The 72,089-nt window shown below is 38.0% G+C and overlaps 1 protein-coding gene across 1 annotated transcript; it reads left to right on the top strand.

Annotated features, from left to right (window-relative positions):
• Window positions 1–25,948: 25,948 nt before the first annotated feature.
• PPP1R3A (protein phosphatase 1 regulatory subunit 3A) lies at window positions 25,949–53,345 on the top strand. Its single transcript, XM_053978162.1, has 4 exons — window positions 25,949–26,742; window positions 47,508–47,566; window positions 47,673–47,809; window positions 50,020–53,345. Exons 1-4 carry the CDS (start codon window positions 25,949–25,951, stop codon window positions 52,501–52,503), a joined length of 3,474 nt encoding a protein of 1,157 aa, XP_053834137.1. The 3' UTR covers window positions 52,504–53,345.
• Window positions 53,346–72,089: the final 18,744 nt, after the last annotated feature.

Here is a 72,089-nt window from a genome sequence, read left to right as displayed (position 1 = left end):
GGCAGCCCTTGCACTGGTTTCCTCACCACTGAAATGAAAAACTAACAATAAACACAAATTTGAGAATCAGGAGTTTTTTTCTAGTAGCATGCCACTTTTACTCTGATCAGTGTCTTCATGTTAGATTTAACCTCTGTTAATATCCAATGTGGCCATACTTTGCTGAACTCAGCTTTTTGCTCTGTTTATCACTATGCCTTAATGGTGCAGCATGATTATTTCTCTGCTTTTTAAATTCTGGACTTAAAATAATAAAGACGACCATTCAGATTTCTGAGTACTTAGCCAGAATTTTATAGACAGATATTGTATTAGATACTTCCATGATGAGCACAATCAGCTCTATAGTCTTGTGTCCAGCTGGATGCTACAAACTAGACCTGGAGCTCAAGGCAGCATGTAAGCTGTGCAGAGTGAGCTCCCACACAGACCAGAGCCTTGACCTAACAGGGCAACATAGATGTACCCAGAAACTGAGGTGCTGTGCAGTCAGAGCTACACTTAACCCTTCTGTTTTCTGCAAATTATGAATTTGCCACCACCTTGGCATTTGAAAGAGATTCTTAGGATCTGAGGAAAGTATCTATTGCCCTTTTGTTCTGCATACATGCACAAAGTATAGGGACAGACCCATCTAGTTCCCAAAAATCCAGGCTACAAGGCACTAACTGTGAATCATACATCTAATAATTTGTCTAGTACATGGGCAATAAAGTCCTACACAAGTGAGCAAGCATTTTCAAAACTGAGACAGAAAAGAGTTAGGAGATTTTCTGAAATATTGAAAGCTTAGTTCAATAAGCTTTGGATGTAGATTTGGACAGATAATTCTGGCACTGGGGTCATCATCACTACTTCACGATTCAGTGTTCCTTCTTCAAACGAAGGAAAGGGAAAGACAATGTACAGTATGGCAGAGGATCAGGTATCAATCTCATGCAGAGCTACGAAATTATGAATGAAATTACATAATTGGATATAAATATTTCATTATGTAATGAAATTATATAGTCAAGGTATGCAAAGTATGGTATATTATAAAAATTATTATAACCAGAAGGAATTAAAATAAAAAGACAAGATTTCTGAAAAAATCTACCATCATTATTACCTAGACAAGACAGCTCTCTTTTATACAAAGTCCACCTTTGGCACACTAGGATAAATTAGGGTGAAAGCCCCTGAAAATATTAGACATACTATTAAAATCTGCTGCAAAACACAGTAAAATATGATTTAGAGTCATGGGAGAATGTAGCAATAGAAGTTCTTTCATATGTATTACATATTCTGAGCAGGCTAGCATTAACTGGTGCAACTTCTTGAGAGGGGTGTTTGAAAGTTCAAATCTTCAGAGGGGTCTTTGAAAGTTCTTTATTTTACTATGCAAGCTACGATAGAAAAGAAAAAGAATAGTAAGAAATGTGTACACACTCTGTATTTGAGTCTGTGTAATGGTAGATCCCAATGTGGAGTGTGTGTGATGCATGAGAAGCACATGACTTTATGCCAGATTTATCTTCTCTTGGAATTGGGGTTGACCCGAACATCAAGTTAAAATAACTTGTCCATTATGTAAGTTGCATTTGGTCTAGCTACAACTAAAAATGAAACTAAGGGAACCATTGCGTTCTGAACAAAATATGTTGGACTCATCTTTATCTACCTCCTAAATAAATATTTTTTTTCATAATCTAAGTTGCAAATATCCGAGAATGTCAGATGACCTCAGGCTTCTTTAAAGAGGTAAATCCTGGGGTAGGCAGAATCTCATGATTAGAATAAGTAATGACCTGAAAGACCAATGTAAAGTTCATAGAAATCAAAAGACATCTATTGACTTCAGGGAATTTTAGATCAGACTCTGGAATAACTTGGGGGTATAACTCCTCTTGTACATCACTTCATCCATCTGCTCAGCAACTACAACTACCTACACATTTTGTGACAAGTGAGAGTCAGTCAAGTAACTCCCACGGCATTTTCCCCTTTCATCCTATAAACTCCTTCATTAGTGATAAGCCTCTGTGCCCTGGCATCCATGTACCAGCTGAAGGGAGGAACCTGTTTGTAAACCAGATGCTTTGACATAGTTGGAACTTGGAAGGGAGGCAGCAGAACTTGGCAAACAAACTTGTAATAAGTGCACTTTGCTTGAAATGTTTATAATTTGTTCTTGAAAAATATGCTGAGAAGATGGGCACTAGACATCCTGCTCAGCTTTGAAGTTCAAGTTTGAAGGTGGGTATCCTGAATACCTCCCAAAGAACATTTGAAAAAAAACCCAGTCTGGTACTCTATAAAGTAAAGAATGTGCTTGAGGAGAGGGGGCAGAGAATGCTACTATGTCCCACTGTCATGCAGTCTGCAGAGAAATTACCAGGTCCAGAGAAAGCCAGCTTCATTTATGAAGCAAGAGGTTCATATGAAACCCCTCTAATTTGCTGGTAGATCTTTAACAGGAAGCACACAGCATACCAAACGTCCCTTCCAATCCATGCGAATAATTTCAAGCTAGCAACGCACTCCAAATTTAGGTAAATTTTAAGAAGAAAAGGAGTCTCATTTTCTGCCTCTTGCTCTCTTAATTATATAGTCTTAAATTGGACATATAAAGAAGGAGTTACTTTGCTCAGCTGAGATGTATGTAAGCATATGTTTGAGATGCCTACTTATGATCCACAAAGAGCAATTTCCAAGGAAAGATCAGCATCTGGAGGTCCTCCAGGACATGGTCTGATCAAGGAGGAAAAAAATCTCAGGTGCTCAAAATGTGAAGGTGCTCAAAATGTGAAGGTTTCTTCCCTTTGACGGTACCATTGTTCTGTGAACAAAGAAGAACTGCAGGTATGGAGGGTAACCTGAACAATTTTCTGAAATCAGGCTCAGCAAACTTACTGACATTTAGAATTTGGCTAAATAAAAAGGGAGAAAGGCATGGTACTTTTATAGCTTTTATCTATATGAACAAAAGAATTCAGCTCAATGCAGATCTCAAGCTGGGAGGGGATGCTACCATATGAAGGGGAGTTGAGGGAAGTTAAAACCCTCAGGAACATCCAGTTCATCCTCCATCTAGTTCCGTCCATCCACCTTCTATCAATTCCATTTCTTTTCTCTCAGTACCTACCTTTACTGCTTTGCACTCTTTCAATGACAGAAGTCCTGCCTTCCATGTAAGTCCGTAACAATCAGTGTGAACCAGAAAGGACAGAGAGACACATGGAGCTTGCATGGCAAGTGGCTATCCAGACAGGAGATACTTCCTCAACAGGAAAGGTTGAGCAGGGATCTGTCTTTGAAAATGCTGTGAAGCTCTGGAGGCAAGTGGAAGGCAGGAACCTGGCAGGAACAAGGTGAGTTGGCTGAGGCTCACTTGGTGGGCAAAGCAATAAAAGGGTCCAGAGGGCTTCTCTTAGAAGGCAACTGGCAGGATCTGGGGTAGGACAAGGTTGGAAGGCTGGACTGAGGCATGTCAGCTGGACCTTGAAATGAAGTTTCATCAAGGAGAAACAGTCTCTTGTACTCCAGGAATGGTCAGCGTGGCTGAAGGTTGCGGACAAATTCCACAGAAAAAATAAAGAGCTAAACTGCAGTGACCCGGGAATCACTGCCTTAGAGTCTAAGTCAAAAGATAGATAAGATGCAAAGAGCCAAAGAAAAAAGATACCTAGGGATTAACAGTTGCATAAAAAGCAAAATAATAATATCACAAAAAAAAAAAAAAAACCCTGTGTTAAATTAAGCATGGGACTAGTTTCAGTGATACCTAGAGGGACTACCTGAATAAAAATAAATACACAAGATAGAAACTTAAAATAGGAAATGGAGCATAAAACTGGGAAGAATGAATACAGAATAGAAAGGGCTAAGGAAAACAAAAGTGGAGAGAGAAAAGAGAAGAGCAAACACAATTTTTAAAGGAGACAGATGCAGGAAAAAAAGACATTTAATTGATTATTTTCTGTTGATGGTTTAAATAAACAAAAACATATTTGATACTGATAATGCTTTTAAAGGCTCAACTTAGAATATATTAAAGAAAGTATATTCAGCTTCCTTGGATTAGTAAACCAGCAAGATTTGCACTTAAAATAAGTGTCCAGATCCTGCACCCTCTCAGGCAGGGTTAAACCAAACCAGAAAAAAATGGCAGGGTCAGGGCCAAAGCAGCTGCCTGGACGCCTGTTATATCTGTCATTGTTTGTTTTGTGTTTCTGGACTTGTAAGCCCTTCAGTCCTGGAGCACTCGCCATGGGGCCTGGCCAACCTCCACTGCCTTTGGTGGGCATCGAAGGAGGCTTTGTTTGTCCAGCATTTAGCTCAGGAGAGTCAGGGCCTGGCTGAGACTTGTAAGTTGTAGATGTAATAGCAGTAAAATATCATACACATTCACTGAGATATGGCTGTGCTTGAATGCTTTTTCTGATATTGGGACTCCGTGCAGGCATGAAGTTGCATCTGTGTACATCAAGACAGTATTGGACTCTTTGACAGCATTATGATTGGTGTGATCGTGTCCACCCAGGACAGGTGAAAAGGCAGTTTAAAAATCTGCTTTTAAAAGCACGTTTCTCTCAGTTGTGGTGACAGGAGCTCTGCTGGCACTGGCACTATAGAGCAGCACTCAGAGGAGCGTGTCCAGTGGCTCTTTTGGTGAACGAAGATGAATTGCTGTCCTGTTCCCACGTGCCAAGAACAAGTACTACAAAGGCAGAGAAGAGCTATAAAAGGTGCTAGAGAAACTCTGCCAACACCCACACCCGCACCCTGGCCCTGGTAAACGCTCCATTCACACGGGAAGGCGCAGTAAACCCGCCCCGCCCGCGGCACCCTTCAGATAGCTTTTCCCTAAGTTCAATGACCTGCTGACGGGTTCGGGTTAGGGTGGAGCGGGGATGCGACCCCCGCGACCGCCGGGATCTCAGCGCCGCGCCGGGCCCCGTTCCGCCGGGCCCTCACCGTTCCGCCGGGCAGCGCGGGCAGCGCGGCGCTCTGGTGCCCCCGCGTGGCCGGCGGCGGAGCAGGGCGGGCGAGAGGGCGAGAGCCGCCCCGGGCGCTTCCCCGCGTTCATTGCTCCGCGCCCTGCTAGCGCAGCGCGGGGAGGTGTGCGGCTTGGGCCTGTGCGGGGCATGAGGGGAACGTTCCGGGATTCAGCAGCACTGAACAGAAGGAGTCTTATTTGGTTTTGTTTTGTTTCGGTTTGGGTTTGAGTTGTTGCTGTTGTCTGTTTTGTGTAGATTAACGCAGAGCCCTGAGGGCGGGGCGCGGAGGGGTGCTGCTGGCGGGGGTGGCGGCGGTGCCGCAGTGTGGTCCCCGCGCAGCCCCGGGATGCGCCGCTCCTTGCGCAGGGAACCCCCGGAGAGAGGCACAGTTTCAGGTGGAGGAGGTTCGGGGCAGCCCGTGGTGCCTGGAGTGCAGCAGGACGAACTCAGCTTCTTTGTCTGCTCTTGGTTTGTTTGGGGTTTTTTTGGGTTTTTTTGTTTGTTTTTTTTTCAAACTCTGTATTCTCAGGACATATCTTTTAGAGCAGTTGGGTGCAACATTTCTTTTAACATTGTGCCGGAGATCAAGAATTTCTTCTAAAATGTTACAAACCTAGAGAATGAATCTCAAGGTAAATTTTTACTTCTGGAAGAGTCTTGTTGTGAATCACATCTGTGCCGCCTTATTGGGTGTTTCATCTGGAAGCCTTGGACATAACGTGGTATAATTTGGACAGTTTCTTTCCATTCTGTTTACTGGAGTAAACAGTGTCTGAATAAAGTCTGTCAGAGAAGCTAGGAGTAAGCACAATGCTTGCTGGAAGGGTGACCTGTTATTTTATGATGCATCTGCAAAAAGAGTACCAAAATCTTATAGTGCAGTCGTTTACCTTTTTGGTCCAGCTTTCCCCCTTCCTTTGTGGCAATTACCATCTGAGGAGTAGTATCAACCTCCTCTTCACAGTTAGGGTATGCAAAAAATCCTGAGGACAGCTGGTTAAAGGACCAGAGGGCCCAAAATAGTCTTCATTGCAGTCTCTATTCTTGGACCTTTAGAGTTGAAACTTAAAGTCTGAGTTCCTACTGCTGGAAGTATATTTCAGGCATTACTCCCTGTGTGCAAATATGTATAATGTTAAGTGTAATTCAAGGTTGCCTTTACTGGGGGTTTTTAGGCTTTTTTTCTTCTTTTTTTTCCTTTTTGTAATTTTTCTACTTCTAAGGTGTACTTTGTGGCTATGCTCTAAATTTATGCACTGAATTTAAGAAAGCACACTGCAATCCTAGAACCAACAGTACAAAGTACTGCTTGAGCATTTGAGCAATGCTCTCAGGCACTTGATGTGATTCTTGGGGTGCCCTACACAGGGGCAGGAGTTGGACTCAATCCTGATGTATCCCTTCCAACTCAGCATGTTCTATGATTCTATGAAAATAAAACTTCTTTGAGTTCAGTGATAAATTTCCTCTGCACCCAGGAAATTCAGATCCCATTGAGGCAATGGCAGAAATTCTAGTGTTTTCAAGAGTGCTAGAAATTCCTGCTATCCTTTGCTTATACAAAATTGCTCACTGAGAGTGACAAACATTGCAGAGTTTTAGAGCTGTTCTTGGAAATAAATTGTTCAGAAACCCACAGGTATTTTTTGTGGTCCTGTGTATTATTTCAACTAATGAATGAGCTTTGGGACCGTAGAAAAAGGCTTTACATGCTTGATCCTAAGGTTAAAGTCAATGTATAGTAGTATAAAGGCCATATACTATAAAATCCATATATACATCTAGTTTATGAACAAAGCCACTTTTTCATAGAAATGGAAAAATACATAAGTTTCATGTCGGGAAAAAATTCAAACACTGCAAGCCAAAAGAGAAAGAGCCAATACCGTGTATTGATAGTGGAAGACTAGGACCTGTCACATTCTGGAATTTAGTGATGACCCATCTTGCATATCTGAACACCTGCTCATTACTTAGAGCTGGCATTAACTGAGTCACTTGCTACTTTCAGTTATAACTCCCTCACAGAGAAGGTATATTAGAAAAATCAATAGAGAAATCAATACATTTTACCAAGTTATCAGATCTGCTCCAGATGCTTAAGTTGCTAAATAGTATTTGATTCAAATGAAACGGATCTCACATCCTTTCTATTAAACTGAGAGTTGGCATATCTTTCTCTTTCCTCCCTTCGCCATTCCCAGTTGAGAAGCATTTGCACTCTGGCACCAATTTATGTGGAATTTCAATGTGGTTTTGAAATAAAATTGATTAACATTTTCTCTTCTGAAAAACTGTCTTAACATCATCCCAAAAATTATGGGAAATTAGATTGTATAAAAAATGCTTTTAGTTTATTTCCCAAATTAAGTAATAATGCGGCATAATGAGGGGTTGCACAAGGGATCTCTAGAAGCACTTGGAAAAAGCAACAGTCAGTGAAGTAGAAAAATGAGGGAACAAAGACTGGATTTCACAGTAAACTGTTTCCATTGAATTTCATCTCTAGATATTACATTGATATTTTATGTGCATACAAATGATGTTCCATGGGAACACTATGGGGTAAATTAACAGTGCATTGCATATGGATTTAAGCATGCAAATGACAAAAATAGGAGATAAGTATGAAGAAATTGTGTCCCTAAACCACCATGTACTTAACTCATTGATAAACAGGAACATCAGGAAAGTATTTTAGGACATACTGCATTTTGCAGGAAGACACATAGCTTTTGCTAAAGGTGTTGGTGATGCTCTGATTTTTGATAAAGTCCTTATTCTTCAATTCTCTTACAACAGCATTAACCTTTAGTGTAAGACTGATAAGTGTTTTGGGTTTGTTTTTTTTTTTTTTTTTTGGCAAAATAATTATTATAGCAGATATATGAAAAAAGCTAAATCCAGTGACTGCATGGTTTCAGGGTGGTAATGGGACAAAGTGCTTCTCATGCAGGTTAGAATCACACCCTGGCACCATATCAGTGAACTTCCAGTGAAATGGGAATTGCGGTTATTTCCATAGCTTCATAACCATGTCACCAAAGAAACCCACCACTACAATTTGCAACAAAGACAGCCATTATTGACAGTTCTAAGCAAGGGAACAACATTTGAAGGAATGGAAGCACCAATGCTATGAAAATCTGGGGAAAGCATGAGGCTATTATACTGTATATGCAGTTCCCCCATGCAGTATGAATTGCATCTGTTTACACAGACTTGCAAGAGGGACAGAGAAGAACTATTTACAAAGGCATGTAGTGAAGGCCAAGTTGTTTCAGCTTTAAACTGAAAGAGGGTAGGTTTAGATTTGACATTAGGAAGAAATTTTTTACTATGAGGGTGGTGCGACATTGGACCAGGCTGCCCAGAGAAGTTGTGCATTCCCCATCCCTAGATGCATTCAAGACCAGGTTGGAGAGGGCTTTGAGCAAGCTGGTCTAGTGTAAAGTATACCCTCCCCTGTAAGGTACTCACAAACTAACCTCTGAGTTAGACTGTTGTTGACACAGACTGCCAGCATAGCCCAGTATCTCGTTTCAGACACAGTCAATGCACAAAAGGGTTTCATCTTCCATCTCAGTCTCTTGTGTCAGTCTTGTGTCACTTGCCTCTATGAAGACTGATATAAGGCACAACTTGGGGCAGCAGGATGCTACTAATTCACTAGACCCATCCAGAACCTCAGAAAGTTAACCTAGCTTCCCCCCTTCAAGACCCATTGCCAGCCAACCTTCTGCCTCTGAAAATATCTCATTTTGAGCTGAGTATCGCTGCTGAGAGGACTGAAATGCTTTAATTAAAGGTCACAGGTCTGACAGTCTGTGATGTTATATAATATATAGCTTTTCCTTTAGAGTGGCAGATCACCATTTTGTGAGACTGTACATTTTCTGAGTTCTGAACACTGCTCCCAGTTCACTCATTCACACCATTGACGTGACAGATCCAAAGGAGTGATGAAACTTTCTGAGAATGCAGTAGCTCAGCTCCTGCTTGGGCCAGGTCACTGCCACTCCTCTTTTTTTTTTTTTTTTTTTTTTACATTTTCTCCTGACTGAACCAGGTTTTTGAGAGGCAGGTGGAGTTTGTGATAAGCCAGAGTGAGTGATCTCTCTGATTCAGGAACGAACAGACTTTATGCCAGAGCCTATCCCTCTTTGCCCCATTGTCTGTCTTCTCCCCATTGAACAAGTGGGCCTGTCCCTTCCACATACTCAATGTGGTCACTTCATCTGTATAAAACCTTGCTTTTCAGAAGTCCTTTGGTTCCCACAATTCCCCTTACACTGGCATGCAAACTGCAAAATATTAAAAAACAACAAACAGTAGAAGCTTGTGGAGCCTTCCAAATCCAAGTCCAAAGTAAAGAGAATTCTCAAAGACAGAAATTCAGAGGTCACAGAAAAAAGGGAAAGGGCTCTTCCCCTTCTCAGGGCCTCTTTCTGGGCAGGTAGCTGCCATAGAAAGGATGTAGGACTGGAGTCCTGCCATGACACAGGAAAATGTCACAAAAGGCCAGAAAGATTCTAGTCAGATGATGAGATAAAATAGAGGAAAACTTTAGTGAGGAACATGTACCTACATGCTGCTGTTGCCTTCTCTATCTCTTCACTTCAGCATCCCTGGAAAGTCACAGTAACCTTGACCCTCACTGGCTCCCATTCTACAGATTTGGGAGCATTTCTTTTGTTATCAGCCTTCAATACTCAAGCTGTTCTCACTTCTCTTTCCCTTGTAACATGTGTCCTTTGACTCCTCCAATCAATCAGTGTCATTTGTTGCTATTAAAAGATTCTGACCTGATCTGAAATACCTCTAAGAGGCTGGGATAATAAACAACTGTTAGATGATCCACACTGAACCAGGGCTAACACATTTTGAATTCTTATTCTATTCAAAAATTGACACTTTTAGGAACATGGAGATGTTATCAAATGAAATATATTTGACAAAAAGCCAGGTATATTGGATGTGTTGGATAAATTTCTGCCACTTAGTTAAGAAAATAGGCAGTTTGACATAGCAGGTACAGAAAACCCTGCATTTAGTCTGTCTCTCTTGTAAGTCACAGAGCATAAAAATTCATAAAAGTATATTTGAGGCTGTTGTCTTCACTCACGTAGGCACAGAGGGCCTTATTTTTGTCCCTACTAGCTTGCACTCTTCAGTAAATCCTGGAAACCATTATTTCGCAATAGGTGTACATAGGTAATTTGCCTGGAAGAGTCAATCACTAATGTGGAAAAGTCTTAAGTATTTTGTTAAGGTACTACAGAGAAGTTTACCATTCTGCAGACAAAAGGGTAGTTTTGTTTTCACTGTAGTTGCTGTAATAGTTTTCTGGAAAAAAGTTACTTTTTAAAAAATTCTGCTTTCCAGTAGAATTAAAATTTTGGTTTTTTTTTTTCAATATTTGTTTCTTGTAGGGTACTGTTTAAATCACAGCATAAATTCACAGTAACATGCACTGGCCATGTTAGGCCAAGTTTCTTCTTTGGTCTTTCAAGTGACAGTGTTCTGTTGAAGCGCAGTTAGAAAAATTAGCCATTCTAGCTGTTTTTCATGTGCATACATCATACTGCCATTCTAGGAAACAATTCACTGACATGCTGGATGCTGGAAACTTGCCTCTGCTTTTGTTTGCTAATAGATTACTTTATTTATTCCATAGGTTTAGCAAGCACCTTGGTTTTTTTTCCAGCAGAGTTTAATTCATCTGTTCTCATTCTATATGAATAGATGTCTTCTGGTCGCTGAAACATAGGACTGTGCTTTCACATTCATTCCCCGTACTAATTATTTGAAATGTTTGATACCCCAAATGTACAAACTGTCAATGGTCTCTGTGGAGTTTGTCAGATTGTACACTGATAGTGGGTTTTAAAAAAGCTTTTGTGCCTGTTTTCTACTGCCTTTCACAGTCATTTACATTGGCGCGAAAGGTATGGCTGACTTCCATAAGTTAAGAATCACGCTATTAAGGAAAAATATAAACAAAAATATGAATCTGACAAATGAAATTCCAGATTGTATTCTCAGAGTTATGATGAAAATGGGTTTTTTGGTTGCCTTTTTTTTCTTTTGTTTACATTCTTTTTTTAACAAGCTACAGTGCTACTAATACTCAAACATTCAGAAGTCAGGTGCCTAGAGGACCAAAAGATTGTCTTCATTATACTCTGAAACAAAGAGGAAAGAAAATTGAAGAAAGGAGGAGTAAGAGTCTGTCTTTGCGAGTGTGTTTATGAAACCCATTTGAGCGGCAGAGGAAGATCTCTTATCTGGCCCCTGACATATCATGTATTTGGAGTGAATAGAGAAGGATGTGTTGCAGCAGGGACTGCATTTTCAGACATCCCTCCTTGCAGGAAGCTGCCCTGAGCTACTGGACTGTGGGAACATAAAACATCCAATTTAGCTTTCACTGACTGTGAGTTCCAAAGCTTTGCAGAGGGAGCAGCTTTTGCAGGAAGATCAGCGTGCCTGGGAAAAATCCCATGACCTGTTGGTTGGTGCATATTCCTTAAACTGAGGTTTAAATCTTTTGGATATAATAGAAATACAGTTAAATGCTTTGAAATTGTTGGAAAACAGATTTTGATTTTTAGTTTAAATATATACACACCAAAGAATAGCACTAATTTTTCATCTTAGGTTAAGGTACAACAGGTTTACCAAAGTCTTAATGTCCCTATGCTTGTGATGCACAGTAGTCATCAAGCCAGCTGCTGAATTATTTCCTTATAAGATCATTTAACTCCAAAACTTCATATTATATGGGTCACGTGCTCTGGTGATATTCAGAAGGGAATTGTCACTTTCAGACAACTAATATCAGTCATTCTTCTATCTATATTTGGATTGCAGGCTCAGGAAAGTGTGATGGCAGTTATTAACTGCTCTCAAGAAATCCACTTGCAAGATGGATTTATTTCTTGATTAATGATGGAGATTATTCAAGTATTAATTCCAGTTTTTTATATCGCAAACTTGATATCATCCTTGTTCTCTCCACCCTTAAAATTACTATGATTACTCTAATTGTTAGAAAGCTATTATTTGATTCAGATTTGCAAAGTAATTATCAGCTAGTAGCACATCTGCCATTTCTCACTAAATTTTGGTATGTATTGTTGTATCTCAATTAACAAAAGATCTACTAACTGAAGCATTGCTGTATGAATTCTAGTAAGGCTTTCAAGCATGACATAAATTTTGTCCTGATTGATTCTGACTCTTACTGTGTGCTCTTTAATTTGTTGCTTTGCATTTCAGAATTGTCTGTGAACCTAGTGCTTGATGTTTTAAACAATGATTTCTTCATCTGCAGCAATCAGATGTACATCTAGAGGTTTTAACAGATGGAGTATCCTTTATGACATTATTTCTACTTCTGCTTCATGAGTTGTATTCTCATTACCTTTTTTCTTTGATTGTGTCACAGGCTACACAGATTAAACAGAATTACAGTTTTTAATCTCATCTTTGAGATAGTACTATTAAGATGATGGGATAATCATCTGTACATATGTAGCTTTTCTGTCGTGAATATGAGGAGCAGTGAAGGCAGCCAACACACCCGCTATTAATACTGGAGCATCATTGATGTGATTTTTGCACCCACTGTACTTCCTATATAGATTTTTCAAGTTGCTGCAAAGTTATACCATAACTTAAAGATGAGATTTTGAGCGCTCATAAATATGCACAAGTGCTTGTGTGCACACCCAAACATACTTCAAATGTCTGAAAACATATCTGTATTAGATAAACAATCTCAACAGGCTACTATTGAGCTGCTTAAAATGTTTCTCGTACTGAATTATACTTAGTTCAGTTCATGCGCAACATTGCTTAGTTAACACTGTAAACTCTTCTGGATTACCAAATTCAGTGGACATATGTTTTCTGTAAAAACACTCTCATGACCTTTTTTTAGAAACTATTACTGAGTCAAATTTACTGTAGGTTCAGCTAAGAAATCTATTAGGCACACAGGAAAATTAGTGTGGTATGGTCTTATGATAGAAGTAAAGTCTGCAAGCCTCAGTTTTACTTACTTTATGGTCTGTTGCTTCCAATGAAATTAGTTCTTTTATTCGTGGCTTTGGATAGAATCAGTATCAGTAGCTATAGCTTCTTTCTATATTTTTATTTCAGGAGTTAAAGTCTTATTCCAGTATGCTGACATAAGTATCATTTTGTCTGTGATGAACTGGGAATACTGGGATCCAGGGTTCTTCTCTGACTGTTAGCTGAGCAATACATAAGAAGGTAACACAGTAGAGCCACAGGAAAACTTGAAGTGAGAAATTCAGATTGGAATAAAAGACAACAGAGGAACACAGAAACAGAAAGACAGAGTAAATGCTGAAGGAGCATAAGGAGAATGAAAGGCTGACATAATTAATGCTGATGACCAGATCCTTGGTTCTACTGGGAACGGATAAGACACAGAGAAGTCGTTCAGGGACATCATATCTAATGTCCTATTAAACATTTAGGACATTTTAGTCTGTGTAAATACAGACTAAAAGAGTTTTAAAGGTCTCAGGAGAGTCTGACCTCCAACTTTTTTTAGTCACATCATCTATGCCAACATATCACAGGGGCAAGGTGGTCTGTTGCTTCTCTGGTGGCTTTCAACCATTTCAGTAGCCTCTCCCAGGACATTTCTCACATGATGGGATGCACCTGGTCAGGAGTCGGTATGGGCAAAAAGGTTCAAAACTTGGTCTATGGTACAAAAATTGTGTAGTTTGACTTGTGTCTGCATGACCCATTTGACATGACATTACCCCTTACACAGAAAGAATTAAATTTGTAAGTGATTATTGCTATGTTGTGTGTAATATAAATCAGGAACATTTTTTACTTTTTTTTTCATATTTTTAATATATGCATATCAGATTATACCAGCCTAGGAAGATCCTAATTAAAATTACACTTCCAAGAAATTAAAAGAATTTGCTACAGGAGGGCACACTTAAATCAATCAACCACATATATGTCCTTTATTGATCCCAAATAGTTTCAGTGTGATTGGGACATTTTCATTTTCATAATCTCATTTCCAATTACACCATCTCTCAAAGAAATTTTTTCCCTTTTTTTTCTTTTTTTCCCTCACGGTGTCACTACAGGCCAAACCTGATAAATTCTTTATGTATCCATGTACATGAGCCTCAGCACGCTGGATGAGGCATTTCTGTTCTGCTGCCTCCAAAGGGCATCTTCTATAGCCTGTTCTGTGGGTACAAGACATGGATAACTGATGGATGATCATAAGTCAGTGTGCATAAGTGAGTGCTTAGAGGGCTTGTAGGTCTGCCTTTCTACAAAGCTTTCATTTGTGCCCCTGGACAGTGGCTATTTTCAATATGAAAGAAGAAAAGTCTCAGAGTCAGAAGTCTTGCTGGGCAGCAAATGTATCAGAAATTTAACTGTATACTAATATGCTGTGCTTATCAGGCAGAGCTATCTTAAAACTTAAGTTTTAGAATAAATATTTGTATAATCTGGTGAAGGTCAACTGCAAAGTTAGTGTTATTATCTGGCTTAAAATTGTTACCTCTATATTGTTACCTGAAGTAAAGGTTCTCATGTTCAGGCCCAGTTCTCTTAGTGCTCCTCATTAAGACATAATTTATTGAAAGTGTTAGCCAATGTTCAAAATTTTATTTAGTGCAAAAAGAAGATAAAAGCAATTGACAGTTTTTGTTTGTGAGAGCATATTTGACCTCCATCCCAGCTATTTATGTCATACACTGGCATTGCATCTGTGGACTCCTAAAGTAGATCTGCCGTAAAAAGATGACCTCTGTCTTATTTATGGGTATAGCAGAGGATTATAGTCAAAATGCTAAAATTCTGTCTTCCTGACATTTTTTATCAACCCCACTAATACATTTCAGCTGGAAAATGCTGAAGTTGTCAACATGCAGTTTTTAGATATTGTGTTCTTGTTGGATTTTCTGTAATTCAGCATCTGTAACTGTTGGTTTTGCTTCTTAGGGAGTCTCTTACACCATAAGTACTGCCTCATAAATTCCTGTACAAGCATGTAATTAATCTGTTTAATTTTCAAGAACATTTCTGTCTTCTCATTAAATGGTAATTTCGTGTATCAGAAATCCAATGTCCTCTCTAATTGGAGGATTATATTTCAAGATCAGAAAATTATTTATTTTTCTATGCTAAGTGTATTGGGGGGGGGGCTAGAATTCAGGTACAATACACAACTTGATTTCTTTTTCTTATTTATTTGAAATTTTTACCTCAAGTTGTTTTCAAATTAGTACTTTGACATTTTCATCACAAAATGACATACTAACCCTACTCCTTCATCTGAAAAAAAAAAATTATTAAGATTGTAATGTCAAGCTTTCAGACACTAGGGCATGGGAAAAATGGCATCTTTTCTAAATAATGTATTCATAACTTGGCCCTTACCTCAGTTGAAGGCATTAAAATATTGCCTGTAGTTGTATGAAAAAATCTGGTGTTTTGCCATATTTCATATCCAAAGTGGACCTTTTTTCTATATTAATTAAAATAATGCAATGAGGGAATTATGGATATTCTTTGTCAAATAATTTCAAATTTTATTGGGGTTTACAGGAGTAAATAGTGTTTTCTATTTTATGGCAGTTGCAGCTTGCCTTGGAGATATGGATTTGCCTCTTTCATCTGTTGCAGGACAAATTGTTGAAATCAAACTTATCAAAATGCTCACTTGTTTCCATGTTGCTTTGTGTCTTGGGAGGATTCTGAACGCTGAGAGTGGAAAGCCAGGGCAATGGGAGCTCAGCTGCTGGGCTTTGAGAACAAAAAGTGCTACACAGTGATGTCACAAACCTGACGTCCAAAGTGAATGTGTACAGTTACCTCAGACTTTTAGGTCTGTGCTTCAAGGTGTTCCTCATCTCTCAGGTTATTTTGTAAATAAATTATATTATGGCTTCAAAGGATAATAATATAATAGTGATTGGGTAATTTTGTCTTCAGAGCAGTGTTTGAACTATGCACAGTTAGAAAGCAATGGATACCCACTGAATGATTAGGACAAAATGAATAGTTGCTTATTACTTGAAAAGAATCCTCCTCCAATGTGGCATGCAGTTGCTGTACAAACAAACAAAAAATTAAAACACATTGAATAAAACAAAAAACATGAGAAAGTATATGGACAGCTACATAATCATAGTGGAAATATCTAAGATGGGAGTTCTCAATCTATGGTATATGTATCACTAGTGGTATGAAAACTATTTCAAAGTGGTCTTCAAATAAAATCTGAGCATCTGAGCAAAAGAATGTCTCCTCCATATGACTTACTATTATTGCATTCCCACAGGAAACTGGAACAAAGATCTGGAAGTGCACGTAAGGACTGGTACATGCCACATTTCCACCATCACCACTAATCTGGTAAAATACAATTCTTTTTCTCAAGTAAACTAAAATGGTTATTTCAAGAATAAAGGAAAACCTGGTAAGTGATAGGTCACAATAACTCAAGCAGTGTGTCATGTTGTACAGTATAATACCCTTTTCCAACTCTTACTTAGCAGGGAAAATGAAGTTAAATGACATTATGTCATTCTGGGAATATCCTCAGGTGTACTTCACAAGCTTTTGCCAAGTAAGCCCCGTAAGAACAAACAGGAGTAACTAGTTCTTTAGTGTAATTTTAAAGTAATTTGCTGACAGCTAAAGAACTACTTATCCAATACATAAACTGTAGCAGGCAGAGACTTTTCCCACTCGTCAAACCTATCCTGATTCTAATCCCTAGCTTTCATTCTCATCTGGTTATAATTGCCAGGCATTCACAATATGTGTTCCTTGGGCTTCTCACTGCTCCTTGATCAACATGTCTGAGCTCTTTTTCCCCAACTCCAGTTATCTCTGTTTCCTCTAGCCAGTCTCCCCAACCCACCTTCATCCCACCTTCCCCACTTTTGTCCAGTTCTCAGGTTTTGTCCTCATGCAAGAGCATTTAATGATTGAGGCACTGCAGTGCCTTCATCTGCATTTTCTGAAAGCAAGTGTGTCAAAGGAAGTTCTTCTAGTTTTATAATTTAGCATAGCTGGGTTTTTTCACAATAAGGCTTGTTACACTTCCCTGTGTGAAACTTCGTAAGTTTCTGCTACCATGAGGTTTCTGGATAGATACATACATTTTAAAAATGTATTTAAGTGAGCACTTTATAACATCATATACTCTGTAACTATGTACATAAGTGTGACTATGAAAACTAAAAATATATGTATAATCCTAAGCAATAGGTGAAAATATCTGAAAAATGAAAATGTCTTGAATGGACTATACCCAGCTAATGGGTAAACTCGTGATGAAACATGTTGCCTTTAAGTAATCATTTAAGTAGGTTAATTAATATGTGGCCATGCATTTAAAAAGCAGATTTGAACTTAAAAACATATTTTAGAAAATATTGCAATCCTATTTCACTTGGAATATTTATTAATCTGCACAATTATTCAAACAGGAACAAGCATACAACTTAACAAAGATATATAAATGTACAGAGATTTTTTTTATCAATACAATGCATCAGAATTAATAGTGTTGACTGAGTACTAACCAATGTATAATATTAAATGAGTAGAAGAATAATTCAGTGTTGCCAGCAGCATGGGAGGTGACAAGTATCATTTCAAAGACATTCTCAAATGACAAAGGAAAAATTTATCAATCCTTCCTATTCAATACAATGTAAAAGTTAATATATGCTTTTACATATTTGAATATATCATTATAAATACACATACATGTGTATTAAATTGAATCCAATAAAGCAGTAGTATACAGTAATATGAGTAATACAGAACAATTTGAAAATCATTTCATTGGACAGTCAGTTTGAATGGATTTGCTTTTATACTGAAGTAATCTATGCATGGCCATTGACTAGTAGAATTATTAAAAATTCATTGTTATGGTTTCAAAGCAAATACACTTAGGTAGTAATCATGGATAATCAGTGGCCTATATAAGTAAGCAAGCTTTTCTGCTGTCTTTAAACATACACAAAAGTTAAAAATTGTGCAACATATATCTTGACAGAGTCCTAAGCTGCCTGTGAAGTTATTCAAGCACTTCAAATACTTTCTAGTACTTACAGATGTGTCTGAATGCTTCACTTTGGTGCTGTTTTTGAGAAAAGAATAAAAGGGAGTTAGGGAAATCTGGCTGAATATTTAAGAAGATATTCTGCTGCATGACTGAAGTGGCAGGAGAGCCATAAAACCAGTCCCCAGAAATGCCATGGGGTTTATCAGTCTGTAATTGAGGTGAAAACTTCCCCATGATTTCCCCATGACTATTTACATTCCACTTTTGGTATTCATGCACAAACTGCAGTCTGTCAGCATACAGAAGTTTCCACAACGGATCCAGAAAAAAATGTGTTTGGTAAAGCAAATTTGGTGCTGGGCAGGAAGGATAGTGTCCCCATGGTGTGAAATAATTCACAGCAAGACAGTGCTCTACTTCTTTTTGGTGCCCTCGCTTTCGTGACCTTCGATGTTGCCTGAAGTCCCCATTAACAAAGTCATTTAAATTTGATGGGTGAATACTCCAGTAGTTTCCTTTGCCGTCCTCACATCTTCCCACCTTGATGAAACAATCATTTAGTGAAAGGTTGTGCCTTACACTGTTCCTCCAACCTCGACCTTTGTTCCTGTAAAAAGGAAAATTATCTTCAATATATCTGTAGATAGCGGCTAAATTCAGTTTATTTGTGGGGGAAGAAAGTATCGCCTTTGCAATCAAAGCTATGTATGACAGAGGTGGTTTATCCAGAAATCTTCCTTCATCCACAGTCACAGGAAGACCCTTTTTGGCATGTGTGTGAGAGCTGGGAATTCGGGGTGGAGTTCCTTGAGCCAATTTTCCTTTTTCTTCTCCTACTGTACAGATGTTTAGGCTTCCTGCATTGTTTTCAGAAGAGTCTTCACTCATTATAGCGGCCTGAAACCCACCTATTATTTTAGGCGTTCTGATATTTTACTGCAAGTAGCCAGTTGAATAATTGGTCCACTGAATATAACCAGCAGGAGAGAAGAAAGTTGGACTTCAAATGTGCTGCTCTCGCATACCCAGATTTCTATTTTATACTCTGTTAAGTCAACATCCTTAACAACGAAAACTGAACTGACTATGTTTACAAAAGTCAAGGTGCAAGTCCTAGCTGAATGAAAGAAAAAAAAAAAACACCAAAATAATTATACTATGTTAAGTACGAAGATAAACAGACCATGACGTTAGCCTCTCACTTCATTATAATCTGAGAAAACACCCTTCAGTGTTCCCCATTGAAACATAATGATTAATGAGAAATTTATGGTGCCTGGACAGAGTTGCGAAAGGATCAGACTTTCCAGTGATATGCAGAACAAACTGAAACCAACGTGTTGGTTCCTGTGTTCTACACTTAGTCAAACATGTTGTATTTAGTACAATAAACATTTGTTTTACCTGCTAATAGAAAGTACTGTGTGAAAGGAAACTACCTATCAAATTTTATAGCTGCAGTGTAGCTATTCTTGGTGAAATTAAATTAAAGAAAAAAAAAAAAAACCCAAACACAAGTTGCTCTCCTTTTTTTCTTATTAACTCTCTGACAGCAACTAGCTTTCATGCTGAGTATGCAAGTGACCAGTTCTGTCAACCCAAGAAACTGCTTGAGGGAGCAGTTACCACTCAGAGTCAGAGTTCTGTGCTCTGTCACCCCCAAAGCACAAACTGTCACTTGAACTTTGACACAGCCCTCAGCCTCCTGAGGTCTAACACTGTTAAGGAAAAGACAATCATCTCATCTTGGTAAAGGTTGCCCTAAGAAGTTGTGGATACTCCCTCCCCTTAAATTTTCAAGGCCAGGTTGGCCTGGATTCTGAGCACCCTTGTCTAGTGGAAGGTGTCCCTGCCCATGACAGTGGGGTTGGAACCCCAAACCTTTCCATGATTCAATGATTCTATGATTAGTCCAGGAAGGTTATTAAATATGTTGAAATATGTTCTGAAGCAGAATGAAACAATGTGGTGGAAGCTTTGAAAGAGGATATATCTTCTTTTGGGTCACTTTTAATTTCCAAAATATGTATTAACAGAGGTCTGTGTTTTGAGGTATCAACAATGGCATTAAAGATTTAACTTTATAAGGCTGAAATTAATGCTGTTGTTCAGGCTCTTTTGGGTTCTGAAAATAACCCTTGGTTTCTCCTTTCAGATGCTAGTTCTTTCAAAAAGAGAGGAGCATTAGGGTATCTATTAAAATGATCCCTTTCCTCCTGATCTTGAAGTGATCATCTTGACTGATCATCTTGATAGGGCCCTCGTAAGCCTTGTCCCAGGGTTTCAAATTGACCAACCCATGTTTTAGTTGGCAGCCTGATGTTTTTAGATTAGAAAATAAGACTCATAATGCAACACTACAGGTCACATGTAACACAGGGGTTATCTAATATTTCTGTGCCAGAGTAGAATTGCCACCTGCTTGCTTGCAAGATTTAATAGAACAGTTTTCCAGTAATCATTGTGAATGGGATGTACCTGGTATTTTAACAGCCTTGGCTGTTCAAGAATCCTAATGATGACATGATGAGCTATTTTCTTGGTCTTCAGTCTCAGTAATCATTTCTTTTTGAAGGCATTCATTTGACCTGCTCTATGCCTACTAGAAATTGTCTCCCTGGAACATCCTAAAGTTGCCATCATCTTTCTGTTACTGGTAGTTTTTCATAACCTTTTGATGACTAATTTATCCAGTTTTTTTTCTCCTTCTCTCTTATTTGCAGTTGAATGGTTGCCAAGTCACAGCAGAAATTATTGAGATTATCTCTGCAATGTGTGATCTGGCACGTTAGACTATTTATTACAATCATGCCATTTCTGCTGTTTCAACTTTAAGCAGGTTATACCTAAAGGTGTTCCTACAATAATAATATAAAAACTTGATTTTAATTCAGAATACCAGATTCTCTATATTAGGTTATTTCTACTGAAATTTGGGTTCTTATGAAACACTGCAGTTGTAGACTGGAGAATGCATGCTGCTCACTGTGACAAGGACTGTGTGTCCCCTTCCCCATAGCTCCAAGAAAGAAACACAGAATCAACCACATGTTCTGCTGTTTTAGTAGTGACTTTGTAAATTGAAGGACTTTAAAGAAGGACAAGGCACAAAACCCAGATTTTGAGTGCCTACACATATCTAAATTAAATTAATAATAAAGAAAACAATCTTTATTAGAGTTTTCAATTTTATGGAGACGCCTTCAGAGACTGAGGAAATTGAAGTTATTAAAAGGAGCCAGTCCGAAGAATTAGAAATTTAAATGCAGTAAATGCCCAAAAGTCAAATACATGATACTTGAACTCAAGTCCTATAAAAGAAGAAAAATTGTGTTGAAAGGGTTCCATATCTGAAGAGATGAACAGTATGTGAAGGAAGATCCTACAGGGAATGAAAGACAAAGGGGTGAGCAAAAAAACCCTACATTTGGAAGGGCTGCATCTCCAAGATCACAGTTTTTGGTTTTCCAATATGCCACCAAGGAAAATAATAATCCCAAACTCCTGGGTATCTTGCTTGTTTCTTCTTTCTGCACATTATTTCTGAAGTTAGCTTTTATTTTCCTCTGACTCTTATCATTAAAGATGAAAATTCCTCCCTTTGCCCAAAACAAGATCCCATCTAAAAAAATAAGACAAGTTCCCTATTTTATCCTTATTCTTTGTGGGAACCTTCTTGCCACTGTTTGAAATGTTTGCAGAGCTCTTACATTAGAGGAACAACCTTCACTGGCTCAATGTCTAGTTTTATCTGAAAAGAAGAATAAGAGACAGGGAAAGCATAGTGTATTCTTGCTATGCAGTCTTTTTCCAACCCAGGGAAGAAGATTCCTCTTCAAATGTCTGTACACACCTTATTAAAACATCATTTTTGTTGCCACATTCTCTTCAAAGCTGCTAAAACACTGCATGGTTAGAAATCTGAGATTTCCCACAAAGCACTATAGAAAGAAGAGGCTGGCTTTATCAGCCAGACTAGTTAAACAGTTTATCCTGTAAATTTGTCAATAAATGATGTATTCTTGAAAAGATGAATAAGGATATAAGAGAATTTGGAAATTCTGTTCCAGTAATGTAATCTGTTCTGAATTTTCACTGTTTTTTTTCCTCTGCCCTTAATTTAGGTTAAAGAGAGGTTTTTCAATGTCTTAGTATTTATTGTATGACTCCAGACTATCCCCTTACAGTAATTCTGATTTCTTTTTCTATACATATATTTACAAAGCCTGTACTTTTTCTGCTTTGTACTGTGAAAACAAGCACGTGTTTTAGGAAGTGGTCTAGTTTCTGCTTTGGGTCACAGAGTAGACCAGTTGCAATCATAGGACAAAGTTTTGTTAAAAAGTCTGACAGTGCTTACAATCTGTAACGAAGAGCAAAAAACAATTGAGTGCAGCCTTTGTCCTCACTCAGCCTTTATTACTAAAATGTAACTACAGTCATATGGAATTTAGAAAGAAAATATTGCCTATGTGTAATACTGTCTTTTCTTTCTTAGCTCTACATACTTTAATGTAGAATTAAAGAATTAATTGTTGTTTCCAAATACCTCTCAAAATATGCCATCAATGTTTCTTTCTAAAGTATATAACCTTTAAAATATTTCTTCTACCTCTGGTTCAGCTCTTTTGACCATTCAACAGTCAGCTAGAACAGTGTTCTCTGTAAGAAGAAAATGTATTTATGGCTTATCCTAATAGATTTATTTAATAGCAGTGCAGAAGGTAATATATCACATACTATTTGCTAAAGAAGTGCAGTTTTCTAGGGCACTGGGGAATACACTGTTAGGAAGCCAAGTGGAACCAGATTTTATACTGCTCATCTTTAGTCCATGCTTAAGACATAATTGTTTTCTGCTTGTTGCAAAGGTATAGCCTTTTTTCTTCCAGTTAAGGCAAAGAAAGAACAAATGGTCAGTGCTAATAAGAGATATGACAAAAACATTTGACTGTAGCTTTTGTTGCTCTGTTGTGTGTTTAATTAGGTCCAAAGCCTGCTAATTCTGTAATGTTTTTCCCTCTAATGTTTACTATGCTGTTTAATAAAGCAGTTAACCCATATAGAGCTCTTATTTTCTACACATTTTTAATTCTATCTGTTGTTTCCGCTGTTACTTAAACAGTGTTTAAGGACACCTGGAAACTATTTGTCTTGATTCAACATTTGGTTTTGATGTGTTCAGAGGAATGAGGCTTCAGTAAAGAAGTCATTAAAGAGGTTGTCCCATTAAAATGTTCTAAAATGACCTGCTGCTGTTATACTTTGAAAGGAAATAGCTACACTGTTGTCTGATTTAGGTATTTAAGGACATCATTTTAAAAGATGCAGAGAAGAAATTATTATTTTTCATTATATTGTTTTCACAGTGTATATATATGTATATGTGTGCTTGATTAGATGTAATTCTCTCTGTATATTTTTGATGAAAATATGTAAACTTCTATGAAAATTTTAAATCTGTGCAAACTGTTGAGACAAGAACTAAATTAAATAGAGAACAGACATAAACCTCTTCCATTCTGCACTGAAGAAGATGAAACTTGTAGATAGGACATTATTTTCAATTAGAGTGCGGACTCCCTCTGTTCCCAGTTGTGCTTGTTGGTCTTCCTCCTTATGACCATTGGTATTTCTTTATTGTACAAAGGCAGAATCTTTTCCCTCTTTCATATTATTTCTTATACACCATTTTTCTGTTTCCTGTTTTAACTGCCCTTACTAAGTACATGCTCTTTCTCTAACTAGATAATGGCATGAGACTGGAGACTTTGTCGATCAGTGGTAGCACTTAGACTAAACTAATAACTACAGCTTTTCTCACCTTTTCTTCCCATCTCCCATATTTATTTACACCCAGGACAGAAGTAAAAGATTTGAACTGAGTGAATGGCAAGATGGATAGAGAGGTACAGTGTTACAGTACAGAATAATATCCATTAATTAATGTCACTGACATTAAGTAATTGATTTAAACACAAATATGTCTTTTAATATGTCTTTGTTTTCAGAACATTCTGCAACCTATCCTTCCTTCCTAAGCAGTCCTTGTCACAGCATGCAATGCAGTGATGGAATGCAGTGATTTGTTTATTGGCTTGGGCGTAATATCTAGTCTAATAGCTGCTGAAGCCTATGGAAAGGTTCTCCCTAACTGAATTAGTGCTGGACTGGGCCAAGACAAATCACTGTTTGGTTTCAGCAATCATTAAGAATAGAAAAATTGCTACAACATCAATCAATAAATCAAAACTCTCTTTAACCAGTTTTTAATCTATTTTCATGCAGTCTAGAGACAAAACTAGTTTCCACAAGTTTTCTTTTTGTTAAAAAATACAGCATTGTAAAGCACTAGCTCACAGTCGCTAACATTCTTGGAGTGTAGGAGTTATGGTACAAAGCTATTTTTAAAATCTCTTCTGATATTCCTTTGTCTCAAAGTATGATTAGGGAATTAGGAATGTTTTTGCAATACCAGGTGGGATGGCTATTGAAGGGTTTTGATGGAGCATTGGTAAGACATGGAGATGCTCTCGTGGGGTGGCGGGGGGGATACTTCATCAGAAAAGATGATTTGTGGTAAGATGCTATTTACCTTATTGTCTGGAAATAGACATAACTAGATGAGCTTTAAAGTTACCAGTGAAACTATAACAGAGGGAAGGATTCAAAGTGTCCTAAATGAAGAATTAGGTTTCTAAACTGTACTGAAATCTGTGATGATGCTACTAATGCTGTCAGTCTCTGGCATGGTTAATTTGAAGATAAGATCACTATATATCTTAACTTGTACTGTACTATTAGATTATGGTGTTGGCTTACCATTTGATATAGGCAAGGGAAATAGGAAACATTAAATTATGTAATGGAAAAAGACAACATTTTGAGATCAAGATCTTTGTTCTGTGAAGACTGAATCTTTCTATGCATGGAGTGCCATGAAAGTGAAAGTCAAATGCTATCTGAATAAGTTGGTTAAGAAGCCCACTGTTTCATATCATGGGAAGATGTCCTGCACAAAGATTGAATACCCTTTAAGAAGTTTAGTTCTTTCTTTCTCCTGTTTGTAGCTGTATGAAAAAGGTGTGTGTTTCAGAGCTGGCTGCTAAAATTAATTATTTCAGTTGCTTTTCTCTCCATTTGCCTGGATCATGCTAAATGCAGTTTAGCACAAGATAATGTCATAATCTAATTAATGGTGAGCTCAGCCATATTTACAATGGGACATTACAAGTTCATTTCCAGTGTACTCACCTCAATGTTTTATTGCATTCCTGGTTCATTGATGTGGTGATGGCCACTTCTTAGCTAGAAGAAGCTGGCATAGTCCTAGTATCTGGCTCACTGGGTTAGCATGGTATAAAGTTGGGGCAGAATGTGACATTGCATTTTATATCTGAAAATATTGCAAAAATGGCCCTGAAAATATATATAGAAATATTTTATCAGTATAGAAACTTTTTACATTATGAAGTATACATCCTAATCAGAGAAGAATAACTCCTTATATCAATATGATGATTTTTTTTGTGCAACATAAGTTGATCATCTTAAAATAGTTCAGTGCAATTTAACTATGCAAAGAAGACAGTTTTTAAATGCTGTTCTTCTTCTTAGCACATAGAGCCACATAAAAACAGGGAATACAATATTTCAAATGTATCACCAAAATTGTAACATCTAATACTGTCAGATGGAGAAAGGCCAACATAGCTTGCACACCATAACATCTATTAATAGTCCCGACTCCCTTTTGCAATGTCAACTGTAACATTAATCCTTGTTTTAAATCATAGTATCTGAAATAGCAGTTGCTACTTGTTGTACAGCTCTCTTTCAGTTTATATCAGAGAGCCCAATGGAGTCTTTTGAAGGACCTAGTCAGGTTAACAAGGCTAACTTACTACGAGTCCCCACGGGAAATGATTGCATTTCAGACGACGAAGATGTTAATATTGACATTAAACTTCGTTTCTCCCCATGTCCCCGAAGACGGAATTCTTCAGCTTCAGAGGAAGAGGAGGCAGAGACTCCCACCAACATCTCAAGAAAAGTTTCATTTGCTGATGCATTTGGGTTTGATCTTGTGTCTGTTAAAGAGTTTGATATCTGGGAATTTCCTAATACAGGACAAGAAGATTATATAGAAGATGAAGTTTTCCCTCAGGATGAATATTTTTTCTCCCAGCAGTTTACATTACCTGCTTCACAAGAAGAACTTTTACAAAAAGTGAGAAAGCAGAAAGTAGTATTGGAATCAGTCCTGCTCCTGCCTGGGATTACCTGTATGAACGGCATTATACGAGTCCTCAATGTATCCTTTGAAAAACAGGTGTATGTTCGCATGACATTGAATAACTGGCTCAGTTACTATGACATCCTTGCAGAGTTCATGCCTAATTCTTGTGGTAGTGAAACAGATCAGTTTTGCTTTAAGATTTCCTTGGTGCCTCCTTTCCAGAAAGATGGAATTAAGGTGGAATTCTGTATACGCTACGAGACATCAGTTGGTACTTTCTGGGCAAACAATGATGACAAAAATTACACACTGATTTGTCACAAGAAAGAAACTGTGCCCAAGGTGGATAATAAAGCCCAGAAAGAGGTTACAGATAGGAGTCTTAAAGGCTGCTTAAAGACAACACAAAGCAGGTGAGGTTACACCTTAATTTTTGATAATTTAGAATATAGCTGGCTAATTCTGACTTTCTATGTATGCTTACTTGAGTCAAGACTGCCCATGTTATTTTCTTCTATTTTACTTTTTTTTGTAAATGAAAAATTAGACTGAGACTTGTTTTCAGTAAAGTGTTTGTATATATTAGCCAGTGATTTTCTGCAGACAGATTAGTTGGGATCATAATTTCATGCATGGCACTCATTTGAAAGGTAGTGTGAGGCTCTATAAACCCTCTATGCACTGTGTACCAATTCCGATCTCTGTAGGATATAAACTGAGCTGACATCAATAGGATCTCGGTTCCAGAATAAGGTAGCTGTACAGTTAAAATAATTTGCGTCCACTTCCTTTGTAAGTCAACAAAAATTTAAAAGCAAAACAAAAGCAAGGTTTTCACACAATTTATGGCATGGTTCTTTTTCTACATGCAATTATTAGATCAGAAATGGGACCGGTAGTTCATGAAGAAGTGGATAACTTAGGGAAGAATCCAGCAATTAAAATAGCTGGTACAAACTTTTCTGCAAGTGGTTGGGCTATTCTGCAAGTTGTATATTAAGGCTATAATTCCTTTTCCCTGCTACTGGTTCATGCTTCTGTTTCACAAATGGTGAAATGAAGTATGTTTTATAAGGCAGAATCGGTAATATATGAAAGAAAAAATGTATAGAATTTATCCTCTATATACTGTTCTGATTAAATATAGACAATAAATATGTTAATTATAAAGTGGCAGTTGTTAACTTATACTTTAATCGCATATAAAGAGGGACACATAGGAATAGTCACTTCTATTTTCCTACTGTTTTTAACAATGTTCTTTCTGTTAGCAAAACAGTGTTGCATGCAAAAATCTAATTCTCAATTATTTTCCTCCCCATCATCATTTGGACTTCTTAAATTCTTACAAAATTAAATCTGTATTTTACCTGTAATGTCTCTTGCAATACTTGGATGCCAGAACTAAGTTAATATTGTGGGCTTGAATTTATGTTGGGGTTTTAGTTCCTATACTCTTTCCAAATAAGACAGTGCTGTTTGATTTCATTGGTGCCCTTCCACTGGACTGAAGTGGTAGGGAAGGGGGAACAGAGCTGCAGTAGTGGTGGGAGCTTAAGGAAAAGGGAGACAGCCAGGGCATCCTCTGTGCAGAACCTTCATTCCCAAAACCAGACTTTCTATGCTGGGAACTTCTGCCAGCCCTAAACACACATTAGCCCTGTGAGGAGAGGTGCACAATATGGCTTAGTGCTTTTATCAACACCACAGGGTAGAAGCCACCCCAAGGCTAGCCCAAGGTCTGGTTTACAGCCAGTTCACAAAACTCTCCTGAAGAGTGTCCTTTGGGCCAACTCTGGAGCTCTCATGATGATACTTCCACAAAGGAACATCCCAGTATGTTAGAGCAGAGGGAACAATGCTTTTACATGTCCTGACATGTCCTTTCAATTCCTGACATTTGTGTCTGGTTTTATACATAATTTCTGTGTTTTAAGGAGTGTCACATGACCCATTCTGGATAAGTAGGATAGCCTGAGATACCCTGCAGAAGAGCTGTGATATTGAACACCATAGGCATGTGCAGGCAGTATGACTCCAGCCTGAGGTGAGGTAGCCCACAAGGAACAGATGATGAACATGGAGAGCTGAGTCTCAATTTAGTGAGCCCTGGGCTTCCAGATGGTTGCAGAAATAACCTGAAAATTTAGGTACCATTGACATCTAAGGTCAAATGACTCCTATGTGTTTAATTCCCTAACGTTTCTCATGATATGCATAGTGCTAGCAAAATTTGTAGAAGCCTTCCTTCTGGGGGATATTCTTTTACATGGATATACTAAATGATTTATGTGTAAGTCAGACAGAGAGCTGTTTTAAAAAGTGGGAAAGGAGATAACGTGTCCTCTCAATATAAAATTACTTTGTTTTTAATCAGATTATAAAGTTGTCTCCCTCTATGTCAGACTGAAGAGGAATGCATATGTGTGCATGTATTTATACATACATATATATGTATGTGTGCTTGTAAACATTTATGTGTATATTTGTTAATATAGACAGATATACACATGTATGCTTAAAATATTTAAACCAAAGTGGTCAGATTCTTGTTTACATTAGGATCTACTACACGTTTCTGTCAAACAATTAACAACCACGCACTTTTAAGACTCTCTTGAATGGCAGAAAAATGTACGGAGACCTTACAGTAAATGCAAAAATGAGCTGCAAGTATGTTTGGAATATTGTTTCAGTGGTCACCAAGGCTTCTGAAAGACAGTTCTGGCAGTATGTAATACAGGACTAGTTTTATGCTACAGGGACTTCTTTGAATTCACAAGAGTCACAGCTTTTGCCAGTGTAAATGAGGTCAGCATCAGGGTCTTTTGTTTCAAAAGAACTAAGATGCCAACTTCCATTGCTCACTTGTTTTTCAAAGTGTCTTTGTACATGTTGCCCCTTTGAGTGAGGAGGAACACCCTGCAGACATCTGCAAAAGTACCTCATTATTCTCCTTCAGACCCTCATTAAAACTCCTTTGCTTTGATACCTCGAAAAAAAGCACAAGAAAAACAAACCCCCCAAAATTGGCAAAGTGAGGCTGCTGATGTACTGTTGCTCCTTCATCTCGTGTTAAGCAGTACTGCCCTTTTACCAGCTCTCCTCCACCAGCCCATCTCTCTCTCTCCTCTTACTTTTAGTTTGGATGATAAACTCTGCAGCATTTATATGTGCTGTGCTGGGTGGTTACAGAACATTTAGCAAAGTAGGAGAGTCCTCAAACATAACCAGCTTGTCCTTATAGTTGCAGCATTGCAAATAGATAGAAGTAAAAGCAATTTCATCTATGATTCTCACAATAAAGTGACAGGTAGGGAATATTGCTATCCATACCCATGAGTTGGACATAAATTAAAGATTTCTTTATAGCAATCTGAATAGAAGGATAATTTTAAAGGACACTCATTTAGGACTCAGTTTCAAATTTAGAAACTTATAATAACATTTTTATTTTTTTTAACTCTTGGCTCTGAGATATTTATACTTGCTCTTAAAATGTGCAATTTACCTCTGCAGTTAAAAAATAAGACATAAAAGGATCATGATTTTTAATCAGAGAGTCTGATCCACTCTAGGGCATATTTGTGTGGCTCATTAAATGTCATTAGCAAGGATTAGTTGTGTTAGTTAAGTGAAAGGAATAATATGCACTTTCAGAGGAAGTTACTGGGGAAACACAATAATATGACTATTTCAAGTTACCCTTAGGAACATGATCCAGGACTAAGATGAGTGAATGAGGCTAATAGGCTGATTTCTGACACCATTATTAAGAAATAAATTTTAAAAATTAACTTAACCCTCAAAAGTTGCACCTGAAAAAAAATTTATAGTAAAAAGCAAAAGTGAATCAAATAATTAATGCTGAAAACTGTCTATATTTGGATATTTGGAACCACATCGCTTAAAAGTCTGCCTCTTCATTTCATTTCACTGCTTCATTTGCTTTTGCTTCCATATCTAGGTATGAAGGTGTTTGCTTAACTTGTACATAGTAATAGATATACTTCAGGAGAAAAATTGACTCCTAAAATTGTAAGACTCACAGGAAGAGAAAAGGCTTTTACCAATAAACAGGCCTAATTTCCATCCTATTTATAAACATAAATAAAATATATACACATAAATATATACACATAAAATTGTATATAATATATAAAAATAAATTATAATAAATAAAAATAAATAAAAATAAAAATTATATATATATAGAGTCAGAATATATATTTATATATATTATATAAAATATATATTATATATATTTATATATATATTATATATATAGAGAGAGAGTCAAAAAAAGAGAAAAGAGTGGAGGTGAGGCAATTTACATTTTTCTGACTTATATATATATAAGTCACTATAGGCATATATATATAAGGCCTATATTAGGCCTATATATGCCTTATATATATATATATGTCTATATAAGGCCTATATATATAGGCCTATATATATAAGGCACTATACTAGATATAGATAGATATAGATATAGATGATATAGATATAGATATAGATATAGATAAAAGTCAGAAAAATGTAAATTAATTGCATCACCTCCACTCTTTTCTCTTTTTTTGACTCTCATACTTTTGGGATATGGATAATGATTCTGAATGTGAATTCTTCCCAGTCCTCAGATTTAGACGACATGATTGTATTGTGGACACCAGGCTCCTGCATTGGTCTGATTAGACAGGAACTGGTTGGCTGCTGCATGAGGCAGACTCCTGCAGATCATGCTGAAAGGTGCAGAGATAGAGTTATGGAAGCCATGTCCCCTGTCACTGGGGATGCTACATCCCATTTCTGTGCTTGGCCCTGGTTTGCCATCTGTCAAGAGCAAAAGTGACAGCACCAGGAAAGTGGCTGATAAGCACAAGAATTGTTTTACAGAAGGGTATTGTGTTTGGACTCTTCTCCTCTGACAAGGAAGGGGAAGGCTAGTATTTTTGTCACAACTGTTAGAGTTATCCTCCCTTAGCTCTCTGAGCCAAAAAATATATCACTCTGAACTGATCCACAAGTGTATCACTGTGATCCAGCTGATATTGATCCTATGCCTTTTTTTTGTAATTGCTGAACTGTACCTTTTTTTGAGTAATAATGTATCAATTCCCTTTCCTCCATGATGCCACTTTAAAACACAACACAGAATAGGGCAATGACTCTTACAAGAGCTTCTTTATGTACAACAGACGATGAGAAAGAAGAGATTAAAACCCATGTCTCTGGGCTACCGATGCCAACTTTGAAAACATGTAGACTGAATGGTCTCTAAGAAATTGTCAGTGAGAAAATTTCTTCTCTGCATGAGTGCCTTTCCTTCTTCAGATGCTGATCATCTCCTTTCTGATGGGAGGCAAAGGAAGTTAAAGTTGCTGAAGACGCAGCTTGGCAAGACTGCACTTTGCTCACTGTGCTCTGTCTTCCCAGGCAGATGGCAGACCAGTGCCTAGGTTGTGCCGAGAAATGCAGTTTTGCTGCAGCTCCTCTTAGCCTTTCCCACAAGCTCATAATGTGATTTAAAAAAAAAATCAAAGGCTTCTTACAAAGATATTTGGAAATAATCTCTCATGCACTTTGCTATGAAGAACAACTGCATCATTCCCATCTGGTTCATTTAAAATATGGCATTTAAATTACATTCCATTTTAATCCTTGTTCTTTTGATTGTGTGTCACCATAATCAGGAAGGGAAAAGAAGAGCAAGAAAGGTGTTAAAACACACATCTTCTTTGTGTACCTCTGTTTAATCTCAAAGTTGTTTCTGGCATTTTAAGTTATGAGTTACATCTTGATCAGCATACAGATATGGGATTTGACTAAAGTTTATTGCTATTAATAGGAAGTGACTGCAGTCACTGTTTTTACCGGAGAGCAGCTGCTAGAGAAGCTATCCATTCACAGGGAGCCAGCTAAAAGGAGCACTCCTCTCTCTGTGTTTAATGTGACTAGTATTCCCAGACCTTCTCTTGCCTCCTGGTTATTGCCAGTCTTTCTCAGTTGTAGAATTAGGTAGGACTGGAACCAAAATAAGACTTTTCCACCTACTTGAAGAATATGACTATCAGGGACACAGGATAATTATTTAAGGTGCTCTAAAATATATTATTCAGACAAGTGGGATAAAAGCAAGTTGTGGAACTGAGTTTGACTCAGCATCAGGAATGCTTCTTAACAGCAACTCAAGGGTTATCTTTTGAGGAAATTGCTGCAGCCTTACTCTCCAAAGTAATTTAAAATAAGCTAAGATAAACCACTTGAAAAATATTCTATAGAGAACAATCCTACTTGGCCAGAAATTGTGCTCAATGTTTTTTTTTCTCTCTGTTTAATCATATTATTTCAAAATCTGGGCATGTATACTATTTGAAATATGAAATTTATTAAATAACCTGAAGATAGATATTTAGGTTAATGGCTTAAGTCTCTGAATGCTATCACAGAAGTGTTAAAAAAAGAGGTGGAAGATGTGGATTAGAACGGCATGCACAGACAAATAGACACATTCTTCCTGTACTTGGGGTCTCCTAATTGGAGTGTACCTGAAAGCTGAAAACCTGTCACATTTTTGCTTTTGGTGGTTGCAAACTGCACCACCCATCTGCCATCCATTTATTGCACTAGAAATATTTAAAGAAGCATTTAAAATTTAAAGGAATAACACATGAAAATAATATGTTGTACTGGCAATCTTAGCATAGTATTTACACTGGAATTTATTACTATCAGTGGTTTCTCATTCATTTCCATGATCTACGTTAGAAACTGCTCTCACCAATGCTACAGAACAGAAATTTGTGTTCTATTGTGTGGGAAATATTGGTTGCTATAAAGCTTTTTCAGTTGTTTGCATGAAATCATATAAAACCAGTGCTCTGTAATCTGGGTGTCATTTTTTTTTTTTCAGTTACTACAATTTCATCAGCTTATTTAAATACACCAATAATGTGACACTACTATGGCTGACTCTTAGAACTTTTTAATTCATCAACTGGCTTGATCCTGCAATAGGCATAATAAATAATTTAATAAACATCAGGAGTCTCACTGAACTTTGTAGAGTTCTTCATGTGTAAAACTATCCTTGAATTTTAATATTTACAGGACCAGATGCTCTTTTAGATTGCTGGTTAAGGACCTTTGGAAAAATAGAAGTACATTGCTAAATGAACTCCTGTATGTTCAATGATTCTTTTGTTTACGAAGATATCTATTTTGCAAATTGAACCAGGCTGTAAATGACCATTTCAATACTCTCTCCTGTCCACCACTCAGGTACTACAGTTCATAAATGTTCAGTTGGAAAAAAAAATTGCTCCATTACATTCAACTTGACTTTGCTAAATGTTAGTCTTGAAAAGATGTTTAAAGTTAGTGCAACATTAGCTGAGAGCACTGGAGTCATATTTAATCATTGCAATGAGTACCAGTGTCATCTGAGCTGTTTATTCTGATTATGAACTTTAAGCTCTGATCCAGTCCCAGCACTACAGCTCTGACATTGAAGCAACAGATTCAGCTGCAGTGTAGGTCCAGAGAACCAATTGCCCATGGTATTTTTAATATAAAATATGGATTATCTTCTCATCAGCAAAAGGTGGGAAAAATGGTCCAAAAAATACTTTGAAAGTTAAATTAAGTCCCCACCTTAGGGCAAAGGAGAGGGTAAGACCTTTTAAACACTGTGGGAGAAGGTTAGAAGTGGCTATTTGATCCCTAGACCTTCAGTGACACACACAAGAAGTATTAGTTTACATGCCAAAGCATAATAGAGGGCTTGGTTTTCTGAATGCCTTTCCACTCTCCTCCTGATTCATGAAACCAGCTGATACTCGAACACTAAACCTGAAGATTTATTACTGCTGGTTACTAACTGTAGTCCTGAAGGGCACTGGGTTACACAATTGAGTGGGAACTAATCAAAGCTGGCAGGTTTTTCTTACCTTGCACTTAGGTGCATCAAGTGGATTGGCATTATACTTTGTTTTGATGCATAGTTGTTGTCCCTACAATAACATTTATAGGTACTGGGTGATAAATATAAGATTTTCTAGGCTGAAAAACTTTATGTTATGTTAGAGGGCTGGGGAGTTTGTCAGTCTTTGCAGCTACCCTAGTGAATCTGAACCAGTGTCTCCTAGGTTTTTGCCATGTCTTCTTGATAGAAATATTGATACCTATAAAACAGCTGCCTTCTTGCTTTGTGGTAGCAAACATGTGAAAAATGTCATGATGACACGTGGGATTTTCATCATATTGAGATACTTACTGAATTTACAATTGCTTTCCAAGATTTAGATTATAGTTGTCCTCTCTTAAGAACAACTGTCTAAGTTTTTTTTTGTTTTTGTTTGTTTTTTTTTTTTTTTTTGTTTTTTTTTTTTTTTTTTTTTTTTTTTTTTGTTTTTGTTTTTTTTTTGGGTTTTTTTTGGTTTTTTTTGTGGTCACCCTTTCTGTTCTCCTGGCCAGGAGTGGTATCTGTGTCTTAGTGTCACCTGACTGCCATCTATCTCTCTACAGTCTATCTAAGGCACTTCCCACCTTCTTGTATACGTGCCTCAGCACACTGCAGGCAGCCTCTTGGAAAATATTCTCTTCTGACAGGCCAGGAAGAGACTGCTCCTTCCCTATTTTTCCCATGTGAGATTCAGAAAAAGACCAGAGGCAACATAGGTTAATATTTTTCTCCTCTCAGATTTATCCAAAACAGAGAAACTTGAAAGTTTTTTTCCTCCAATATTTTAAAGCAGTGGTAAAAAGAAGCAAGAGAAGAGCACTACCCACAACTCCTTTCTACAAAACCACTTTGATATTTGATCATACCTCTTCTAGACAAAATGGTGACCTATGGAGCATATCCTCTCACATTAGGCCAAGTCTAGCCCTTGACTGCTCACTCACCTTTTCCTGTTTTTTAACAGCTTGGCCCTGGAGATAGATATCCAAATAGAAAAGTCCTGCATTACTAATTCACAGTGGATCTCTCAGTAGACTTTCTAACACTGCCCTGAAGAATCTTTTTGAAAGAGGTTCTCTGTTTATGAAATACATAGCCCATTCTGTCAAAGGACTCAATGAACTTTCTGACCAATCCACATATAAAACAGCTGTGTAACACTCCTGAAAAGGTACTGCTTCAACATTGCTACAGGGATATCACAATGAAGTACAACAGTCATGACAGAGCTATGAAAGGATCTGAATAAAGTGGCAGAGTTCCTGTTTATACTTGCTATAGCTTAATTTGAGGTATAACTGACTTCTTATGTGATAGGCTCTTCTGCAATCTTCATACCTACAGTCATGAGATTTGGGGATAGACAGTGCTATATTAAAGGCTTGAGCCTGGCACCAAACTGGTGTTGGACTCCTGGTTCAGACAGGATGGCACTAAAATCTTCAAATGGACAGATATACATCTATATTAAAAAAAAAATGTGTTACTGTTTTGCTATTAAAACTCAAGGTCTTTTTTAATGAGCTAGAAAATAAAGACTAATTTCTTGGGACTTTGTTTGCTTTGAGGCAATGATTATTCTCATCCCAAGTCAGGCCAATGCATTTTGTTCTGTGCCACCCATGTCCCTGCTTCAATCATAAACTAAGACCGAAAAATGAAAATATTAGTAATTGGAAAATATAATCCCCTGGATAACACCAATCCAATAATCTTAATAAAAATAGATTTATTACAAACATTGTCTGAATTCTACTGGGGATTATCTTTGCAGAAAAAATGCTTAAATTCCCTTGCAGCTGCTCTCTTGATCAATTGTCCCCCTTGATACTATTAATCATAATACCATATATTGCTTATTCTGAGCATCTTTTTCAACTTCACTTTCCAAACTTCTGTTCTAATATCTCCTTGTGTAGAAGTTACTGACAGTCCTTTATTGTCCTTTTTCAGGCTCACCTTTTCTCCTCTTCTGGTAACAGCCCCTTTTCTTAGGTGAGAAGACAAAACTAAGGGGTATTTCCTCAAGGTGGAGAAATATGACAGGTTAATATTGTCTTCCTCAAAATTCAAACATTTCAGTAGAGGTTCTTTGTGGCTCTGTTTTCATTCAAAATGCTTGTGAAGTTTGCTTGCCTGACTCTCCTGGAAGTGAAGCCTTCCATTCCCAGGGTAGTTTCCAAACAGCAGCCACAGTGCCAACCTCCTTTGCCATGCCAGCCAGCAAATGCCCTCACCTCCTGCTCTAACAACGAGTGCACCACGCCATCTCCTGCCTCTGTCCTCTGCTTCCTGACTAGCAACAAGGAAGCTAATTAGTGTCAGTCCCATTTGTTGGGTGACACTTATTTACTAAGAACTAGGTTAAGCCTTCTTTAACACTGCTGGTAGTTGAAGGTCATATAAGAAAATCAATCTTGCCTAGATACACAATCGGGGCTCCTATTTTACATAAAGCTTAATTTTAATAGGATTGGTTGTAATGGCAATGTTTTAAAATATTATTCAGTTATTTCTGCTTAGTGTTCACACATCTCTTCATTTATAGATGTTGATTTTACCTGCAGTTTTTGCTTCTGAATATTTTCCTTTGTGGTCTCAATCAGTTTTGAATCTAACATAATTTAAATTTATTATTTTCTGCATTGTTTACATTAAATTCATTTTCTGTTGTGCTTCTATTTTTTAAGTACCTCCTGAAAGAAAATAATCACATAAGCAGAAGGCCATGATACTGCCACACATGACATATAATAACAGTGTTATGGTTCAGGCATGTATAGCATGGCATCTCCACAAGGAGGGATTATTTGAAGCCAAAATGCTTTTAGGTGGGAATTGGCCATATTTTAGGTAAAGCCACCAGAGAAGTCAGAATTCAGGACTGTGCATTAGGAGCCCAGAAGCAAGGAATGGCTGGCTGAGCTTCAGTTGCCCTCTGTTTTGTTGTCAGCATGGACTGCAATTCTCCACGTCATGCTCACACTGCTCTATGCAGGCTTGGTCTGTCTCTAATTAGTGTGGCTGTTGGCTTCTGCTACACTTAAGGTCTAGTTCCAGGACTCTGCGTTGAGTTTTGGAAACAGGCAGTTATTTCAGCCTGAGGATGCAGCCACTGCCCAGGCCCACAGCTCTGCCACCTTCCCAGCTCTCCCTCCCAACACCTCCCTGAACTTCAGTGCAGCTCCATCAAATTCCAACACAGCTCTTAAGCCCCTACCTCATATTAAGATCATCCTTCTTTAACAGTTTGTAAAAGCCTGAAAACGACCTAGAGCATTTCTCTGAAAAGTGTTTTAGATGAGTACTTAGTTTCCTTGCTACTTGCTTTCAGAGCCACTTTAGAGCTTTTTCCAGCTCCCCCTGACTAATGGGTTTGGTAGTTTAGAGCTCACACAGGCTGCTCACACTGACTTCCCTTTGCTGGTTGCTACCTTTGCACTGCTGCCCACTTTATCCTCTCCTCTAAACCCTGGGAAGGCTCTTCCCTGTTCTGATTTTATATGCCCAGTACCTCTGCCTTCTTGGACGGCTGCAATTCTGTGTCCAGTTGTTTAGTGCTCTCCCTAAGGTCAAATATTAGGATATTATTTCATTTTCTTTTATCCCTTTGTCTTGTCTTAAAAAAAAAAAAAAATTTAAAAAAAAAAAAAAAAATCCAGAGGACTGCTTAATATTCTCAGGCAGTAATGTCAATTTTCTTGCATTTTCTTGCATATACCACAGGTTATTGCAACACATCTTCTTTCTTCTTGTACGGTGCACATATTTTTTTTTTTTATGCATCCTAATCTTCATACACTCCAAGTCTGGTCTGAATTATTGAAATTCTCTAGCAATCATAGCAATAACCTTTCTCTATATTTAGATGATTTCTAAGAAAAAAATATATTCCCTTAATTTCTGGCAAATTCTTATCAATACCTTTATATACAAGTTACTATAAAGATTAGCTATTCTTATCTAATTGTTTCTTGGAGTTTAAGACTGTCTCAGCAGGAGTTGCTGAGGGATGAAACTTCTAATGATGATTTAAAGCAGTGAAGTGTGTAGGCTGAAACTGAAATAATTATTGCTGTAACCCTCTAAGCACTCCACGTTCCTCAAGAGAAAATACTTTGTTCAGAACAGACCCTGAACAACAAAATGCGAAGAAAGTAAAATAAAAAAAACCTCCAACCCTTGAAGCAGGATGATAATTTAGAAATAGAATCAGTATAATGTGTAGATGTTCTCAACAACTGCTCACAAATGCATCAGACATGACAATTAAAAGGAAATAATAATTATGGCCCCATTCTAAAGTATGGAATATTCTATTCCATTCAATAAGTCATGAACACTTTAAAACCATCAGTGTAATCTACAAACCTATATTTACAACATTAAACTGGATGTTCTGCCTTTTCAATAACTGTCATCTCATCTCTATTATTTTCACCTCAGACTCTAATTGTTTCTTTTATAGGAGCTAACCTACCAGTGTCCTTGGCAGTACAGTTTATGGCTCATGCATTTACAGTAATTGTTTGGGCAATTTGCCACACAGTATAACAATCTTCACATCACAATCAGTTTTTATAATAAACAGCATTAGTTGTGAAAAATACAAGTGATGCATGATTCTTATGGTAGATAAAGGGCACTGAAGATGCCCTTTAGAAAAAGAAAGGAAAACGCTCAAGCCTTGAACTACTTGAGAAAAATACTGGTGTCACAATAGAGCTAATTAATTTGATGGTACAAACAAGAGGGGGAAAGGGCCTTGCATTCATTAGTGTCAATTCCAAATGAGAGCATACCGTTCATAAAAATAATATTCTGCCTTCATTTAGATAAGATATGCAGGTAAACAGATAAGAAGCATCAGGTCTGGCAGTAACAATGATTTTGCTCCTGAGCTTTATAATGGTTCTTTCTTTTCTGTAGACACAGGGAGCTCAAAGCTGTGACAGATACAACTTAGAGGTAAAACTCTGGAGAAGGCCAGACCCTACTGCCCACCAGCTGGTTGGCTCCAGTGAAGCCAGCACTGCCAGGCAGCACTGGGCACTGGAGCCTCTGTGCATAGCTCTGGTCTGCTCCTAGGAAGATGAACATGCACTTTTTGGATTCTCTCCATAGCACACAGGTGGTGGCACATAAACGTGTCTCACTGCACGCGTCTCTGCTGCAGACGTTTTATGGGCTCTCCGTTTTCAAGAGTCAGAAATAGGAGCTCAAGCACTGATCAGTGGTGAGGCCACTGGACACACCCCCAGAAGGCAGTCTTCCATGTTAGAAATTATCCAAAGGACAAATAATATATTTGCCCTCTTAAGCCAGCACACAGACAGGTAATTCTCAGCCTCTTTGTCATCTCCATCCCACATTAGAGATCCTGGGTAGTGCTGTGGCACAGCCAGGCAAGGCCCCAGGAGGCACAAAGGTGGCTTCAAGCCAGGGCCGTAGCGCCTCTTCCTGAGCTCAGCTGTGAATTCCCTGGCAGCACCAGGGCCTGAGACTAAGAACTGCATGTGATAATAAATTGTGGAGTGGTTGAATTCTCAAACTATAACTTCAAATTCTGAGAAAACAGATATCAATTTAGATGGCTAGGGAGATTTGTCCCTGTAGTGAGTTTTGAATTGAGCTATATGGAGGCAAGGAATGAGTTTGTCTTTACTCATTAAATATTTAGTTCATATATTCAGTCAGTGAGTTAGAATAAAATTAACTATGGAGACACCATCACAAAAGAAGTCAAAGTCTACACTTTGAAGGTCCACATCAGGATCTGTGGTGGCTCCCAAACCAGAACGAAGCTTATATTTTCCGTTTTTTTTTGTAATAGTACCAAGTTTTTTTCCCTTCTTGCATTTTACTCTCAGTGTGAATTGGTTTTGGAAATATTTTCTCCCTTGTCCAACTGGTATTTTAGGACCAATACAAATAGAGCAATATTTTAAATCAGGCCAACTGTTATGAGGGTTATGTTAGTAAAAACATACCTTGAATTCTTATTCTTCTGAGCCTTACAAACAATTGAATAGAGCTTTAAAGCTCTGCTTAGAACTTTACACATACAAAATCTTTCTTAATCCTTTCCAAAATTCCTTTTTCCTGAGAAATTAATTCTTTTCGCATATTTGTGGATTTTGAATGATATTGCATACAATACTACTGAATTTTTTTAATTACATGTGGAAAACCCTTTCTCTAGTTTCTCACCCAGGTTTTCAAGACATTTTGCAGGCTTTCTGCTTTTGATGTGTACATAAACATTTAAAAATACTTTTTGTTGTTGCTTGTTTAAATGCAGATACTTCCTTCTCTACTTCTTTCTGAAATTACTGCTGCTAATGATACAAAAATAACCAAACTAAGCTGCCTGCCCTTCCCTCCCCATATTCCCTTTCCCAGGTCCGTGGGGTTACAGTTCTGTGCAGGATTGCCTGTTTGGCTCCAGTGACAGCTCAAACATGAGTACTTAACTGCCCTAATTTACTTTTTGCTCTTCTGCTTCTCAGTAAAGCACTGCTGACACATGTAACTACTTCATTTCAGGGATCTCACACATTGTTTACATCACAGTGGCATTATTCTTCAGTGAGGCTGGCTATTTTTGGCACTAGATCCAAAAGCACTAGTTGTATTGAAGGTTGCTGCTGTATGAGGCTACTCTTAGGCTTAGAAATCTGTCCTGAAATTAAAATATAGCTATGGTTTGGTTAGCAACTTCAGTCTTGCCAACTCTTTTCATGAGGACGTTTTAACTTCACCTCAACTTCAATACATTCAATTCTACCTTCAGGGTAGAATTTTGATTTGGTTTGATTTTGAATCTACAGTGAAATCAGAAGCATGAAAGAATCCACAAAACCTAAGACTATTTTAAAATAAAATAAGTTTAAAAACTTTTTTCCCTTTTACATATTTTAACTAAATATTTGAGAAATACATTCTTTGAATACTTTAGCAACCTCATACCTCTCTGAATTTCAGACTAAATAATATTGTCCCACGTTTTCTTTTAAATATGGGATAGTATAAAATTGATCAGATTGCATTAATTTCAGAGTTTTTCAGGTACATTTTCATCACTCCATACTCCATAATCCAACAATTTTAGCCATTTTTTCACATTTTTAAAAATAAATATCGTATTATTTAGATAGTAAGATCTAGCATAAGTAGATATAGCTCGTAAGAAAGTGAATGGTACCGTGAGTTATACAAACACACAGACACAACTTTAGCCAAATATTGGTGCATGAATTAAAATCATGACAAGCTATGATAAACCCCACCCATTATGAAGTAGTGTGTTACTCCTGGCCATAGTTTCAAATCTATTTCAGGCCAGACAAAAACACCTCCTGCTCCATAGTTAAAAATCCTGGAAGCACAAATCTCAGGGCATATAGCTGCACAGGAGCATTTGAAATAGGGCTGGATTGTGACTATGGGATCAAGAAGTCTTATTCCCTTGGGAAACGTGTTGCGTAATCTCTTTCACAAAAATATATTCATGTTTCCATACTGAGACCTTCTCAGTTTCTTATGTCTGATACTTATACTGATAAACTACAGGATATACTTTTCTAATGCTTACAGATATTCTTTTAAGTTTTCACAACAAATGTTTCTCTGAACTCTTTATATTAATGCACTAACAGTCTTGCTGCTTTTTTTGTCTTTTGGGTATTTACCCTTTTGCTGTATCAATAGAGGGCATTTATTCCTCCTCTCAGACTTTATTTTGTTATGCTGAAAATAGAACTACTCAGTCTGTCTCCTTCATTAAAATAGATTTTTCATCCTGCCAGTCTTCCTGTAGTCCTCTTCTGAACTTGTTTTAGTTTGAATCAATCTTTCTTGGACATTTTAGTCAAATTTTTTAGAGTAGTTCTTATTGGTGCCTCGTGCCACAATATGAACATTTCTTGGAAATCTTTCCTAACCAGGACTATCTTCCCTGAGACATTGATGCTGAACTTGGTTTGCCTTTATATCATAGTGTCTTTGTCATCTGGCACTAGCGGCTTGGAAATGGTTTCTGGCAAAAAAACCCTCTGATTTTTCTCGTTCACCTGTTCCTTCCAAGATCTAAACCCTATTTTTGTGGCAGAAAATCTTTCTAGTCCCTAAATGTATAACCTGACACTTTATAATTTTGAATTTCATCCCTTATCTATTATTCTGATCCTCCAGGCCACCGATTTCTTTCAATCCTCCTCTGTGTTGGTGATGTCTCCCAACTTCCTCTCTGCCACGGATTTAATTTAACTGTGACTTCTTGTGCTTTGGTCTGTAATAACATGACTGAGTAAGTCTGATTACATGACTTGTCCTCTCCGATTCCCCAGCGACGCCTGCTAGCTCCACAGCCCAGCTCCAGGGACCCTGCTTGGCACCGAGCCCCTCTCCCACCGCCCAGCTCTTATGCTCATCTCCCTCTTCTCCTGTTTAATTAATAAATTTCCCATGTGGCTGCACAACAAATGCTTTAATGAAGTCCAGATAACTGATTTTTAGACAAGGGAAATATAGTGATCTTATCAAAGACAGATATTATCAGGTGTCTGCCATTTTTATGCCATTTTCCATTTATCTATATTTCTGTTCTCATTTTTGTTTTAAGTCTATTGTGAAAACTTTTCAAAGACACCTGGGCCTGTAGTCGCCTTGACACTATTTCCTAAATATAGCTTCTATTCTTCAACTCTTCTGATATTGTTACAGTATAGGACCACTTTGAATAGATCTGAATAGCAAAGATTTTAAACGAACATGTGTTTTCCTCTGTTGAGTCTCTCATAGTTGGGTTGGAGATTATCTGTTTCTCTTAATTGGAACATATTTAAACAAGGTCTGCTCCCAGACTGCATGAAATAATATAATTTTCTAAATTGCTGCTCCTATCAGTTATGCGCTGCAAGATTTCTCTTCTTAAAAGAATCTGCCCCACCACTAGCACTATGGTAGAAGAATTTATGAGAAGTCTTTAGTTTGTGGGGTCATATATAGATTACCTGAAATTTTGATGAAACCTCACTTCTAAAAAATTTTTATTTAACTTAAAAGGGATAGTTCAAAAGTCTTGATATGTCTGAGTTTATTCCAACCCGTCATGAAGTCAAAGAAATATTGTTTGACCGCTATTTTCTTTTCTTGTCACTTAGACATTTTCTGTCTACTCTTCACATCTTTAGTGTTCAAGTTTAACATTTCCTCTCTGGGATGCCAATTCCACATTCGGGACTTCTGAACTCCTTCACATAATGTAAATCACGTTTTCAGTCCTCTCAGTCCTACTAACTAGTCCCTGAACTTCATATTTGTTCTTTCTAATGCAAAATTACAATGATAACCTGTTTTCAGTCCTGACTTATTTTTATAACTCAATACAAGTGAATGATAATTTCATCAAGAATGAATCATATGAGCATAGGTTTTGGAGTTTTAAGCTGGTAGAAATTCAGAAGTTCCTGGTGAACTTTATGAAGATGTGCCCCATTCAGCTGAATGAGAAAAAGCAACAGAGCTTCTGCAGGTTTATGACTACTTATGCTGGAATGGAATTGCATAATCTGAGATAATGGATTTTTTTTCTAGGTTGCATTGTTGTAAGAATATCTGGATCACTCAAAAATAAAAGCAAACACTTTTTAACAGAATACAAATATTGTGTCTCTCATCATGTAGGCAAATTTAGACCATACTTCACAACAAGGTGAAATAATTAATTCCTGAAACAAAAACTTAATTAATATTCTAATTTTAAAATCTGCTCATGGAATTCTGATACTATGCTAGGACCTTTTCAGAGAAATATGGAGAAAAAAACTTACGAACTAGACAAACACCTTCTAATTGCCCCTGTTTGATGAAGGGGCTAATTTTTATTGGCTTTTTGTAAGAATTTCAGTCCTTAGGATATACAAATAGGTTTGAGATTGTCCTGTAGTTATATGCACCCATAGCCTCAAAGTATCATTTCTTAAATTGAAGTAGTGATTTAAATCACTTTTGTTTTATGCTCCTTGTGGTCCTCAAACACTGCAGTATCAATATTCTCAATTTAAGCCAATTTTATATTTCCCCTGAGAATAATTATATGAGGTCAGATATTTCTGATCTAAAATTAAATTAAGTAAAATAACTGTTACATTGACATTCCCTGTATTCAGCCATTTGCAGGGCAGGTGTGCACAAATAATGGGCTTTAAACTAGAAATCTTTATAAAATTAAGTGCAATAGGAAAGAAATTATGCTACAAGCCCTGCAGTGTAGCTGTGAGGCTGTGTTATCATTGCCATACTTTACCTGTGTTGCAGTGGTGAAAAGAAACTTGTTGACCAGGGCTCCAGATGCTACTAGAACAAAAGTTAAGGAAAATTTCTGATCTAATCACAGCAAAAGTAAAACTGAGGGGCTCAGATCACACATACATTGAGTATTACAGTCCCAGCCACTAAAACTCCATAACTACATTCCGGTTTGAATTTAGAATTACAAGGTGAGAGTCATGCGACATTAGATAATGGCCCAAGATGTAGGTTCCCTTTATGGTCAATCCCTTTCAGAGGGAAAGAAGCACCTTTGTAGGATATGTCACTCCATCTTACTCATGATTCCCATGTTAGAGGGAATGAATCTCCTTTTGGAAGTGACAATCTCTCACCTCTGATAATAGGGATAATATACAGGACTGCCTGAACACAAATGCTTAGAACAATAAGGGTAGATAAGGTAACACTATACTGGCACTTACCCATAATTATCCATTTTGAAGCATCTTTATAACAGTACATTTAAAGGTTTATAAAATAGGTACTCATCCTTAACATCCTTATTCAAACACGGTGCCTATATTTTTACCCTAAATTTTTTTTAATCAAAACAAAAAATATTCACTGCATAGGTAACAGAGGAAACAGGGCAGAATTCAGTTTCTCCTTTCTCCAAGGTATGAAAATTAAGCTAAAGAGTAAGGATCCTACTTGTACATCCAACTCCATTAGGAGTACGCTGATCTGCTCTCTGGTTTTTCCCCAGATGTTCTGTATTCTGGTAAATTGGGTATTTTTTGCATGAATGATATGCAGTGGGGGTTTTTATCACATGAGGGTGTGATAGAAGCTGAAAGTGGCTCTGCTACTTAAATGTCACAGTAGTCTGTGAACTCTAGTTAGCAGTAGAATATTAAACTAGATATAGACATTAACAGCTCCCCTTCTTCTGGGAATGCTTCTTGAATGAAAAAATTGTCAAACTCTTGTTTCTTTAAGAAGTAGACAAAAGTCCCTTCTAGCAGCAAATGGTGCCATCCCTGCTTTCCAACAGTTGTGGCATTCATATGGCTGAACATTGTAGGTAGTCAGCTACATTCAAAGAAATGCAGACAACTAGGATTCTCTTTTTTTCCACTAGAAAGCAGTGGAAGGTTTCCTGCTGGGCCCATGTTGTTTTGGGATCATTGTTTCGGGGTGACAATTCAGTTCATGTGTTATACATGTCTTGGCTCCTGATCTGGGGCTTTTGCAGACACCCTAATAGCACCTAAGTGTTTTGATGCATCTGTATCATGGTTAAACCCCAGCCTACAGAGTGTGCAGATTTATGGAAGCAGAAGAGTGAAAAAGATGCAAAAGGGCAGAAGAAAATTGTGAACTACATCACTAAGCCAAGCCTTTGAACAGTAAAAAAAGCCCAAACCACCCTCTCCAAACCCCTATGTATAAATAATAAGCACCAATGGTTTAGCTTAAGAACTCCACAGATCAACTCAAAAAGGTGGATCTGCCACATTTATCAGAAAGAAATGCAGATTATAGCAACTGCAGGCAGGGGAAAGTACAACTCAGTGAGAGTGGAAGAGTGAAAACCACATTAAGGTTATGCACATACCAGAATTCAAGAGTGACATGACATTCACAGAGATTGCAAGAATATTTAGAATTATTGCAATTAATGGTGAAAAAGAATTGCCGAGAGAGCATTAAATCTTGTGCTTCAAGGACAGCTTCTAACAAAAAATGGCCAAGAGGAAATTTAAGAGGGCAGTGCAAATTACTCCAAGTATTTTCCAACAATTCTACATCTTCCCCTGAAGTATCTGATAGTGGCCAGTGTCAGAGATCAGATGCAAGACTAGCAAGAGCTTCTGTCTATTTAGGCTGGCAAACCCTATAAAGACAAGTTTTTAAAAAGTTGGTGACAGTAATGTCTACATTCTTTTAATAGAGTATAAATTTAGCATCCTCCTTCTGTATTAAGCATTTAGGTGGCAGAGTTAATGTTATATCAATTCAAATGAAAGACACTAGGAGAAAATAGAAGGGGAAAAGATTAATATTTGAAAATTAGAAAGTAATTTTCAGTAACAGAGGTGGACGGCTGGTTGAAAATCATATAAATTAAGACCTACAGAAAAGAAATTCTCCTCATAGAAGTGTCTTTAGGAGTCATACAAGAGTTTACATTTTACATAAGTGACATTCTCTTAACATTTTTTCCTTTTCCACTAAAGGTTAGACCCCTATAAGCACACAATTCAAACTGCTAGCAGTTCGATTGATATCAATTGATATTGATGAGGTCTGCAGGCACTCAGCATCTCTCTGTAGGTGTTTTTTGTGTTGAACCTGGCCTTTTTTTTTTTCACAGCCAGCAAAGCAACAGAAAAAACTGCACTGGCTGAGGGAAGCAGAATTTGTTCCTGCTGGCCAGGCATAGTTTAGCAACAGGATTTATACACATGCAGGGAGAACCTTTTGATTTATTTCAGGTAACAGAGACACCTTTTTCTGCCATCTCTGTAAATATATAATTATTTGAAAAACACAAGCAAGAGAGAGCCCTGGCCTCTTGAACACATATATCCTTCCAGACCCTTACCTGACCCCAAAATTATGCTCTCCTGTCACTGACCCATCTAATCACCTTTGTGCTGCTTTCTCAGAAAAGGCCTAGGAAAACCCATCAGATTTGCAATGTTATCTGAAGGTCAGCACATTCTCATTTTCTCAGCCAATTCTTTCTTATGACCAAGCCTTAATATCAGGTCACTCAAAAAGCACTACATTTTATGTAGCTGTTATTTTCAGAATTTCAAATAGCATTAAAAATGTTGTATAATTAACTTGTAGTCTTTGTATTTGAGTCTAAGGGGAATTAGAACAATAATTTTTGCAGAATAACACAAGAAGTTTCTTTTTGTTTAACAGAAAAGAAGAAATATTGGCAACGTCTGATGATGGCACATGGAATAACTCAAGGACTTCAGGTACAGCACCCGGTTTAATTAGTTCTTCCTTACTGCACATGTTAATTAAAAATAGTGTAACAACCAACATAATGGAAATTATTCAACTGTTTTTTTAACTCTTCAGACACAAACGTCCCAGAAATTGTTTATTCACAAGCAGAAGACAAAGACACGAAACTAGCTAAAGAAAATATAAAAGACAAAAATGCAGAATACAACCAGGGTGATCACAAAGATGATGAAAAAGAATTAGAGTTGCTGGTAAGTGTTATACAATTATATCTACAGTATTAAATGATTTGAATCCATTTACACTTCAAAGCTGGTGAAATGCCCCCTTTTAACAGAGCTGACTGATGTACTAATTTACAAATGTAAAGCCTTGGTCTGTACTTACACTGAATCTCTAACTGATTCAACAATAGAAGGTGCTTTGATTTTGGTATAGTGCATCAACTTTTTCTGGTCTTAAATTAATGACATCTCCATTTTACTTCTTTACCAGAGGCTCTAAAAGACATTCTAAGGAATTAGAAGAGTAACATTTAAAAAATCTCCCTTCCTAGTCTCTAGGATGGAAATATTTTTAAATATATGCTTTCTATTTGTAAAAAAAATTATATTTGTATTGCTGTTTACTTATGAGATTTTTGAAATTATAACTACATGAGCATAGTAAGTATATATATATTTATATTAGCAGATTCTTTTGTATCAGTATTTCACATATTTTTTACAATGAATTTCACACTCGGTGAACATTCAATCTATTTGGATTTGTGTGCATGCATGTGTGTGTGTGGTTTGCCTTGCATTTTTCAGTATGAAAGAAAAAATGGCAATAAATGAGACACATACAGCAGTCTATTATTCCCAGTGTCTGTTCTCAGCTCATATCATTTGGGTGCACAGATTCATAATCATAGATTATAATAGCTATCACCTGTGAAAATGTGAATGCTGAATCAGATAAGAGAGGAAGATGGGAACCATTCTTTTTTTTCTTGTTGATAGAGAGAAAAAATTCCTCTCATTTGAATATAAATTTTTCTTGTCTTTTACTTTAAAAAGTTTACATTTGTTGCCTATTGTGGGATCTTTCACTGCCCGAAAGTCGACGTTTTGTTTCTTTTTTCTTTATGGTGAAATGTGCAAAGGAAGACCTCTAAAATCCCTTGTTGTTCTCAGTCCACCCTTTTACAAAAAAGAGGATCAAATATAACCATTTGTTTATCAATTGCCAGACTTGTCCGTACAATAAATGAAGGGGGAGCTGTAATTTAGATGTTAATTTGCACTGTGCGCTCTTTAATGAATTAAACAATGAAGGCTTATAATACATGGAAATACAACCAAATCTTTGAAACACACAGGCATTGGCTCACAAGACAGCTGTGCAGTTGACAAGTAACATGAGCCTTATGTGAGAAGAAGGGGAAATCGTAAGATTTGCATATAATTATTGAGATCATGCAAATGTCAGTTATGAGGAGGAGAAAAAAACACAGGCATCTCACTGTTAAATCCTGACAGTTGGCATCACCGAAGAACTCAAATACACTTGAGCACTAGTTGGCAGAGGGTCATTAAAACAGAATTTGCAGAGACATTAGCTCCCTCACTTTTCTTTGAGTGACGTTTTACTATTAATAGTTTGCAGAGGCTTTGCAGAAAACATATTAATAAGAGAAACTGTAATGGGGGTATCTACAGCAAGTGCAAATGTATAAAGGGGTGCCCAAGAAGCTAGCCTCTAATTGATCAGCTAGTGCTATCAGTGTGACTGCTAAAGTGAGAAGAGAGTGCAGTGACAAGCAGGCATAGCTGAATAATACAATATGATATTTGGGAGCTGGGAGGGAGAATGATTAGTTTCTGGCCTTTTACTTTGCTAATCTCATTTCCAACTCATGTCTTACCAGATTGTCTAAAAACAGTCTGGTTTGAAGCCTGTAAAATGGTCCCTGAGAGAAATGAAGCACAGATAATCCTTACAGTATTTGTCAGTGTGAAATGTGTCTTTGTTTTACTGGACAACACTGTACATTACCGGGCACTGATGTACTGTATCAATGCCCTTTTTTAAGCTCCAATCCTCCCCCCTCACCCCACGGCTTCCTCTCTCCAAATCTAGAATCAAATGCATAGTGAACAAATTAGCCTGCCTTTAAGGAAATATTCTCTTCAGATTTAATTTGTATAAAATCCACTAGCAGCTTACTGAACTCATGAATAAAGAGAGAGGGTTCTGAGCACTATTTTATTTCCTGCTCCTTTCAGCACCACCATAAAACTCATTACCTATGTTAAAAAATACATGCAATGCAAATTTTGCAAATGGTTTGGAACATGTTTCCATAAAAGCTTTGTTACTGAAAACAAAACTTTCCATAATGAAATCCTGCCTCCTTCATTTGGCATATTTTTGCAAAGCACTTTTTCATCATTCTTTTTCTATTCTATTGTTTCAGTTAAATCAGCACTTCACAGGAGCTAGAGGTACCTCTTCCAGAGATGAAAGGAATTTATATACAACAGAACCAATTAATTTTCCAAGTGAAACTGAAAGATTGGTGGAAAAGCTAACCTGTATAGAAAGAAGCAGTGACTTGCACCCTGTGCCTATCGGTTCCTCATCTGAAAACACTTCACATGTGATAGGAGAAGAATTAAAAGATAAAGCTAAGTATTGTGTAAGAGATTATAATAATCAGCTACCAGGGAAGGAAGTCACTGCTGGCTCAGTAAACAGCTATGAGCAGTCTTTGGAACATACTGGTACCAGTGAAAGCCTTTTATCGGCAAAACATTTTCCTCTGACAAAGCAGAATGAGGCTATCAATATTATGGCTACTGGCTCAAGCTGGCAAGGAGAGAGGCACACAGATATTTCAGAAGGTGAAATAGACAGTTCCTCGGGAAGTAAGATGATGGAGAGGCTATTCTTCAGTGAGGATGCTGTTGGTACCTCAAAAGAGGCCTGTGAAACAAGACCAGAAGCCATTTTACCAGAGCATGATGAATCCATGCAATTAAATGCATGCATAGCAAGGACACTGGATGGCAATGCTAATCCAGCTCTGGAGCACCAGGTACCACAGATGTCTCCCCAAACTTTGGATTCATTGTCATCAGATGCTGACAAAAATGAAGGAAAAATCAAGATGATTGAAAGCAAAGTTCAGGTACACTTAAGAGGAGATTTGTATGCCAGCACTTTTGCACATGCTGGTGTCTCAACAGAGTCTACGCAAAAAAATGGAGTTGGTGAAATGTCACAAAGGAACACTGATTTAGAGAAGCAGAAGGAAGTCATTGAAGTAGCAGACTTGGCATCAATTGGTGAGGAGGAAGCTTCCAAGCCTTTCAAGGCACACAGGAAACACAATGCCAAAGCCCTGAACCCAACGCCTCTGCCAGCTGAGAACAAGCAGGCACTCAGGGCCACCAGGGTGGATGAAAGGCAACCTGAGGACACCCAGGAACACAGAGGATTCAGGAGGTTAAAAGACAGAGAGACAGACGACACGAATAAAGGGAGACCAATCGAAAGGGAAAGTGAAGCAAACTTTGCAGAGCAGAGGTGGCAAGAAACGGGGAGTGAGGTTCGGTGGAGAGTGAGGGGGAGCATGGAACCTCAGACCGTGACTTCCACAAAGGAGTTGTTTACCTGCCAGAAGGCAGAGAGGTGTGAAAAGTCTTCTGTCTCTGAGCAGGGTATTACAGAGAAAGCAGAGGCAGGTACAGCTTATATAATTAAAACCATATCAGAAAGTGCTCCAGAAAAAATGCCTGGCAGTGAAAAAGCAGTAATTGCTAAGCTACCTCGAGAGACTGCACTAAGTGACAGGCCCACAGAGGAAAAGGAAACAGCGTTTGATACACATGAAGGGAGAAATGATGGTTCACATTATGCTCTTTGTCAACTCAACACAGTGGGTGTATTATATGACACTAAATTTGAAAAGGAATCAGTTTTAGGTATTTATAATGCATGCGTACATGAAACACTGCAAGGAGAAACGAAGTCTGTCTGCAATAGCAGGGAAAAATGTGCCAAAGCACAAGCAGACAATATTCTACCTGTAGGAGAAGCAGTAAAGGCTTCTGCTACAGGAAAGAAAGATTTGCAGGAGGGTTTATGTTCAGAAATACCTAAGGGTCCCCTGAGCACTCAGAAGCATCTATACCATGAGAAAGCAGAAGATCTCTACAGGGAAGAAAGCCATAGTGATACACTTTCCTGTTTATGTTCTAAAGCTGAAACAAAAATGCCACCTTCTGGTACAAATACTGTGCCTAGTTATCATTATAAAAGCTCTTCAGTGCCATCTTCAGAAGGGCCCACTGTGGAAGAAGGCATGGAGCACCTGTGTAGACACTTTGAATCCAAAGTCATTGACAAGGTTGCTGCTGAGTCAAGGTACAATTTAAATCTAACAAATGAAATAACATGTCTTAACAAATGCTTCTCTCCTGAAGTTGAAAAAGGCGAAGTACCTTCCGCTTCAGACTCAGCAATTTCTGGAGAAGGAAGAGGAAGGAATACAGGTCAATTTTTCCATCAAGCAGAGCTCCAACAAGAGAGGTCATGGAGGCCAGAAGTTTTAATTAGTAAGTCTACCAAAGAAAATGGAGGAACAGACTCTCAAACTGACCATTTAATAACAGAGGGGAAAACACTAAACTGGCTTGATGACTCACAGAAAGAAATCCAACACGTTTCTGATTCTGCTGATATTTCTAACCAGAAGAGTGAAGCACTTAAGTTACCTAGTGAGTCTCCAGGTTTAAAACATATTGCTTTCAAAATATTTTATTTCTTCTTGTTTCTTCTATTTGCTGCAACACTCTACCATTACGATTTGATGGTCTGCCTTGCACTCTACCTGTTCTCCCTGTATTGGCTATACCACGAAGGAAGAAGAAACAAGAAGTCTATTAAGAAGGAATAACATTGACTGTCAGCTGTGCTCAAGATCCAAGGTCAATAATCTTCAATTCCACCAAAGCATTTTCACTGTTAAAGAGATTATTCTTTGTTAGAACCAAAGCAAGATTTTCACAGCAGCATCTTTTATTAAGAGATTACATATGAAGTTGAGCCTTCATATAAGTAATTAAACTGTGCAGGACCATTATGTTTGGATCATTAAATACCTATATGAGTATGAGTTCTGAAGCACGTCAAGTTAAAATGAAGTACAGCTGTTGCTTCTTAGCAGGATATGAAAAAGCAATGCTTCATGTCTCTGTAGTACTTAAACCCACCATTTACTTGCTTTAATTTCTCTTGCATTAAAGCTTCATATTTTTCGGGGAATTTTTTTCCCAAGATTCTGTATGGTACATAACAATATGAGAAACAATATAAGACCTAAGTCAGTACTTTGATGCTGACATTGCAGTTGATAATCTGCTAGTGTATTAGCCAATGCTCTAAGTAATGCATCTGTTGATAGCTTAATACATTTTTCCAAATTTTTATTTAATTATTTCAAATTAGAGTTTCAGCGGTACCCCTGTTTGAAAAATGTAAGGCTTTAACTTCAGTAACGTTATATAACTTCCAAGATGTAACTGCGTAGCAGAATAGATGTGCTCTTTCCACCCTGTAAAGATTGAAGGCCACAGCCACAGGCCTCTTACTGATCACTCACATGCACAAAAGTTTTTGGGTTTTGCAAATAAGGACTGAGTAACATAGCTGAGAATTTCACTGAAAATTCTGGGCAAAGCCTTTTAGTAACATTTTTCATCATAATTGCTTGAGCATATCTACAAAGCATTAAATAAATTTTACAAAGGAATGCTGTAAATGTGTGGAGCATGTCTGAATTAGATTTACTGCTTTTTTTTCCTATGGTTTGCGACCTAGAGTTAATCAAACACCAAGAGAAAACACTGGGCATGACCCTGCTGTTCAGTGAGGCTGCTTTGTCTGGTTTGGGTGAGGCAGAAAAGACTAGTATCTGCCCTAAGGAGAGCCCAAATTGATCCTGTGCAGCAGTCCTGTGGGGCAGACACATGGGCAGTTGCTCCAATACTGTGGGCATCCCACACAAGATCAAGCCCAAATTTTGTCCAGAAGGAAAAGAAAGGACTGGTTATGATGCTCTTCAGCCATTTCCCAGAGGATGGCCACAGATGCTGTCACAGGTAGAATATTAACAGAAGCACCAAGACTGCATTATATTGCTGAAGCCATAGAAATGAAGAAGAAAAAAAGAGTTGTTTTAAAGCTCTGTTTGTTTCACTTTCCTTACTTTCCCTGTGAAATACCATAACAGTGAAAGTCTCGGTTGCAATATATGGCTCAAACAAAGTAATAGCAAAATTATTTAGTTGTTAGCTTAGCTCTTAAATAAATGTTTTAAAGTCCATGTAAAACTTATTCACATATTTCAGGATTATAGGACACTCTGCTGCAGAGTTGGCATTCCTGTTCTGCTGGGGGGTAAAACTTCAAAACGTTTTCATTTAGTAGTGCATTCAGTGGGGTGAGCAAATATGTGTGTGCACTATTGCTAATATGTGTTTTGATGGCTGGATACCTTGGCAACTTTTGACAGCAATCTATGAACGAGTTGTAGCAATGGGCTAGAGGCATTAAGGAGCGACATGGAAGGCTGTGTCCAGATGTTCAAAGATATATATGAGGAAAATATTCATTGAGATAAAGAAATTAATTCAATAGGCATTAGGAGATGAATCCAATAAAAAGCTTAGGCTTAGACTTAAAGCAGGATTGAAGTTAAATCAGTACAAGTCCAAAGTAATGATTGCAGACCTTCCTTTATCTGGAGACAGCAAATCCTTTTCATGATGTTGATACATACTTCTTCAAAAGGCACAACATTGCCTTACTTCTTGTAGTTCACCTCCTGCAGTGTGACAAGTCCCTGGTCTAAGTGGATTGGATTTTCAGGTTCACTGGGATAGAGACATCAGGTATTGCTTTACTTCCCAGTATGGTGAAAGCTCTGAAATTACATCTAATATATTCTGACAGAATCAAGGTCCTCAGATAGAGAGATAAAAAGTAAAGAAAGCATCCTACACCTGTCCTGCTGAAAGTGTCACAATGCAGAGAAGTACCAGATTCCTCAAGTAAGAGAAATCAAAGACAGTGGACACATTTCAATCTTACAGTTAAAAAAACCATGGCAGAAATTAGAATCTTTAGATTCAGTTAGCTGTTAAAAGCCCCTACAATCTAATTTACCACACAGCTCTTTAAAGCAAAATTCATAAACTTCAGAGCAAGGACCAAAGTCCAGGTTCCTGACCAGTTACGTAAAAGCTCTACACACAAAGTCACAGGATTCAAACTCATGTTTGAGTATCTTCAGTTTTACCAAACCTGGGCTCTTCATCAAGCAGAATTTAGTTTAGCCATTGGAGGAGTATTATTGTGAGGAGGACTGTTGTCACCAGGGTTTGGTACCACTGTACATAGATGGGTTCCTACTTTCTCAACTGACTTAAACTGAACAGAACAATAGATTTATTTTTTTTTTCCATTTGAGGCTAGAGACTCATTTGATACTCCCATCACAGAGGAGTTTTCTTTTCCCAGAACTTGTAATGTCCATTTTTTAGAGAGGTCTTAATCTGACACAGTCTAAATCCCTAAGCACTGACATAGCTAAAGAATGTCTTGGACACATGCCTTATTTTAAACAGATCTGAACAATTCAGTCAGCATGGAGGTAGAAAAGCCTGGTTGTGTTTTTTTATTGAATCTTGGGGATTCTAAGAAGTGTGAATTTTAAGGATCCTTTTGCTCCTTCACATGGAAGCATAGATATCCTTGAACCATAGTAGAACCATACACATTTGTGTGGTAGTTTTCTTTATGTAATCTGCAAGGTGAAAATTTTGTTTCTCATGCATTTCAACCCAAAATATTAGGTTCATTGTCAAAGGCTCAGTTCACCTGATTGGAGAGCAAGGAAAGGGGTTATGGATGATTGATGGGCCCAGAACCATGGGTCGGGGAAAGTCAATGAATTGAATCAGTCTCTGGACAGTGGCAGAAAAATGTTACAGAGAGCTCAGGAGAGACAATATGACCTGAAAAAAATTGCAAGGGATAAATAGAGAGGATCTATTAATACAGACATTAATTAAAAATTAGTGGGCTTTTAATATGTGTCACAATATATTTTAAACAATTCCTAAATATCAGCTAACATTTGGCTAAATTACTTCAATCTCTACAGAAAGTGTGCTTTAAACAGTTGTATTCCTGTATGCAACAGGTTAAACATTAGGGTTTGCCATTTTAACACGTACACTTATTCAGAGCTGGAATTTAGGGTAAATATTTGAGTGTGAGAGTAAGCATATTTCATCTACACACAAGTGGAATACTGTTAGCATTTCTCAGATTTGGATTGGGATTTTATGTTCTATATTTAAAATATTTTATCAGCATATCATACCTTATGATTGCAAAACAGGACTCTAGACTGATCTGTGAGCACAGGTGCCCAAACTTTAAAGTATGTGTGTGCTTAAAACAACAAAGCAAGTAATTTTATCTTCTTTTATTTATCATTTGATAAACTATCTTTTAAAAATCCTCTTACTTTTGTTTCTAGTATGGAAGAAACACCTTTATAACATTGGCAAAATATTGGGTTTTACTTACTTGAGGGAATAAGTGGTGTGTTGTGCTCTTGCAATGATTCATAATTAGCTTGCCTACAAGGCAGCAGTAACATATTTCCAGTTAATACTTTAATTTCTAGTAGATTCTAGTTATTTCTTCAAGCTATGCAATAGATAGGTGTGATCTTATATGGTAGGGTAATCCCGTGCTCACAAAGGGTTCGATTCTGGTACAATATAGTGAACAAAAATAGTATAATTGCAAAAGACTTCCTTGCATTATTGCAAGGTATATGAGGTGTATCTACATTCCATATCATGGGAGGTATGTCCCATGGCTATTATCTAAACTGCACATGTAACAAATAAATTAATTTCCATACTGCAGCCTGTCTAATCTGTTGAATTGGGTTAAATATAAACTCAGGGCAGAAGAGAAAGGAGAGAGAAGAATTTCTACATTCAGATATCTTGCTAGGAGGTAGTCAGAACAAGCTACATCATTAATGACCTAAGTACTTGTTGTTACTAATTGCTTGCTGGTTCCTATCAATCAGACTTTTGGCTCAATAGAGGATAGGCTCTGAAACAAGCTACAGCCTTTAAAGGCCTAGTTAATATTGGAAATGAAAAAATAAAGAGGACAGAGTATGAACTAGATCCATAAAGGAAGGTTAATATGAAAATGTTCTGAGGCGCTCTACTAAATTTTATATGCCCAGTGGTATCTACATCCCTGAATAAAACACCTAAACTCTCTAGTCATTGAACATATGAATGAGAATCAAAACAGACAATGTGTTAAATATGGAACCACCAAAATTTTCTAATAAAAACCCCTGATGGCAGAGTTAGGTCTTACTCCCTTGCCGTGCCAGTGGGATTTAGTTGCTGGATGGCAGGACATGCTTTTTTCAGGTCAGGTTCCATATTCTGCAGCTCTCTCGTGCACCTAAACAGCTTTAGGTTTAGGTACCTAAACAGCTGCCTTCAGAAACAGGGAACTTTGCAGAAAACAAATCCAGAGTTTTGGGACTGGAGAAAGTTTAACTCCTTAAGCCATAGATTGGAGGGATATTTGGATATAAACTTTGTTCCAAGAATAATTCATGCATTTTATGTGAAATTTTATTTAGATAAAGTACAAAACCAATACCAAGACCTTTACATATCTTCAGTGAGGTTTACTTCTTCCTTAGACTATAAATTTACTTTTCCAGGCCTACATCAATGCTTCATGAACCAGGACTGGAGAATTGTTCTAGCCATGAACTGCTAATTTCTCTCTTAGACCTACAAAGGTGCTTAAATCGCAACACAGTTCCACTTCATGCAATCATGCCCTTTTGTGACTCCCAGCTGAGCTTTCTAAGACTCACAGCTCTTCTGAGAGCACTGTCTGCAAAGGAAACCTTAGAGCTATATGGATAATGACAGGACTCAGGATGTTTTTCTGATCTAGGAGGTCTTGATGCTGCTGAGGATTCAGAATTCAGGTAGATGTCACGGGAGATTTTTTGACCAAAACTACACATGCCTAAGTGAGGACAGTATTTGTCAAAAACATGGGGAGATTGAAGGGAACAGATAATTTCTGCATTCAGAGTAGGCATGAACTAGGTGAGCTGATATATCCAACAAGCGTGATATATGTGATTTGGTGGTACATATGATACATGTGTGTTCATGTGTGTTATGGGTGGCTCTAGGAAAAGGGAATGGAAAGGTGACAACTAGATTCCATAGAAGAATGGAAAAGAAATAGTAAACAGAACATCTAATTGGAAAGTTTCTGAACAGCTTTCTCTAGAGACGTGAAAGTTTAATAAGTTCTGAGTAGGTTGGACAGATAGCACAAATACATTATGAGCTATATAAAGTATAAAAATTGAATTACACACTAACTTCTTTTTGCAACTTATCAACTACCACTTAATGGAATTATAGTGAAGAATATCTTGCCCTTGACCTTAATATTCAATGATTCAAGATTAGAGCATTGCTCTGAGGACTAGAAAGACAGATTCCTTCTCAGGATGTTATAATCCTCTAGGGGGGGACAGCCACAGGCTGGAGCCACAAACCTGCCTCATGGGTGTTTATGCAGGTCAGTCCCCAATGACATGAAGCTATGTGTGTCAGGAGAAAACAAGAGTATGTGTCAGCCTGTGTTTATTAGTGTAGAAATATAAAACTGTCAGTAAATAGTTAAGCTCCCACAATCCCTGTGGTGTCTGGTAGAGTTCTTTGATTTTCTAGTAGTATACATGGCTGCAGGAGGACATTTAGATTCCTAAGGACCACAGGGCATGAGCACGTCTTGTGTATATGTGATGATTGGGAGATCATAGAGCATACAGGCTCATTTAAGCCACTATACAAGTTGAATCTATGTGGAAATTTCTGATCCTCTCGGAAGACCAGTGATCTTTCTGGGGCTGCTAGCTGCTTGTGCTCCTGGCACTACCTTCTCCAGTGGAGGACAGAAGGCAGCTCCATACTGCAAATTTTCCATGGTCTCTGAAGGGGAAATGAGAACTGCTGAGGAAAAGACAAAAGCTACCTTATTAAGTCCCCTTTATTAGGAAGGAATCCTATCTGCTTTTAGGGCAAACATGGACAATTAGGAGTGGCCTAAACTCTTTAAAGACACAAAACAATGACTGGCTTGGGGGAAAGTCCTGATTAAGCTCCTCAAAAACTCCTCATTTATTCATACAAGCTACATGCCTGTCTGTCCCTCTCTGCTATGAATGAGCCAAGATCCATGACTGATAAAGGACAAGAGTAGAAGGCCTCTTGTGCAGGTTTCATACCTCCTTGAATGGTCTAGGCTGTTGAATGGCTTGAGGCAGTTAGGCACACTTAGCAATGCCTATGGGAAATGTCTCAGCAGTCACAAAGGGTCTTGGCTTGTACCCATTTAATTTCATGTTTTGGGAGACAGAAATCAGGCTTTTATAAGATTAAGTATGAAAGACAAATACTGCTTGATAAACTACTGGTTTATCTAGCACTTTTATTCAATTTTGTGATATAATTTTAGTGTATAATCCCTCTATATAATGCAGCATTTTTGTAGAATTATAGCAGAATTACTAATAGAACTTATAGAATAGAGGAAAGAATGGAAGATAAAAATAGCTGGAAAAGAGAGGGAGAAAGTAAGAAAGCAAGCAAGCAAGCATGTGCCTGCACTGTTCCATAGTAGACAAGAGATTTATAAATGGGAAAATTATCTTTTTCTAAGTTCAGGTTGAACTTGTGATCACCACATCACAGTTCTTTAAGCCATGCTGCACTCCAGAAAAGGGTACAAACATTTCCCGCCTTGTATGTTAGTAACAAAAAAAATCATCAGTATTAGAAAGCCATTTAATAAAGGCTTTGTTCCTGGGGGCAGAGGCAATGCCTCTGTTAACCTTGCAGGTGAGGTGGGCAGGCTGCTGTAAATGCAGTGTTTGGATGGTGTGTCCGGGACATGCTCACAGTCTGCTTTGCTGGGGCTCGGCTCTGTGTCTCATGTACACCCACTCATGTGGACACAGCTACCTGTGTCCTTGCCTTCAGTCTTATTCTGGTGTGCATGGTAAACTGCATGTACAGCAATTCGTCGTGTTATTAATTACATGCTATATAATTTGGTATAAAGAAATGTTTAAATAAACTGTTATTATCTTGAAATTATCAAGCATTGGAAGACATACAGTGTAAGAAACTCAACTCTATCAACTGCAGTTGTGACCTTTTAGACTAACTAATCTGAACAGACTTACACCTGTAGCTGTACATCATCCTTTAATGTAGATGTATCAAGTGAGAAGCAAACATGGTGTTTTTTATAGTGTGTTGTCTGATATTGCATAAGGCAATAGCATGACTTGCCATGTGCTTTCCTTTTAATTCTGCAAAAGTCAAGAATTTATACATTCAATAAAAATTGATTATAAATGAGATTAATGACAACTGTAATCTCATTAATTATATTTTTAATAAACCAATGCTAAACTATGTTCAATTGCGTGGATACAAAGCTACATTTTCTGCTATGCACTAGGCATGACAATTTTCACATTTGTTTGTTCCATGAGATATTTAAACCAGCCATATTGTTGTGGGCAAGTTTTATTCATAGTCCACAGGGCTTGATGCAATGGACAGCTCAGGTGCCCATCAGCTGTAAATGCAACCCAGAGCCCTGAACAATGTTTCTGTGTTCACTATCCAATGCAATGGAAAATGACTCAGAAACCCACTGGATGTGGACTCATCCCACTTTTGAACAGAAAGGTACTCAGTGAATTTAAATAAATTGAGAATTAGGTAGAAGCTGCAGTCCAGTGTACACAGTGGGGTTGATGTGTCAATACTCTGGGGAGTCTTAGCCCTAGAGAGCTTCCTGCCCCAAACTCCAGGCTGGGGATGACTGCACTGTCCCATCACTCCTCTGCACATCTGCATTTCCTTCTCTAGGGTCATTAAGAGAAAATGACATCAGTATATGCCAGGTCTGCTAATTAGGGTGACCAGAAGACCATAACCTGGGGCACTCTGTGGACCCTGCCTTACATGATTCACTGGATTATGACCTTGGCTTTACATTACTCAGACCCACTTGGTTCTTGTTTTAAGCATTTGAGGTCTTAATTATATTTAAATAAACATTATTTGGCCTAAGTTCATGAGAAGAGACAGTATTTTGAAAGAAAAAATAATGGTAGTCTAAATTAAATTAGTAACAAAAACTTTCATCTCCTTTCAATACCTATCTTGTCTCTTTTTTGACCTTATTTGCCTCCTGTCTGGCATTACAGCTATAATTAAAACAACTTCCTTTTCAGATGTCCAGTTGGTGAAAGGTGGCTGGGGATACAATTAGAGGAAACCAGTAAGTTTTATTCACATCCTAATGTAAATTATAATGGTATAGAAATTATAAAATACAGTTGCTGGTCCCTGGATGGAATGAAGTTGGCACACTCAAAACCTATTCCATGATGATTCCCCACCACAATCTGCAACCATAGCACCTGATAAGGGGGATGAAATAGAGGATGGAGCAGAATGGAGAGACTGTGGCCAGGCTCTGTTGGAATCCTTGCAGGGAGGTGCTTTGCAGCTGAGAAGCTGCATAACACCTGTCAACCAGGGGAGGTAGGAGATGTCTTGCTGTTGGCCCAACAACTATGGCAAAATCACTCTCCTCAGATTATACCCTAATTTTAATCTTAACACACACTGCATCCCAAAATTACCCATCTCCAAGGTATGACCACCCCTTACTGGGCATGCACTCTATATTATTTTTGACTATATCTTTAAAAGTGAAGTGAAAGAATTTTACACCCATCAGTAAACAAAAATTTATTAATAAAGTCACTCAAGCGCCATGTAAACACAAAGAAATAGTATAAAAGTTGAGAATAGGGGGAAAATTAGGGAAGACTCCATTGCAACTGCTGAGGTCAGTCAATGGGCCTGTCTTCTTCCCTGTAGGGATGCCTATTGGCATCCCTGTCTGTGCTAAATAATTTTATTGGAGCTTGTCTGTGTATTTCTTTGAATGCATTTTTGCAGTCAGATACTATCATTGACAATCCTTGAACCTTAAGCTGTCACAATTTTATATTAATAAAGAGTGTTACTCTGGTAGTGTGAGTCCTTCGTGAGCACTGGGAGCTGCTGGCAGTGGGTTATACTCAAATAAAGAGGAAGATCCACTGAGGGGTCATAAAGTGGAAAGACATGCTGCAGGGTCTCCCTTATGCTGTTGTTGTGTTTCCCTGACTAAGTCAGTCAAACCACCCTCTGATCCAGCAGGACTGCTCAGTCAGAATGCTGACAACCTCGTCGGACACAAAGGCCTTGCCCTTCTTGACAGATGAATACTAAGGTTCAAGTAAACCTCCCCAAACAAAGGGTCCAGGAAATCTCCCCTTTTTGCATGTTACCCATTCTTTAATACCTATGTGCCTATGTTCATATTCCAAAAGCACTCCCATTCAATTTGACGTTATGAAGACTGCATTTGGGTTTTTTTATTTCAACTTAATACAAAGACATATTTATGCAAATATATGGCAGATCATTTACTTATATACAAATAAAACCATACCATAGTACAAATTACCATTACATTAGTGGTAAGCAAATCATGGTTGAAAGTGGAGAGCTGCAAAATAAACTGGTGTTGGCAGTCAGGCAGATAGAGGTCTGCTATGGTGAGTCTAGACAGAAGTGAGTACAAAGGCAGAGAATTCAAACTCCTGACCCTGGAACACCTACAGAATGGTTTGTCTTCTAAAGATACAGTGCTACAGTTGCTGAAGTTTTCAGGGAAAGCCTCTCTAACTACAACATTTAAAATCACAACTCCCCTTCAAAAACCTACCTTACTGTGTTCACAGTACTTTTCCTCATGCCCAGCATCACAGACAAAGCTGTTTATTAATCACTCTGTAATTGACCCTCCTGACATAAAGTCTCCTGCAGCTATGCAGAGATGCAGGTGTATCTAATCAGTGCACTGCAGGCAAGTGGAGGCTTGGTCTGCTCATAATCTGGGTCTACACAAGGCTGCTCTCCTGATGAGCAGAGGTGGCTGACCACACTGCCAAGTTTGATCAGGAGAACAGAGTAGTTCATCCCTCTCTGGGATGAACTACTGAGATGGGAAAGCAGTCTTTGGTTTGCACAAAGGATGGCACAATGAGCCCACATCTGCTTGGAGGAAACAAAGACATAAATACATACATAAACTGGCCAATGGTGAAGGTGCTGAAGTGCTGAAGGTGGATGGATGAAGTCAAGCCAGCCAAATTATTCCACAAATCTGAGTCTGAAATAAACTTTAGACAAATTCTTCACATAGATTTGTTCATAAAACCTTAATGATTTCATATAAATTTTAAAAAATGTGCATAATTTAAATTTCATTGTGTCATTTTGCAATATCACAAATGCAGTTTCAAGAAATTGATGAAAATTTCATAGCGATGCTTACAATTGATTCACTCAAATTCATAGTGGTAAATTCTTTCAGTAAAAATTTGGGGATTGGACAGAAGTGATAAAAAAAAATCTTATTTAAAAACCACATGCCTAGGACACAACCTGTGGAGCAGGTTTATGTTACCTGAGAGTGAATGGAAGGTCTAACAAATTGCACTGTAGGAGGCTTTTGGTAAGTTTGGCTACAGTTTTTGTTATATGCTACAGTGATAAACCATTTTGTTATACCTTACTAACAGCCTCTCCTTGCTATTATTTCTTGTGCTCTATATTATGAAGACTGTATGTTTTGGGCTGAATATTTTCCCATTATCAAAATTCTTATGGCTGCAACTATATAATAATCTCTTGTAAATGAGTGGAAATTAAAAACACTGAATAAAATGACAGATACAACAAGGATATTTTCTGAGGTGCCTGCCTGCTGCCTAGGTGCAGCAGAAACCCCCACTGAGCTATGATTTCACAGAATCACAGAATAAACTAAGTTTGGAGAGACCCATGAGGATCATTGAGTCCAACTCTCAGCTCTGCCCAAGAGTCACACCACATGCCTGAGAGTGCTGTACAAATGTATCTAGCACTCTGACAGGCTTGGTGCTGTGACCACTTCCCTGGGGAATCTGTTGCCCAAACACCCTTTTCTAATATCCAACCTAAACCTCCCTGACAGAACTTCAGGCCATTCCCTTGGGTCATATCACTGGTCATCACAGGGAAGAGATCACTACCTGCCCTTCCTCTTCCCCTCATGAGGAAGTTGCAGAGCGCAATGAAATCTCCCCTCAGTGTCCTCTTCTCCAAGCTGAACAGAACAAGTGACCTCAGCCACTCGTCATATGGCTTCTCCTCAAGGCCCTTCACCTTCCTTGTGGTTCTCCTTTGGATGCTCTCTAATAGTTTAATATCCTTCTTATATTGTGGTACTCAAAATTGCCTCCAGCACTCGAGGTGAGGCTGCCCCAGCTCAGAGCAGAGCAGGACAATCCCCTCCCTTGCCTGGCTGGAGATGCTGTGCCTGATGCACCTCAAGACATGGTTGATCCTCCTGGCTGCCAGGGCACTGCTGACTCATGTTCAACTGGCCATGGACCAGGAGCCCTAGGTCTCTTTCTGTGAAACAGCTTTCCAGTATCCCATTCCCCAGTCTGTCCATATGGATATTCTGAGTTCAGTCAGAGAGAAAAAGAAAGATTTCTACCAGGCTAAGCCTGGGAAGAAGTCTGGGAGGAATGTAAACCATCTGTTATCTTGTTTTCTGTTGATATTGTTTATAGATATGTTCTGCCACACTAACCTAAGTCAGTGTACCAATCAGGTGAAATGTTTTTACTCTAAGACCAATGAAATTAGTCTTCACGATGTTCTCTATAAAAGAGAGATGTACTTTGAATAAACGGTTCATTCTTTGCCTTCTGAACATGGAGTCATTTCATTCTTTGCCTTCTGAACATGGAGTCATTTCATTCCTGTCCCTGCCTCAACAGCGACATGTCCATACATCCAGAGCTGCCCCATCCCAGGTGCAGAATTTAGCAGTTTCCAATGCTGAACTTCATACGTTTGGTGATTGCCCCATTCTCTATTTTGTCAGGGTCTCTCTGCAGGGCCTCCCTGTCCTCAAAAGAGTCAGCAGCTCCTCCCAGTTTTGTATGGTTTGTGAACTTGCTCAGTATCCCCTCCTGTACAATGTCCAAGTCATTCATGAGGATGTTGAAGGGCACAGGGCCAAGGATGGAGCCCTGTGGAACCCCACTAGTGACAGGTCACCAGTCTGATGTCATGCATTCACTGTAACCCTTTGTGCCTGACTCATGAGCCAGTTGCTCACCCATTTTAAAGGTAGGGATAGTGAAATCAATGAAAGATGCTTAAAACACCTCTGAATTGGGCTCTTGGAGTTCAATTAAATATATGCATTTTTTTTTCCTTTTGCAAAATACTTTTAGAGCAACTGCTATATAATTCTATAAGTAAAGAGGTTTCAAGGTGGAAGGTTGTACTAGAGGCAGTGTGAAAGCTACATACCAAACAGGGATAAGTATCTCTAGAACTTGCTGACTGTTTCATCTGCAGGCTGATGGCAGCTGACAGGAGCCAGAGCTCAGGGATGTGCTATGTGACTGTCCCAGGAGCCAAAATATTCTCTGACATTTCTAGCAAAAAATTATGATCATTATTACAATCTCTTGCATAGCATGGACCATGGAACTTCAAATAAATGATCCCAGAATAAGAGACAGTGTCTTTTAAAAACAGACTTACTCTTGATTTAAGGAGAGTGAATGAGAATGCTTTGTATCCTTTGATAGTCTCTTCCAGTGGTTAATTATTCTCATTGTCAAAAATGCATGTCTTTGTTCTTTATTTGGATGTATGCTAATTTCAAACAGGTGTTTTCTTTTGATTGTGCAATTAAAACACTGTAAAGAAATCTACAAGGCACTTCAGACAAACAGAAATTCTAAAAATCTTCTTTATTGCAAAACTTCACAATTGAATAATTATGATAAAACTGTTTTCCACTCTCCCTTTAGCTGGCTTGTAATGATTTTTCAAAGAATTTGTCACTTTTAAACTATAATTAGGATGTAAAGTTGTAAGACATTTTTATTTGTATAAAAATATAGATATTATTTTTAATTGGGAAAAATACTTTAAGGTAGTAGTTTATTACCAGCTTAACTGCTATCAGGCTATGTTTTTTTCAATCCAAATGGGACTGCACTGTGTGAGATAAACCATTCTGAACCAACCCCAAATATGAAGCTAGTTTCAGAGTCTCACTTGTCAAAGAATAAAAATGAAAAATTAAGTTATAACGATTGAGACCCACGTGCTGTTGCTACAGTGGATACAGAGTATGTGCCTGATCCACCTCTCCAGGGCCCATGAAGCCCTTTCCCCTCATTCATGATCTTACAGCACTTTTTTGGCCGTGTGGGAGTGTGCTCTGCGAGTTCTTGGCAGTGCCGCTGCTGCCAGCTGGTGCACACCACACACAGCCCCTGGCACCAGCTCCAGGGGAAAGGCAGCAGCAGAACAGGCTGGTGCTGAAGGCCCAGAAGGAGGCCTGAAGATCAGCCAGGGGTGGCTGTGATGGCGGTGGTGGTACAGACTAGAGCCTGCACACAGCTGGAGTAGCACAGGCCCATGTGATGGGATGCACATCTGGTGGCAGTGGCATGGCATGGAAGGACAGCACTGTGACCTCAGGCTTTGCCTTCCACAGCTGCAGCTGGGGAGATGATGAAGTTTGGTATGCTGTTTGATGTCTTTATTATTATGACTTCTCTCACCAAAGGCCAGCCTTACGTCCTCAAGTGTATTTCCTAGCATATCTCACTGTGTATTTCCTCTGGTTTTCACATGCATTATTAGCAACGAGAGCTTGAAGCATCTGACAAGACAGCAGAGATCTGAATGTAGCAGAATCTGCCTCTCAGGGTTAAAAAGAGTTTTGGATATATAGGACATGTAGTTTGGACTAAATGTAATTCGTACTGCTCACCTCTTTCCTTACTGTTGTACAAGAAGTAGCAGAAAAAAAAAAAAAAAGCAGAACAGGAAGCCAAAATATACTTGTTTAGAACTATTTCCTTAGTTGCTTAAACTTCTGTGGCAGCTTTGGTCTGCTGAAGCACAAGGTCTTCCAGCAAGCTGTCAAGATGTGACTTTAAGCTGCCCAGTGGGAAGCAGTGATAGGGCAGCTCACAAGTGAAATGTCAGGAAAGACGCATAACATTTGGCACATTTGTGAATGTGCCTTGTGATTTGGGGTGCTCATCTGAAGCAGAATATGGGCCAGATATCTTTGATGGACACAGGAGCTGCTTTTAGAAATAGTAGCTGCAATGTCTCATATGTGCTGAAGTCATGTCATAGCCAACAGGGCACCGTGGGTCATGACGTGGCACAGAATTTGCACCTACAGTGTCTACACAGAAGGATCCACAGATGTACTATTCTCACACCTATGTATATCAATAGCTTTTCCAAGATTTAAGATGTTGACTTGTATAAAATTAGAAACAATTAAGTTCATGTAGTGAATAGTAATTGCAAAATTCATGAGTTATTACAGTTTGCACTGACATGACAGCATAAATTGAAGTTTGCATCACTGTTTTAAAAGCGGTTTGATATTAGATATCACATTTGCTAAGTCCAAAAGAAGCTAAATGAGAATGAGATTTACAGATAGGTTTTTAAATGCTAATTTTTCATTTATTGTTATTTTTATTCCACAAATTACTGTCCCATGCTGCTGTGCTCATAAAACTGCATTTTCCATTTTATAAAAGTATTATCTTGTTATGGTGAGAGGTTTTTGTGAGTCACACTACAGTGAGAAAAACAATGCTATATTTGTCAGTCCACCAGCACTGATGTAGCTATAGAATCGAGCTGTGTCCCAGGCACTGCATGAATCTTTAACAAGGCTATCAGTACTCCACTTAGATGCTATAGTTATGGTCACATTAGGAATAACAGCTAAACCAGCTAAATGTGGCTTCCAAATCATTATTCCTAATGCTTATGTACTAGATTTGGCAGAAATAACACAAATTGAATTTTAAATGTCCAATACAGTAAGGCTGAGTTGTCAGTGAAAAAAAAAAATGTTTTTGAATTGTTTTTGTAAAGTGAGCACATAATTTTCTTTTGTGAATTTATTCAAATTCTGAATTTAAAATAGCATATGTGCACCTAAAGCTGCCAACAATAAAAGTAAGAATGCAAGAGGAAACTAAGAATTGGTGGAATGGTAAATGATGCAAGTTTCTGAGGTCTAATATATTCCTTTCACAATCTCACAACCATTACCTCCAGTTCTTTTTAGTTCACCACACCAAAGAGAGTTAGACAAAGTGAGTAAGTGAATTATCCATCATTCTCTTCTTTACATTACACTGCGAATCAATAAATTCCCATTCAAAGGGACTGAGTTTAACCCACTCATTAATCCTGCCTCACAGAGAGTCTAAAATATTATTTTCTTTTCTTTGTCATCACCTATAAGCATGCAAAATGTGGTTTATGGAAAGTGGGAATTATACCAAAAAGAGGTTGACGCAAGATTAGGTGAGCATTTATATGCAGAAAATTGAGAGCTCATCGAGCAAGTCTTTATATAATCTGTGGTTGGGTCACTTGTAGCACTTGTAGCTTGGAAATTTTTTTTGCTCAGGGACCTGATTTCTCTCTGTGCTCATTTTTTCCCCAAGAACTTGTGTTGCTTTGCAGACAAACAAACAAACAAACAAACAACAAAAAAAAGTGCATACTTGAATGTATATAGCATTTAGAACATTTTTGAAATAATAAACTTTGATTATAGACAAAGGACTGCTCAGTGCATCAGACCAAATTCAATAAACCCTTTCAGAGCACTAAGATCCTCTAAGCATCAAAGCACTGAGCAACTGTGGCAACTTTCATCACTTGTAACCTTGTGAAACACATTGCAATTCATTTATGATTTCCCACCCAGGCTTTCAGTATTGGGACTCACAGCAGTAGATATTCTAGCTGTTTGAACAGTACTGCACAGACTGGCTATCAGGAAGGTCTGCTTCTGTTTGATTTAGTGTTTATTTTGGCAAAAATCTCTAGAGTGAATGTTTGGTACTCTAAAACAACTTTAAAACTTGCTTGGGAGTAGACCATTCAAGGTATGTACAAACATATACAGAGCGGGGCTGGAATACAGCTCTGGCTTGGAACAGGGTAACTAAATGTGCCTGAGCTAATAACCTACCTTGGAAGACAAATTGATTTTACAAATTTGATTTGGTTTGCACCCATCTACTCAGATGCAAAATCAATTGTCACTCATACCAGGAATGCCAGAAGAATAAGTAATTTGCTAACTGAACTCAACCGACTGCACAGAAAGATACTCCATTATGAAGAGAGGAGAGCAACATGAAGCTGGGACTGTGGGGAAAAGGCAACCTGCCTTTCCAGCAGTAATTCACTCTAAAACCAGCTGTCGGCATGCACTTTACAATCTCATATAAAGTGAAAGGTTTAGTGCAATGTAACATTATAAACTAAGCATTTAAAAATAAATGCATAGAAGGTCTTAATGAAAAAGTATTTTAATTTCCCTGAAATTGGTATTTTAAAAACATTTAGGATTCCAGCTTTCCTAGAGAATTTGCCAGAGTTGTCATAATTTGCATTTTATTTCTGTGGAAAGTTGCTGAATTAGTATGAAAGTCAAGTCACATACCCTACCGAGTGATAGAGAAGTATGTATAGAGCTTCTTGTCTCAATAATTCATTGCAGTACCAATCCTATTCTGTAATGTTAATGGGATACTGTACAAGTACTACAGTGTATAGGAAACCACTCTTAAATACATTCATCTCCTTTCCATCACAACCACAAGAAGAGAGAGACAATAACAGGATGGATTTTATGTCTATTCAGTTACATTTTGTGCACAAAGAGAATACAAATATATTGTTAGTCTCACTCTTTATTAATTGCCTCACTACCTATTGACTCAAGCCCAGGTGGTATATTTTCAAAAGCATTAATAAACTCTTTGTGTTCTAGGTCAGTCTTCCTCAGTCTTTTAAAGATGATAATTCCTTATTTCAAGTCGATATTACAACCAACCCTACATTTATTGTAGAGTAAGAGTAAAAAATGTTTATATATGGTAATACAATGAGCTGGTCTAATCCAGTGTGTGTTGAAAGAATGGTTATATACATGCCTGAAAATCAACTCTGAATAGCATGTCTGGGGCCTCCTTACCCTGTCTCCATGTGGGATGTGACCTATTAATGCCCTAGGAGGTACCCATATTCCTTATCCATACAAGAGACCAAGAGAGATTGCAGCTCTTGTTCCAGTTGAGACAAAAAAAAAAAAAAAAAAAAAAAAAAATTGCAATCAGGTTGGAGAACTAGGAAGTGCTACACAGTCAGCATTTTGAAATAGCATGGAACAGTGTCAGTTGTGGTGGTTGGGAGGAGAGGATCTCACAGATCTCAGGTACCTTGATGGTTTTGACATCCTGAGAGTTATTCTGGGACTACTGTTCTTTGGCATGGGTTCTATTTATACGTTAAACTCTTTGCAGACCCACTAATTTTGCAGTCACGAGCTATCACAGCATGATGACACAGCACTGCTGCAGGCAGATGGTGGCTGCTGGCTGAGGACATGTCTGATGTCCAATTCCGTATTTCAGCTCTTACTCAGACAGCCCAGCACCCATTTTAGAAACAACAAATACATGAAAGCTTTGTCACAACTGCAGTGCCTCATTTCTTCACCCCTCAGGCTTCAACCAGCCTTTTGATTTTGTGGAACCTCTGAAATTTTCGTCTTCCAGTCTAATACTTCTGGCACCAATTCACTCCATTCACCTAAGCAAACTAATAATCTGTTTCTGCACTTGAATCCTTCTCTCCTTGAAGGCATTACAGGGCAGTTTAGCCATTTGCCAGTCTTTTAAAACCACAGTATCATTAATTCCACACAAAAGCATACTGGAGAAGTAATGATTTCCCATCTCTGAAATAATGGGCAACCAGTGCTTGAGGTTGTATGAAAACTTAGATAAAATAGCTGAAGAGACTACAGGCACTGTGTTATCTGTCCAAGCCAGATGAGTCCAGCTGGGTTTACTGGTTTTCGTCATGTGTCTGGATTTTCTCTGGCTCCCACAGAGCTAGGAAGGAGCTCTCTACATCTGCCAAAACCTGCCAGACTGGGCAATCTTCTGGGCCTGAGATGGTTTGTGTGACCTAATAGTACTGGGCACAAATTAAAAGTGTCGTTGCAGGGCAATTAGAAAGATCTGTGGAGTATAAGAAAATTAGGGGAGCAACATGGAACCTGTTCCAATCCTACATGTCCAGAGCAAATCATTTTGTTAGGAGCCAGCTTGATTCCAGGGGGATCAGCTGAGTGTTGTTGTAATGTGACTATTTCCAGCTCTGAAATTGCCCTGCAGGTTTGCATGAGCTTATTCTCCATGGAGCCAACTAGACTTTTTTATTCCATCTCCAAGCCATATGGAGAGTAATCAAAACCTTCCCAAAGCCACATGCCAGCACTGGAAAGGGATGCTGTCTCATGTCTGCTGGACCAAAACTGTCACCCGCATCTGGGGCACAGACAATCCACAGCCAAAATTTATCATCATGGATAAAAAAACCTCAAAACAATTAAAATAATAATAATAATTTATTAAGTTCTCCCTTATCTTTTGTATCCTGATAAGTCCAAAGTACTTCAGGTATGGTTGCATGGTCTGTCTGTCTCAATCTTGTGTTTTTTAGTTTTAGGTGCTGTGTGTGTGATAGAGAGCACAATTTCATATCTCTTTAGAATTTTCCCTGTGTAAATAGAGGTGCCTCCTCTTCAGGAATGTGACTTGCTGTGACCTTTCAGAAAGCTCGTCTTTGGTTGCTTGGGATTTGCCTTTATTTACTCTCTGCTGTCTTTAGAAACTGCAGTAAGTGCTCCTTGTTGTGGCCACTCAGGCAGCAACCTCAGAGTTTGCAAGACTCTAAAGACAGGTCTGTAGTACTGTGCTCATGGTGTGTTCAAGTAGCCTTGGATTCTCTAACACAGATTTCACCCATTTCAGGAACATTGCACCCAGGCATCAAAGCGCTTAAAACATGATCTTTAAATGGGAAATTCAGCTCATGGGGTGTGACTTCGAAGGTAATTCCAGCTTTTATCAAGTCAGATGTTTAGTTTAGCACTGTGTTGCTCTCTGTAAGGAAAATTTAATATAGTACTGTGTAAAACAAATTCAGATATGGTGGAAAAGTACATCACTGTTCCCAAGATAAGGAGAAATACAGTTTCAAGTGCAATATTTGTACTCAGACCTATTTTCTGCCTTTGAAACAGCAGTGGGTCAAAAGACAGAAAAAA

This window comes from Vidua macroura, chromosome 5 (assembly GCF_024509145.1).
Source record: "Vidua macroura isolate BioBank_ID:100142 chromosome 5, ASM2450914v1, whole genome shotgun sequence".
Lineage (NCBI taxonomy): Eukaryota > Metazoa > Chordata > Aves > Passeriformes > Viduidae > Vidua > Vidua macroura.
This window is presented reverse-complemented; position numbering and strand designations above follow the sequence as displayed.

What these genes read in the sequence shown, in the direction of transcription:
- PPP1R3A (XM_053978162.1), top strand. Translation starts at nt 25,949, where the DNA reads ATGGAGTCTTTTGAAGGACCTAGTCAGGTTAACAAGGCTAACTTACTA. An exon ending in GAATAACTCAAGGACTTCAG is followed by an intron (nt 47,567 to 47,672) that starts GTACAGCACCCG and finishes TTAACTCTTCAG; the next exon opens with ACACAAACGTCCCAGAAATT. An exon ending in AAAAAGAATTAGAGTTGCTG is followed by an intron (nt 47,810 to 50,019) that starts GTAAGTGTTATA and finishes CTATTGTTTCAG; the next exon opens with TTAAATCAGCACTTCACAGG.